General features: G+C 35.8%; 8 protein-coding genes, 1 non-coding gene and 2 pseudogenes across 12 annotated transcripts; 3 read left to right on the forward strand and 8 right to left on the reverse strand.

Annotated features, from left to right (window-relative positions):
* The first annotated feature begins 2946 nt into the window (after positions 1 to 2946).
* MPB2C (movement protein binding protein 2C) lies at positions 2947 to 7771 on the forward strand. The gene is given in 6 exon segments (XM_086588654.1): positions 2947 to 3182; positions 3263 to 3346; positions 5131 to 5445; positions 6377 to 6592; positions 7426 to 7479; positions 7481 to 7771. Coding segments are annotated over 6 exon segments (978 nt in total). The 5' UTR covers positions 2947 to 3002; the 3' UTR covers positions 7610 to 7771.
* Positions 7772 to 9013: 1242 nt separating this feature from the next.
* LOC147521812 (dirigent protein 23 pseudogene) lies at positions 9014 to 9812 on the reverse strand (annotated as a pseudogene).
* A 192-nt stretch (positions 9813 to 10004) lies between these two features.
* Positions 10005 to 10796, reverse strand: LOC147521813 (dirigent protein 22 pseudogene; annotated as a pseudogene).
* A 745-nt stretch (positions 10797 to 11541) lies between these two features.
* Positions 11542 to 15606, reverse strand: GEK1 (D-aminoacyl-tRNA deacylase). The gene is made up of 9 exons (XM_086588685.1): positions 15270 to 15606; positions 15002 to 15185; positions 14767 to 14909; positions 14514 to 14577; positions 14206 to 14258; positions 13013 to 13068; positions 12655 to 12729; positions 12192 to 12380; positions 11542 to 11887 (listed from the first exon to the last, which is right to left on the reverse strand). Exons 1-9 carry the CDS (start codon positions 15369 to 15371, stop codon positions 11800 to 11802), a joined length of 954 nt encoding a protein of 317 aa, XP_086444811.1. The 5' UTR covers positions 15372 to 15606; the 3' UTR covers positions 11542 to 11799.
* Positions 15607 to 16530: 924 nt separating this feature from the next.
* On the reverse strand, positions 16531 to 18863 carry LOC147521815 (large ribosomal subunit protein eL8y). Its single transcript, XM_086588697.1, has 7 exons — positions 18760 to 18863; positions 18562 to 18612; positions 18104 to 18305; positions 17835 to 18004; positions 17122 to 17250; positions 16936 to 17028; positions 16531 to 16850 (listed from the first exon to the last, which is right to left on the reverse strand). The coding sequence occupies exons 1-7, from the start codon at positions 18760 to 18762 to the stop codon at positions 16719 to 16721; spliced, it is 780 nt and encodes a 259-aa protein (XP_086444823.1). The 5' UTR covers positions 18763 to 18863; the 3' UTR covers positions 16531 to 16718.
* Positions 18864 to 32351: 13488 nt separating this feature from the next.
* Positions 32352 to 38473, reverse strand: LOC147521816 (putative ATP-dependent helicase C29A10.10c). Its single transcript, XM_086588710.1, is given in 9 exon segments — positions 32352 to 32429; positions 32557 to 32685; positions 33548 to 33915; positions 34214 to 34430; positions 34542 to 34797; positions 35089 to 35413; positions 35514 to 36629; positions 36860 to 37408; positions 38316 to 38473. Coding segments are annotated over 9 exon segments (3168 nt in total). The 5' UTR covers positions 38472 to 38473; the 3' UTR covers positions 32352 to 32377.
* Positions 38474 to 50104: 11631 nt separating this feature from the next.
* Positions 50105 to 52650, forward strand: LOC147521817 (protein FAR1-RELATED SEQUENCE 5-like). The gene is made up of 3 exons (XM_086566380.1): positions 50105 to 50528; positions 50736 to 50773; positions 51469 to 52650. The coding sequence occupies exons 1-3, from the start codon at positions 50105 to 50107 to the stop codon at positions 52639 to 52641; spliced, it is 1635 nt and encodes a 544-aa protein (XP_086422506.1). The 3' UTR covers positions 52642 to 52650.
* A 2117-nt stretch (positions 52651 to 54767) lies between these two features.
* LOC147521818 (uncharacterized) lies at positions 54768 to 63606 on the reverse strand. 4 transcript variants are annotated; one of them, XR_015210878.1, is made up of 9 exons: positions 63129 to 63598; positions 62435 to 62965; positions 60747 to 62132; positions 60311 to 60635; positions 59762 to 60017; positions 59450 to 59666; positions 58385 to 58752; positions 57872 to 58303; positions 54768 to 55067 (listed from the first exon to the last, which is right to left on the reverse strand). XR_015210878.1 is itself a non-coding variant. In XM_086588722.1 (9 exons), the coding sequence occupies exons 1-9, from the start codon at positions 63321 to 63323 to the stop codon at positions 55016 to 55018; spliced, it is 3471 nt and encodes a 1156-aa protein (XP_086444848.1). In that variant the 5' UTR covers positions 63324 to 63602; the 3' UTR covers positions 54768 to 55015. The 4 variants fall into 4 exon arrangements, 2 of the variants coding, with proteins under 2 accessions (XP_086444848.1, XP_086444843.1); XM_086588722.1 differs by having other exon boundaries at positions 58157 to 58303; positions 59762 to 60011; positions 63129 to 63602; XM_086588717.1 differs by having other exon boundaries at positions 58157 to 58303; positions 63129 to 63595.
* A 9-nt stretch (positions 63607 to 63615) lies between these two features.
* On the reverse strand, positions 63616 to 63688 carry TRNAV-UAC (transfer RNA valine (anticodon UAC)). Its single transcript has one exon. It is a non-coding gene; the product is annotated as a tRNA-Val (tRNA).
* Positions 63689 to 64233: 545 nt separating this feature from the next.
* ASPGA1 (N-terminal nucleophile aminohydrolases (Ntn hydrolases) superfamily protein) lies at positions 64234 to 66193 on the forward strand. Its single transcript, XM_086588730.1, has 4 exons — positions 64234 to 64705; positions 64835 to 65068; positions 65147 to 65233; positions 65502 to 66193. The coding sequence occupies exons 1-4, from the start codon at positions 64346 to 64348 to the stop codon at positions 65985 to 65987; spliced, it is 1167 nt and encodes a 388-aa protein (XP_086444856.1). The 5' UTR covers positions 64234 to 64345; the 3' UTR covers positions 65988 to 66193.
* Positions 66194 to 66816: 623 nt separating this feature from the next.
* On the reverse strand, positions 66817 to 68731 carry LOC147521821 (Cysteine proteinases superfamily protein). Its single transcript, XM_086588738.1, has 3 exons — positions 68608 to 68731; positions 68293 to 68417; positions 66817 to 67899 (listed from the first exon to the last, which is right to left on the reverse strand). The coding sequence occupies exons 2-3, from the start codon at positions 68394 to 68396 to the stop codon at positions 67023 to 67025; spliced, it is 981 nt and encodes a 326-aa protein (XP_086444864.1). The 5' UTR covers positions 68397 to 68417; positions 68608 to 68731; the 3' UTR covers positions 66817 to 67022.
* Between the last annotated feature and the right edge of the window lie 1801 nt (positions 68732 to 70532).

Below are 70532 nucleotides of genomic sequence, written 5' to 3' on the forward strand. Positions count from 1 at the left end.
CGACTTGCACCAGAGCAATGAAATCACCTTTTACTTATAAGTTTTCTCTGAACTTCAAGTTATTGCTAAATCAAGAATAAAAGATCATTTGCTTATTATGTACGACTGTAAAAAATATACTGATGACAAATGGTATACTGACGAGTTACAACTTACAAGGACAGATTAATTGCTTATTATGTACTGTAAAAAATATAGTCCCCAACCTTGAACAGTTAATTAAACTTTTGATGTAGAGACTTTTGATGTGGAGACTAGAGAGTAGAGACTACTACCATATATAGTACCATTAGGTCATCTAGGATTTAGAACAAAAAAAAAAAAAAAAAAAAAGGATTTCTTCTGAACACTTCTTGAGACCTGCTGCTAACAGCCCACTTGAATGCTTGATGGGGGTCTCTAGTGGTCCTTAACAACACATGGGACTGAATATAGAATATACTCTTGCTTCCAAAATGAAAAAATAACCAAAGATTTTCTAGTTCATCTCTAAGATTCTAACTAACTCTTAATTTATTACGCTGTTTCAACTTTGTATAAGAAGGCAAAAGATGAAAAACAAACTATTTATTTCTGATTTGGTGAAGTGTTGCAATTGTACTGACTTGATTTGTTGGATTTAATTGTTGTGGAACTACTTTTAAGATATGAAATTGATATTCACTATCTTAGTCAACATGGCCTCCGTTGAAAGCATCCATGAGGTAGGACACATCAGTAAATTAAGTTTCAAATTTAAAGGCTGAAGATCTTCATGCCCAAAGATCATTAATTTTACAAATTTCTACTGAATATGTGCTGTATAAATTAACGCTGTATAAATTCTTAAGAATGCAAAATTCTTCACCTAGGGACTAGGGTGCGTGGCTAAAATCCTTCAAATGTTGCTGCCACAATTGTATGCCAAAAGCTATTAATGTCGCTGGTTAAAGAGACAAAATGAGAAAGCTCTTTGAAGAGCATTTTTCATTCTGTGCCATTTGCGCATCTCTATCTTAAGAGTTTCGTATGAAAGCAAGTCCAATAGAGAGCTACTAAATTGGACTGCTAAAAGATGTCACATGGGTTTTTTAGCTTGCCCAGTCAAATTTGGCACTCCAAAATAAAAAAACCAATCCAATCGCGTTTTCTGTTTTGAAATGCTAAATGATACGGAGAGACATAGTTTCTGCCGTCTGTCCATTATTTTGTAACTTAGGTTGAATTTTTTTTTGGACGGACGGTATAGTTTCTGTCGTCCGTCGAAATTTAACAGACTGACGGTAGAAACTATGTCATCTATCTTCCGAATTTATTATAACAGTTAATAGCGAAAGTTTTAACTTTGGCTAAATTTTTTACTCCTTCTAAATTTAAGACCCTTTTAGCAGTCCATTAAAATGACATTTTTGTGGTTGGAGTGATTTGCCATATAACCCCATTGGACTTACTCTGACTCTTGAGTGATTGAGTCTTGCCATAATTTCTTCTATGTTGAGCCAAGACAACACGCGTTTCATTGGCGGAGAACAAGCTAAGAGAGATACAGAAAAACTAAGTTTCTATAACATTATCAGGTCATGTGATACAGTTTATACCTCACGAATAAGAATAAGATGAGTGGAGTTTTTAAGTCAACTTATTAAAGAAAAGAGAGTAAAATTGTTACAGATTCAAACAAGTCAATAGGAAAGGATACGAATCCAAGTGAGAAGCTTCTTACTTCTCAACCTGTAATCGATATGAGTTGCTCATCTGAGCATTTTATAAATAAGATTGATGCTTGCTATAATAAGCTCGTAGAGGAGAGTTGATTAAATCCATAATCAATTGATTATTATAATCGAATTTTAAAAATCTATTATGCTAATGAATGAAATACTTTTAGAAGATGACAGCCGAACCCATTACTTACTAAACTACACCATGGTATTATTTTTCTTTTTAAAAAGTGACCATTCTTTTCCTGTCAAACAGATCAATCCATGTTAGAGAATTCCACTTTGTCTTTAGAAAAGATTTGTTATATCTTTTCCTTTCACTTAGACAGATCCATGAACGCTACTAATCTCTAATTAATTCCTCTGGCCTGTAAAACAATATAATATATGGCCTACTCTTTGATCAACGTTGCTATCTTGATATGTCATCCTTATTTTTTTCAAGTAAAAAGTTGGCAATCCGCCAGTTGGCAACTTGGCATTGACATAATCTATAATTTTCAAATCTTGTATCTAAGATTCTAAGTTCCTTAAAAATGTTAAATATGTAAAAACATAAAATGAGGTACACTTTGGCTATTCGCGATTCATAAAGGCCATAATCTTATCCACACATCTCTACACTATATGATATCTGGGTTTTTCGGAATACCCATCCCAATATCGAGTAGACAATTTAAAATATTTGTATTTACTTAATTTATAAACACCTCTCTTACTAAATTTAGAATAAATCTCACTTTTATTAATATAATTCTAACAAGGTTTTTTTTTCCTATTAATAATTTAGAATAATTACCTCCATTTCCCATATTAAAATTAAAACAAGCACTATTTTATTATTAATAGTTTAAAAAAAATTCTCTAATATCACTTAAATAACATAATTATCTTTTATTTTGTTTAAAAAAAAATAGATGACTATATAATTAAAATTACTATTTACAATTAGAATCCAAATAAACTATGCTAACTATCGATCTCGAGGAACGGGTTTCAAGACTTAAAAAAACCGTATTACTCATCGTAGTACGGTTTGTATACTTGTAACTAGTGACATACATATGCGGTATTCATGAGTATTCGACGAAACTGCCCAAGTGTATGTGATTGGGCTTGAACCGAGTACAAATGGACGATAATAACAAATATTGGACATGGGCTAAGAAATTGCCGCCCAAAACATCGAGACTGGACTATTAGTCAACAGTGTGTTGACTGAAAATGATTGTTTTGACTTTTGAGTTTAAAAAGCTGTGTGTTGAGAAATTTGTTGTTGTAAAAATTGTAATTTGTAAGAAAATGTATGAAGAGCAAAATATATTTGATTTAGAAGAAGAAAATGGAGAAAGTTTAATAAATGATCCAAAATCATGGCTTTCAGGAGAAGACCAGTCTCCTTCCCAATCTCAACGAAGTAGTTTCGATAGAGTGCTTTATAAGAATCTTGTAGAAATGATTCCTCTTGTTGAATCCCTCATGGTTAGTTATTTTGTTTTATTATGTTATTTGTTTTTGGAGTTTATTGCTTGATGGTTTTAGTTTTTGATTTTGTTTTATAGGATGGAAGAGCAAATAGTTCATTTACTCGTCGTGCTTCTATGGTTTATACGAAAACACCGTACAGAGAAATGTACCCTAAGAAGGTGAGTTTTTTTTTTTAGTCAAGGGGTGAATTGGGGATTTAGTCTTGTATTTTTGTTCTAGAAGTAAAATTGCGTGTTATTGTTCTTGTATGCAGGCTTGGGTGAGATTATTAACCTGAAAACTTACAATGTACCTTTAGAAACATTTTAAGATCAATTTTGTTGACATTTAGGGGGCGTTTGGCAACACCTCCAAAAGCCACTTTATGTCTTTCTAGGAGGATGTAAGCTAAAGGGGGCGTTTGGCAACTAAACAAAAGTCAAAAGTTGTGAAGCTATAAACCCCTTTTTTTTATTTATAACTTCACGTTAACCATAAGCACGTTTGGCCAATTACAATTTTTAAAGCCAACAGGCTGAAAATTTAAAAACCATAAGTTAAAAGTTAGTTTGCATATACATTTCAATAGTGCTTCCTAATTAACACTTTTAAAACCATACCTTATAAATATTATAGTCTCTAACTACTAACAGTTAAAAATGTTGGAGCGTAGTGGTTAAGCAGTGAACATGTTTCTAGTTGGAACCCGGGTTTGAAACTCGCGATAGGCTGGGGGATGGAATCGAACCCACGACCTGAATGTGGCGGAACAGCTGGTGTGGTCCGAGTTGACAACAACACTTCACAGATTTATAGACAAGAAATTACTTAATTAATAACACCAATTGCACAAGAGAAATACGAATCCCAAAAGAAAAAACTATAAGAATAGGCTATATAAAAAACCATTTTTTATCTTCTCAAGAAGTAATTTTTTTGTCTTTTCAGCTTTGTGGTTTCTTGACTTTCGGAGAATGCAAAACAAGCTTTTGGTTTATATCCTCGTAGGAAGACACGAAGTGGCTTTTAGGTGCTAACCATAAAGCTATAAAGACAAAAAAAAAAACTTTTTGAGAAGACTTTAAATGTTTTTCATGTAGTCCATATTTCTAGCTTTTTCGTTTGGGTTGTGTATAGCTTTTTCGTTTGGGTTGTGTATAGCTTTTTCGTTTGGGTTGTGTATTTCTCCTGTTCAATTGGTATTATCAATTACATGTTTATGGATCCACGCTCAAGTGTTGTTGTCCACCTGGACCAAACTAGCCGTTCCACCACATTCAGGTCACGGGTTCGATTCCATCCCCGACATTAATTGTTTTCTTTTTTCCCCACTAATGTTTTAGAATATAAAAATAAATAGTGCTTGCAGAGAGGGAATCAAACCCAAATCCTAGCGAGTAACTTATTAACTCCTCAACAACTACGATCAAAAATTTAACTATTAGTAGTTAGAGACTATGTTTTTTTTTATAATGTATAGTTTTAGAAGAGCCAATTAGGAAGCACTTTTGAAGTGTATATGCAAACTAAATTTTTATTTATTGTGTTTTTAATTTCAGATTTTTGGATTTAGAAATTGTGATTGCCAAACGTGATTATGCTTTACGTTAAGTGAAAATCCAAAAAAAGACTTTGTAGTTTGATAGCTTTTGGCTTATGCTTAGTTGCCAAACACCCCCTTAGCATAATTATTAAGTAGTTTGGTACCAAGTGAAAAGTTAATAAACTAAATTCTGAAAGGGAAAAATTGAGCCTGAAAATTATTGTTTATCATATCAAATGTAATTTAGTCAAGTAGCGTTTTTAATTCACTTAGCTTTTTTTTTTCTTTGGCTGGTGATATTAAAGTTCTCGATGAGTTTCCAGTCACAAATTTTGGAATAGAGAGAAATTACCTTGAATAAAGTATATATATACTATTTACTGAAATTACTGAATGTCGCATATATTTGTATTGCTACAGATTGGTGAACTGAAAGGCAGGAAAGCTGCCCAGTCTATTCTTGCTAAAAAGCGAGGGGTGTCAACTGACGAGTACTCAATTTTTACAGCAAGACCATCATCGCTGGATAAGGATAGAGAACCTCTGCTTATGTTGCAGGAACAAGTGGAGAGTCTACAAAAGAAGTTGTTGGAAAAAGATGAGCTTTTGAAATCGACAGAGAAGTCAGTGAGCCTGATAAGCTCACTTCAAGTGAAACTTGATGAATTGAAATGTCAGGTTGCTGAGAAAGATTCATTATTCAGATCTGTTCATTTACAACTCTCAGAGGCAAAGGTATGCACTTAGGCTATGTTTGATTGAATCTGTGCCAAATGCGAATTTTGTCACCATTTGTCAATGGAAAATTTGCTATGTGACAATTGCAAATAATTTGTGGCAAATTTAAATTTGCCACTGTTTGATGATAATGTGTCAAATATCATTTACCATGATTTGTGGGAATGAAAGTGTGGTTTTCATTTTTTTGTTTTGTTAAGAGAGATGATACTGGGCTTTTTTTTTGTTGGTGGCAAATCTACTTATTTTTGTGGCAAATTTGTGTACAAATTTCTCATGGCAAAATTTGCATAGCTCCCCCAAGAGTAAATTTTCCCATCAAAATCATGGCAAATCACAATATTTGCCAAGGGTAAAAAAACACATTAAACGGTGGCAAACAAATGAATAGTGTCATTTATTTGCATTTGCCATGGCAAATAGGCAAATAGGGCAATCAAACATAGCCTTATTGCTATATTTAGCGAATGAGTATTATATGCTATTGTAGAATCAGCTTCATTGGTTTGTCACCTTTTAATTTGTATCATCACCTGAAGTTGCCCAAATTTTTGACCTGCAACAACGGGTCCAAGTCTAGCGTATGCTTTACAAGAAAAATAAAAACCAATCCAACTATGTTTTGGACTAGTAGTCATGATAATGAGATCTTTGGAACCAGGAAAATTCACAGACATGTTACATGGATGCTTCAGTTATACTTGAGGTCATGAATGCACATATACTTACCTAACATGGGTACGAAGCTTTCCTAAATATGTTATATGAACAATCACATCCTCGTATTTGTAGTTTCCATTTTGTATCTGTACTAAAACAATGCCAAAAACTTTAGAAGCATACCTTCTCAAAAACGTGGCATTGACAATCCACAGATTTAAGTTGAGGCAACCTGCTCTAAAACTTTACGAGCATACCTTTTCCACAGATTAATCTTGCAGACAAGCAAGCAGCGCTGGAAAAGTTGCGGTGGGAAGCATCAGAATCTAATAGAAAAGTTGAGAAGTTACGAGAAGATTTGGAATCCATGCAAGGAGAGGTATCCACATTCATGCTGGTACTTGAAGGATTAATAGCGAGTGACGAGACACATTCTGTTGACTATGACATCATTCCTTATAATTTGGACCAGCTGTCTTACATAGTAAGTTTGTCTTCCTGTTTTGCTAAGCATTTTTATCTATTCTTAGTAATGAATACCAGTTAAAATTGTTTCTGGGATGTATGTGTTTGCTTTAGTAGGGCTTTAGCAATTAGCAGTCTTGCTTTCAAAACACTGTATTTTATTTTGCCCTTGATGTTTAAGGGATAAGCATTTATTATTAGGATTCAGGACGGAGGACAGGAACCGTTGTTGGAAAACCTTATAGAAGAAACTAGGAGCTAATTTTACTCATTGGCAACACAAAGATCCGCTTATTGATCACGAAGAGACCTCCTACAGCCTAGATCCCATGACTCTTCCTCGTTCCTCCTTGTCATCTTGAAGGATTTAGCAAGGTCTTTTTATCTCTTGACGTCGGTGCATTTAGAGATTTTTTTATTTTTATTTTTTTTGCACTCTTCCAAGTTCTTCTTTAATTTTCAAACATTTTTGTTTTATTGAATTCTTGGTGCAACTTTAAGATTGATATCCTGTAATAAGTCATTCAAATTTCTTATGTAGACATTCGTATTTCATTCTTAGAGGAAAGCACACAACATGTATAACATGTGCATCGTTTGTGTGGAAGCTACTTGTCCATCAAATTAGTTGTATGTCGTGCGTACTTACTTCTAGGCTGGCTTTTGTCATTTCTTTTTTATGAACCTTTTTCCAGTAGGTTTACCTATATTTCATGTAATTAATTGTAAGATGACTATCAGTTGGCCAAATGATTATAAATCTTGGAAGCAAGTCTGTGTATTGGTTTGAGGTTATTAGAAATTTGTACAATAATTTAGTTTTGGTTAAAATATCTAAATTGGTTTAAACAGGATCATATGAATGAGATGGAGATGCAGAAGATGGAGGAGGCAAGAGAGACATATATTGACAGCGCTCACTATTGCAAAAGAAAGCCAAGATGAGGAATCACTGGAAATTGTATCCAAGGCAAGGTTAAGGCTGCAGTATTTAGCCCTTAAACCCAGAAGTGAGAACTCCACTAATGCTGGATAGATCTTTGAAGGTTTCAGAGCTCCTCACATCGATAAGCTTCCATAGTAAATACTTGAATGCAACACTGTACACAGCTATGTCTAATAGGCAATAGCTACTGAGGTTTGCCTTCTATAATTAATATATTTTATATCTAATGATAAGGTGTTATCTTCTTCTTTTTGTTTGTGTTTCTCATGTTTCTCTTCGTGAGTCCTTACTTCAGTAAGTTCAAGGCTTCAAGCTTTGGCACCTCTATTTCTATTTCTATTCTTATTTTTATTTTTTTGTACAAAATATTATATGAGCTTTGAGATATGTTCATTGTCAGAATGCCTTACCCCAGTCTTAACCAAATAATTCCTAGGCAGAAAATCTCTGAAGTCTGAACTCATTCCTTAAAAATGTGTATGTTCGAAGTTGACCATATGAGTCCCATCTATTGACTGAGGTTGCACCAATGTTACCTGGATGTCACGGTTAGCAGCAGAAACAGCCCCTCTGCCTGTGGGGTAAGGCTGAATACGCCTTGACCCACTCCAGATCGACACTGCAATGTTGGCAAATGGTTGCAGGCTTATGCACTGTCCTAGGTTTGAATTTGTTAAGTAACAACCACCACATAAAAAATTTGCAGTGGGCATTTATTTAAGAGCATGTCTTCAGTGCGCGAGATGTATGGTGCGCAGGTAATGTGGGCCTATGGATCAGTACTTTTGCCATGCAATACACACGCACCCCTTGGTATGAGTGGCCCAGATTTGATAGCATACCATACGACCTGCGCACCATAAATTTAGCTTTTATTTAATGCACTGAAATGTAAAATAACAGTTTTTAAGACTTAACAACCACCCCCTTCCCCCCAAAAGACTCATAGCAGGACCGAGTCAACTGGTGTTGACCATAATTTTACTGTTTGAGTAATGTGAAATGTCCTAAGTACTCTTACCTAAATACCCTTTTGACTTTGCAAGACCAAAGGGAGAGTTAGTGGCACGTGTCAAAATCTCATGGACAAAAATCAATGACTATGATTTAATCAAAGCAAAAAATTTATTGTTTGTTGTGATCTCTTTTGTGTCATTCGAGATTAATTCTCTTAATTCTATGGCTAATTCATCTTCTTCTCTATCTAGTAGAAAATTTCTCATCTTGATTTCTCCATTCAACTTCATTTTCAAATTTGATATTTGTATTAACAACTTAATCAACAATGATTTAATCATTGACCATTAATGTTCTATTTAGTATTTATGTGGTTCGATCCAACTTAACATTATTGTTACCATGTCTTGAATTGAAGATTAATTTCTTCTATCATTACCTACAAAATTTAGTTTTTACCCCTAGCCTAGTAGGAGGTTGTGGTGTTGTTGGAAGCTCCTAATACTTAGTTATTGAAATGTGGAGTTGGGGCGGAGACTCGGTTATACTGTGAGTCTTGGGGGAAGTCTAAATAGTGAATAACTAGGGGGGAAGGGGTAAGTCTTAAAAACTGTAAAAATAAATCATAGAACTGGCTTTCTAATAGAGAATCAGGGTGACGTTGTATCCAACTACTGCATCCAATCCGTTAAGGGAAGATGTCTGTGCCAAGGAATATCCACGAGCTAAGCGGAAAACCCCCGTTCCACCAAGAACTGGCATCTCTCTCACGCTCTGCATAAAGGGATTGCGACTCACCACACTAAATGTACTGCCATTGTAAGGTCCACTAACAAGAACGTATGTAAGCGTCATCAAAAGGCTGAACTCATCACGTTGCTGCGTCTTCCTTGGGCACGACCTATAATTGCCGAATTTAGATCAGGAGTAGCTGCTAGCGGGTTATCAATGGCGTCAACTGAACCAAATGAGGCTGCAACCGGGTCTGGATTAGTGGCGTTCACGGGCGACGGGCTGAGATGGTGCCACCCGAACTGCAGTCGGATTTGGTCCAGTAATAGTATTATGCATGTAGAACTGGATATGTGCTACCTTGTGCTTTAAGGCTTCAGTGGTGGTTAACGAAACTAATAATGTAGCAAGAAGAAGAAAGGGCACAAAGATTGTTGACAAAGGAGAAGCTTTGCCGATATATGCCATAGTTTTGGAAGATAGTAGTCTCTGGCTTGTTCTTAATTTTCATAAAATTGAGGGGCTTTATAATGCAAATTCGTTGATGCTGGAAGTGTTCTATATTATCATCATCTTTTGTTTTTTCAAGTCAACTCGCCGTTCAAAGTCGTAGGCACCGACTTGCAAGTTCGTAAAATTGGGTTGGATACTTGGATGTCGTGTATCTGCAGGGCCTATCTTTTGTTGGGCTTTAATTTTTACATTTGCACGTTTGCAGTCCGGTCAGCCCAAGACTGTACTCAATATGATTATATGAATATATGATGGTCGTTCAGGGATCTCAACCAAGGCATGGTTCTAGACTCCAAAATCTTTAATAAATTGTTTTATTCAGTATACTAGTATCCGCTACAAAAAATCGGGAAATAAAGAAAAAACATTCCAAAGCTATAGGCGGAAATAGATATATAAAAATCATAGAAGTGGGCGTCTAGTAGTGAATCAGGGTCACATTATATCCAATCACCGCATCCATTCCATCCATTGAATGGGTCTGTGCCAAGCAATATCCACGAGCTAACCGAAATGTCCCGGTTCCACCAACAATTGGCATCTCTCTAACATCACTCATCACCGGATTCCGACCCACCACACTAAATGTACTGCCATTATGAGGCCCACTAACAAGCACATATGTAAGTGTCATCAAAAGGCTCAACTCATCACGTTGCGACGACACGGCGTAAATTCCTTGAGCACGGCCTATCAACGCCGATTTTGGGTCAGGAGTGGCTGTTAGCGGGTTATCCATCACGGAGATCGAACCAAATGTGGCTGCAATTGGGTCTGGGTTAGTGAAGTTCACGGGTTCAGTAGGTGCCACCCGAACTGCAGTTTGATTAGGTCCATTAACAATATCATGCATGTAGAACTGGAGACGTGCTACCTTGGGCTTTAAGGCCTCAGTTGTGGTTATGGAGACGAGTATAGCAAGAAGAAGAAACAGCACAAAGTTTGTTGATGAAGGAGAGGTTCTACAGATACTTGCCATATTTTAGAAAGATTTGTAGTCTCTTGTTTGTTCTTAATTTTCAGAAAAACTTGGAGAGGCTTTATAATGCAGTTTTGTTGACTTGAAAAAAGATTTCGGAATGTTGTTTTTCAAAAGAAGGATTAAAAGTCTTTATATATTAGGTACTGCCTGTTGAACAAACTATGAAGTATGCAAGGTGGCAAGCGCGCAAAAATTGAACCCTCAAATGGTTTGGGATCTGTTGATGTTTTTGAAGGTTGAAGGGTCAGAAATCAAGATGGGGTGCTGGGGGTGGCATTTTTCTAGGGCTTCTTTTCTACATTGCGACTGTTGTACAATTGGAAGTTTCTTATCGTCCCTCTTTTTTCAAGTCTAGTTTGTGCAGCACGTAATACGCGAGAAGTCAAGTTTCCATCCAAAGTCGTCGGAGGCACCGATTGATTACACACTAACACACGTAAAGTAGCAAATGGGAAGGGCTTCTATCTTATTTCGGGCTTAATTTGGAGTTGGTCCGACCCTGCTCCTAACCTTTCGATTTTCAAACAGTTGAAGCCGTGTCAGCCAAAACCATGTTCAACTCAACCTATTCGATCCATTTGTTGGTCCTTTTCCCCGAGCCTAATTTCCCTAGAGATTTGTTTGGAATCGTGATGAGGGCAGTCTTGTTGTTCCTTTCATCGTTCCTTTTATTTCATCGAAATTGCCATATAAATATCACAATTCCTTTTATCAGAATATTTTGTGATTTTGTTTTTATAATAATTTTATTTAATATTTACTATTCAATAAATATAAATAATGTATCATGATATATCATACCAATCAATTTTTGATTTTTGGACCCACAACGCTGTCATTACCAGAAATAATCAGATATATCATATCATATATCATGTTCAATACAGTAAAAGATATAACCTATAACCCTGAAAAAGCATACAATGTACTCCTCTTTTTCAGGAGAAACAAATTCAAACATTTATAGTTTTAGTATGTAAAATATAGAATACTAGCCCCTCAGCTTCCTTCAGCAATCCCTTTTTCTGACTGAAGCATCCGCTAAATCAATATACCATCGAGATAGGTACTCACTCATTGGTGACGCTACAAAAAATCAGAAAAAGTCTTGTGGTTTTCCGACCTTTATATTTTGTTCAGCTAGAAAACCTGTAATGGCATTTTTCTGCCAGCTCTTGAAACTCCTGTGCACCAATCAGGTCAAAGGAAACAAATTAAACTTCAAGAAATAGATAGTATCCATGAAAAAGTAACCAGAATATAGACCAAACACCTAACTACTTGAGCAATGATTATAGTGGCAAAAAATATAGGAAAATGTGGACTAGCTTGTAATGTCCTTTATAGGATGGTGTAGTCCTGCTTAGAGAGTTTCAGCCTGCATTACTTTCACTGTGTACTGTTCAAGTTCTAACACATTTCATGATTTCAACATAGCCCAATTGGCAAATTACAAATCAGTTGAAGTTCTTGTCGTCATTAACTTACTTGTGATCAAGGTGTGCCAGAACTTCTCCGCCTGGAAAAGCTGATTTAGTAGCTTCAAATGAAATTTTGATTGCTTGTTTCCAAGTTCCACCAATACCATCTGTGCTTTTTGCGTCTTTTGATTGGTTTGGATCATCCATTGGTAAGGAATACCCAGAGATCAGGTGTCCCAACCAAACACCATCTTTCCTGAAAAAAGGTATCCATAATTTCCAATTGAGTGTTTTGTAAGCAAAGATATAACACACATATGAAACAGGTTGGATTGTTGTAAAACATCTTATAGTTCTATAACGCTCTAAGAATATGCAGCTAATATCTCCTTCAACATTTAATAAGAGTAAATTATAGGAGTATTGAATATTCTCATGAACCAACCATTGTTAGCAGCCATGGCTCTTAAGTAGTTTATGAAAAAATGATAGGATTATAAAAGGGAGGCTTGTAAACAATAGTAACTTACAGAACTATGTCCATATGTCTAGGTGCATAATGTCCACCGCCTAACCCAAGAAGTACAATCTTTTTATCATTGTTCCTGCATCATTCAAAGAGTTGAGACATGAGAGCAGCCAGTAGTGCACCAAGTAACCAAATTCACATAATTAAACCTAAAACAGTATTCAAGAAGAAAAATATATCCTATAAAATAGGTGCTTTCTGAATTACACAATACCTCTTCACTAATACCGAGGTTTTACATCATGTGTATTTCCAACTTGTAATTCAAATTACAAGTCATCTAGTTTTCCATTAAGCATTTGGTTTACAAAAGCCTTGGACAAAGATTACATCCTCAAAGGAGGTTAGATTGATCTTACCTTTTCCAGTTTCCAACATCACCACCTCCCCCAAGCCCAAGTCCTTCCCACACTAACTTCAAGAATGAAAAGCAACAAGCATGTTAGGAAACTACTAAAAGAATTGCACATAACAGGAAAACCAGAGTTGGCTTTTACATGCTTTACTTTAAATAAGATGAGCATTGACATGTCGTAATGATTTACTGTTGTACTGCCTCAGTGAGCAGTTCAACGAATATCAGGTCTATCGCCTCAGACAAATGAGAATGCTTATTTTTGTTCCTTCGGTCGATCAAGAAGCTTTGTTACATAGATTTTCCAACTAAAAAAAATGTTACTTCACAGATAATATCAATAGTTCTTTTGACTGCATATAAATTGTGTACAAGATAGAAGTGTTTGTAAGGAAGATGTCCTCAAAAGGTTCAAACTTTCACATACGTTGAAAAAAGCTGAAAACACATCTCAAGACTTTCTACTTCTGTTTGAGTGGGTGTTTTCCATCTTTTATTTAAACATTAACTAACTACGCTAACAGTTTCGTTTTTATTAAGAATGGACAAGGTGCTACAACACAGTCAATGGATCAGGCAACCTAACTATTGTCTACCATCAAGAACTAGCACAAATGGGTATGATACAAGCACAGTTAGGAGTCAAATAGGAGACTTCAAAATTTTCTTTGTTTCTTTATCTATCGGTTGGAGATTTAGATACAGTATAACCAGCAGGAAAATATTATATTCAAAGGAACATTTGTATAGTTGTATTTAGCACTATGGGATTCCTGATTACATACTCAAAAGCATACCATGACTAACTTGGTTATGACGACATAGGTGGAGAGTCATGTATCTTCATAATTTCTCATATGTACGAGTATCCTGCCAGAATACGAACAATGGATAGTTTAACATCCTAGTTCTTGGAATATGCAAACTTGTCCTTGAATTACTATCTCCAGGTACTAAGGAAAGACAAAACTCTATAGGTATCACACCAAAACACTAGTGATTGTTTTCTAACTCGTTAGATAAATATAGAAATGCAAGGAACTAGAGGTCCATGTCCTTTGAAATGAAGAATAACAGACTATGCAATCTGTTTAGAAACCTTAAAACCAGTGTTCTATAAAAAACCTTAAAGAGGATCGGACTGAGATAATTGTATGAAAAGCAACCAAATATTCTAATATTTATTAGACACTCAACTAGAGCCATTGCTTGAGCAGCATCCTGCCTCTTCCAATACTCCTCTGTACTACCTAAAATAAATTGAACATGAGTCAGGTATAAGTATCTAAATACCATAGTGATAGCTCAAAACTCAAACTCCAACTTGACTGAGTAATTGACTATCAGGCGTTTACTTTGATTTGTGAAACTTTAATGACTGGAAAAGTTTAAGATAACCATATACCGTATTACCGTCCCTCAAATTACGAAGGTGAAAATACATATAAAGGATGGTATCTAATCATATAGAAGATAAACATGTTCAGTAGATATGCGAGGCTTACCAATCTCCAAAAACATCGTTGGTGCACTGACGATAGGTCCGTGATGGGTAGCCTCCAAAGTAATCTACAAAAAAGGGAAAATGTCATGAAAGTTTTATATTAACATAGAAAAATGCACCGTAAGAGTAAACAAATCAAATAGCCATTAACACCCCCTTCTCTCAATGGCATTATATCAAACATACCTAAACATGGGGAAGCCAAAAACGTATCAGAGTATTAAAAGGGGGGTGTAAATAGTAGGAGAATATACCTCGAATTCAGGTGTCAAATTATGCTCTTGAGCAATTCTTTTCAAAACCCTCAACCATGGACCCATTCTAGGATTTGGAGGTGCTGCCCATCCAGGCTTTCCACCAGAAGGTGGAACCTCATCTTGGCGCAAATGCGGTATGCCTAAACAAAGTTCAATAATAACATACACATGAGTGAATCAAACGCAGACACTGATACATTACTTGGAAATATTTTGGTACAAGAAACTTTACCAATGGGATGAATAGTAAGTGCAGGACGACTCGAGGCGGCTTTGTGCTTGCTAAGAAAAATAACCTCGTCTACAACCTCACCCGTTGCTTCTTCCCAACGCGTATCCAGATCATCTTCACTTATAATGCTATTATCGTGTTTTATTAGTCTCACTTCTCCATTCACGAAACTTGGTATATCCTCCTAAAACCAAATAGTAAAAAAAAAAATAAAAAAAAAAAATAAATAGTGCATGGGAAGACGGGAGAGGGAGAAAAGAGTAGAGACCTGAAGAGGTGGACCAGGATGCCAACCGGGCATGGCTAAGAGGGCGGAAGCAGGGCCTATTGAGGCTGGGTCGGTTGTGGTTGCTACGACGAGTGCTACCATTTCTCTGAGTACTGGGAGCCTTGCTGTTTTTCAAACTATTTAAAACATTCGATACCAGAAGCCATCTCAGTATTTAAACTTTTCAATTCTTCTGTTTAAAAGAATAATAAAAAAACACATGCCGCGTGATGTAATTGGGCGTGGTTAAGAAAGAAGTCCGGGCGTGAGCGGAGAAAGGAGAGGGGACGAGAGACCCGTCACAATAACAATCCCCGATTTTATTTTATTTTTCATTATGGATGTCCCACTAAAAAGACAAAATAAAAAAAATAAAATCAAAAATAGCATGATCTTTTTTGTGTTTGGCAAGAAAATCAAAAAAAAAAAAATGGCTAATTTGCCCCTCGTTTTAAAATTAGATTAAATAAAAGAGAAAAAAAAATTAAAAAATCTCAAATGACTTTTTTGTCCAATATATAGGAATTCTTCCTCATCATTAGCTAAAGATTTTTTTGTAACTGGGTTAAGGGAAAGAAAGAAGGAGGGAGAGAGAGAGAGAGGTGAGGCATTTTTTTTTTTTTTGTTTTTTTTACTGCTATGCAGTGGGTGAGCGAATTGAGGTGGAGAGAGAGAAGACCGAGACAGAGAGAGAAGAGAAGAAGCCGGGTATGGTGAAGAAGTTGAGGGGAGAGGTATAACAGAAATAATATTAGCAAGGCTTTTGGAGACAAACCTCAAGAGTTCATTAATGAGAGAGAAGGAGAGAAAAAATGGGAGGGAGGATTTAATTTTTTTTTTTTTTGGGACTATTGACCCAAACAGTTTTTCCACCACAGTTTAGTGTGCATTGGAGAGCATCAGAGGAGGGAATTTCTATGACAAATTAAACAAGATATTATGATCAACTGAAAATTCCCAGCAAACCTCTTGATCCACAAAACGAGAACTTCTTTTCCTTCACGGAACAAGAAGCCAAACTCATGAACCTCAAGTTTAATAACCAACCTAAATACAAATCTTTTTTTAATTAGGAACCTAGCTACAAATCTAACAAATTATGGAAGCTGACCTATTCCATGACACCACCAAACACAGAACCAGGTTTCTAGCAATACCTGGTCCGGAGCACCATAGAACACTGACTTGTGATTTTTAACCAACCCACAGTCAGGAATTGTAGAATACAAAGACTCACGCATCCATCAACAAACAGGGGCACTTTCTAGCACAAAATATTTAAATAAGCCAATTATATCTGGAAAACATGTTTTATCCATTGAAATCACAACCACAAATACAAAATAAAACTTCTCCCAAGTAAATAACAAAAATGTAGAAATAGTAGCCAAAGTCTGTTCCTACTAGAGGCCCTTCCTCACTCCTTTTCCTCTACTACGACAATAAAACTCAATTCATTCTTTGTGCTGCTTCCTTCGCTATGAGCCTTTCCTTTGCTTTAGTCTTGGCCTGAGACTTGGAACCCATGATGCCACCTCCCCATTTCTTGCGGTACTCATCATACTTGTCATTAAAGTTGGCCTGAAAAAAACAGCCGAGGTTAGATGAATAATTCATGTGAACATGAAATTAAACTTTCAGGCCATAGTTGTTAAATGATAGTGACCTTAATTGCCTCCACAATTTTGCTGAATTCCATCTTATCTTCATTTTTCACTGATGTTAAGCACAGAACTGATGCTGTTTTCTTGTGGACAATCTGTTCAAATAGGGATGAAAAAACTGCATTGATAAATCTCCAGATTTAAGAGTACTGTTACATCAATAAAGTTCAGGTAATGCAAAAACTAACCGATCCAAGACGAGCCTTGCCCTTCACAATTGCATAAGGAATCTCCATTTTGCGGCACAAAGCAGGCAGCCAAACAACTAACTCAATCGGATCCACATCATGGGCAATAACCACCAATTGGGCTTTGTTCTGTAGAAATTTACAAGTGTTACATGAGACCTATACACTACCTCAACTGGGTTATAAGAGTAAAATTTACTATTTAGATATTGCTGGAGAAAAAAAATCAGAAGGGATAGCTCATATTCAACTGGATTTTAACTTCATATTTCTCTAGTAACCTAAACAACATAATCGAGTGGGGGGATAAGGAATAGCAAACTAACACAACTACCAACCAGCTAGTATCATAAAACATAGCCCATTTTGTCAAAAAATTAATTCTGCTATTATATTTTATCAGAATACCATACCCTCTTATCTCTCTATTGGTCAACCTAAAATCTGGACATCAATAATAAAGTTATCAACTTATCGGGTGTAAATCAGAACTGAAGAATACATATTGATAATCATGCACAAGGTTAAGGAGAACTTAAGTCTATTTGACAGTGATCATATTTTATCTTATGTATAAACAAATAAGACAACAAGTTAAAATATCCCCATGACTGTTCTCCAAGCACGGCCCTAATTACAAAGAAGTGCAAGCTAAAAACAAACTACACATGCCAAACTATTGAACCAATTTACAACAAGCATTTTGAGAGTACCTGTTCAATGAGATATGTGATGTGGTTAAGACCATATTTGACAACAATGGGCTTCTTCGATTCAACAGTTTTTCCCTCTGCTTCAGCTTGTGCCCTTTTCAGAAGTCTTTCCTTTTTAGCAGCCTTGTCCTCAGGTCGGTATTTAAGTAGCATCTTAAATAAGTTTGTTGCTGCACCATCAAGACATTTTGAAAATTAAACTAAGTAATCTTACTTTTTACATTCTTTATTTAAGTAAAAGTTGCAAATAATTAGTAAGACTGCTTTACCAAGATTCTTGTCAAGTGTTTTTGTAAACTGGTTCAATGCAGGAGGAACCTTCAAACGCTGCTTGAGAATTCTTCGTTGCCTCTGGATACGAACAACCTTTGGCCATTTAACAAACCTGTGCAAATCCTTCTTTGGTGGCAAGGCACCACCAATCCCAAACTGCTTTGCACGCTTCTCAAACAAAGGATTGGTGACCTTTTCCTGTAACAAATATACATGCTCTTCAATTACAAAATGGCCACACAAAATAAGTACCAAGAAAAAAAAAAAAAAAAAACTAATCCACTAAACGTTACTCCAATAGAGAACATAGATACAAAATCCTCACTCCTTTAATCAATTGTATATCTTCAGTGTACAGATTTAATTATTCTTATATGCTGAAGATAAACATGACCCAAAACCCATTTGAATGCCTATCAATACAATAATACACAACAATGGAAGTAAAACTTACAACAGCCTTCTTCTTTGCTGGTGCTGGAGCTTTTGCACCTCTTTTTGGGGCCTGCAACAAGAGAACACTCTTTGCATTTTTAATATTGAAAAATCAAACAAATCCGAGCTAAAAATGGAGATTAAAATAAAAAGACAAAAATATTAAATCTATAAAGTAGAAGATTAGTAAGAATAATGAGATTTTGAGATGTGATACCATTTCGACAGTAGATGATAAAAACCCTAAGAGACGTTTCTGAAGTGGCCGCAAACAACTTAACTAGTAAGAGTGGTGGCTACTAGGGTTTATAACCAGAGGGCTATTAACGTGGGCTTAGACAATCGGCCCGGCCCAACTAAAGTCCATCTCAAGTCCTGGTTTGGATTGTGGCCTTCTGGCTATTGGCACCCACATTGATAACCACCAAATCAGGCCCATAATTCGACAGATTCGAACATTCAATAACACGCCCTTATTTGTGAAGACTGTGGTTGTTTTATCAACAAATTGGTTTTAAGGCCCATTTTCGAGTGAAAATAACTCTCATAATCAGCATTTTTTTTTTTTTTTATATAATCACTCTCAAAGATAATTTTTGGGTAAAAATAATTCTGAAAACCAAATTTTGAGTGAAAATAATCTATAAGGACAAATAACCCGGATTTGAAATAAATATTTTCCGATTTTAGTTCAGCGAAAAAAATTAAAAAGAATAAATCCGATTTTACCATTTATGTCATTTTGCTATAAACAATTAGTAGTCATACCTTATATTAATATATGAACAATGATTGTTCATACTAGGGGTGAGAATTTGGCCCTAACGACCCGACTCTAAACACAACTAAAGCCCTCACAGAGTTTAGGGTAGGGCCGCCCCGGCCCTAATGCTTTCTAGGGCAGGGCTAGGGCTAAAGTTCTGAAACATAGGCCCAACCCTAATTCAGCCCTCATTAGCCCGACCCTAATAAAACCATAATTATAGTTTCACACTTTTACTATAAATACACATACCATAATTGTCCAACTCTTTGTTAAATATTTTCAATTAAAATAATATTGTCTTTTGTAATTTATCACTTACACTCAAGGGTACTTCCAATAACTTGTCGCATATAACAAAACTTGTCAACCTAACAACCATGAAAAACAATGAGAACTAGCCTAAATCGATGTAGTAAAAAGAATAAAATATATAAGCGCGGCCCTAAAGCCTTTAAAGAGGGCTTAGGGTAGGGTCAGGGCTTGAGATTTAGACTTGTAACTCGGCCCGACCCAACCCTATGCTGACTTTTAGGGCTGGGTCGATCCAGCCTTAATATATGAAGGGCTTTAAATGTTTAGGGTTGGGCTAGCCCGACCCGGCCCATTGCCCACCCCTAGTTCATACTTCATACCCAAATAAGTGAACAATGATTGTTCATAGCTCGTGTTTAGGTATAAACAATGATTATTCATACTCCAATAGGTATTCTTACTAATCATACATTATGTTGAGGTATAAATATTGATTGTTCATACTCCAAATAGAGTGTTCTTACTGATCATACATTATGTTAAGATATGAACATTGATTGTTCATACCCCAAATAGGTATGAACAATCTCCAATAGGTGTTCTTACTTATCATACATTAAGTTGAGGTATAAATAATGATTGTTAAGTTCATACCAAATTGGTATGAACAATCATTAAACATATCTATTTGGAGTACGAGAGTGTTCATAACTTATATTAAGGTATGAACAACTCAAATAGGTATGTACGAACAAAGATTGTTCATAACTTATGTTGATGTATGAACTATAGGTGCAAATGGATAGGTTTGGATTCAGATATGCCTGTATCTGAATCCAATTCCCAAAATTTATACCGATATCCGAATCCGATGGATATTAAAAATTTTATCCGAATCCGAATCGGATATTATCCTAAAATTAAAATTAATTAATTTTTTTTTGCTTTGAATAATTCATTTTACCACTATAAAAACTAGTTTATATTATAGTTTGATATTATTAGTGTATGATTTTATATAATGTTTTATACAATAAAAAAATGAATAAATCAAATATATATAATGACTACTAATTTTTAAAATCGGATGCGGATATAGCAGTATCCAATTCCGTATCCGAAACCAGTTCAGATATAAAAAATGATCCGAATCCGAATCTGTATCCAATTTTTGGATAGTATCCGATTTTTCACATATGAATTCAAATCGGATTCAAATATTTGGATATCTACTTGCACCCCTATGAACAATTATTGTTTATACTCCAAATATGAACAATCATTGTTTATACTCCAAATAGGTGTTCTCACTGATCATATATTATATTGAGGTATGCACATTGATTGTTCATAGCTCATGTTGAGGTATGAACATTAATTGTTCATATCATACTTCAAATAGGTATGAACAATGATTGTTCATACTCCAATATATGTTCTCACTGATCATATATTATGTTGAGGTATGAACAATAAGTGTTCATAGATTATGTTAAGGTATGAACAACCCAAATAAGTATGAACAATGATTGTTTATACGAACAATGATTGTTCATACTATATACATCGGGTCGTTTCGGTTGGGTTGAAGCCATTTATTATTTTCGAACTAGGGATATATTTGACTTTTCATCTATCAGAGTCATTTTGATTATATTAGCTGTGAATTTATAAAGCTGTGAATTTTGATTACATTAGTTCTCTGTGTGTACCATCTTGGAACTATGAACATAACTACAACAGTGATGATGCGGGAAGAATTTTGATATTTTGGGATGTTGGTAGAGTTTTAGTTGTCAAGGTGAGGGAAACTTTGCAGCTTATCCACTGTAAGGTTACCCTCTTGCATAATTCAGCTGAGTTTTCATTTACTGCAATTTATGCTAGTAATAGTATGAATACTAGAGCTCGTTTCTGGCAAGACATGGTTGCTATAAGTTCAAGCATCTCTGGCCCTTGGTGTTGCTTGGGTGACTATAATAATGTTTTATTCACACATGAGAGAGTTGGTGACCTTGTTGTCCACCCTAGAGAAACAGTTCCATTATCAAATTGTCTAGTTGCAGCTGGGCTCTATGACATCAAATCAGTGGGGTGTACACTCACATGGACTAACTATGGTTTAGGCTTGAATAAGAAATGGGCTAAACTTGATAGGTGCTTGGTGAATCAATATTGGAGTGCCACTTTCCCAAGTTCTGTTGCCGATTTCTTGACTCAAGGAATATCAGACCACTTACCTATTATGGTATATTGGATAGATGCCTACAGGTGTAGACCACCATTCAGATTTAGCAATTTTTGGATTCATACTCTAGAATTCAAGGATACTTTGCAATCTTGCTGGTCCATTCAGTTGTATGGTAGTGAGATGTATATTTTTACTCAAAAACTGAAGTTGCTCAAATCAAAATTGAAAAGGTGGTCAAAGCAATCTTTTTCCAATCTTCACCAACAAACTGAAATCTCCAAGAAGGAGTTAGAAGAGCTACAAAAATGACTACAAGTACAACCTCTTGAACCTAACCTGGGTTTGGAGGAAAAGGAGCTCAGAATTAGACTCTGTGAGAACATAAGATTGGAAGAAGCAGACCTACAATAGAGATCCTATACTGAATGGACAGTGCACGGAGACAGAGGTACTGAATTCTTCTACAATTCCATCAAGGAGAGGAAGGCCAGAAATTATGTTTGGGTGGTAACGGATATGCAACAACAAAGATGTGAGGGACAAGAAAAGGTGGCAATTGCCTTTATTGAATACTACAAGTCCATTATAGGACAAGTTTCTCCTACAAACTGCTATGTGTCTCAGCTAGAAATCATTCCTGTTAGGAGTGTTGTGTTTGCTGAACAATCTATTGCTATATGTATTGACATCTCTGTAGATGAGGTTAAGGAGGCTATTTTTAGTATGGATGACAACAAAAGCCCTGGGCCTGATGGATACAATGCTTGCTTCTACAAGTGGAACTGGGACTGCCTTGGACATGATTTCTTTGTAGCTGTTCTTTCTTGTTTTTCAAGAAACAATATTCTAAGAGGTGTTAACTCTACATTCTTATGACTTATCCCCAAAGGTTTAAGCCCTACAAAAGTTGAAGAGTTTAGGTCCATTTCTTGCTGCAATATTATTTATAAATGCATTTTGAAGATTCTTACTAATATACTAATGCCTTTCATCTCATCTTTGATATCTATTAGCCAAGCAGTGTTTCTTCCTGGCAGATTAATTCAAGACAATCTGTTGTTGGTACATGAATTGATTAGGCAGTACACAAGGAAGTATGGTACTGCCAGATGCTCTATCAAGGTGGATCTCAAGAAAGCTTATGATACTCTCTCATGGGAAGCTTTAGAACTTATCCTCCACAAATTCAACTTCCCCACCAAGTTTATCAATTGGGTGAAAATGTGTTATACTGCACCTCATTTCTCCATTTTGATCAATGGAACGCCTCATGGGTATTTTGAAGGTAAAAAGGGACTCAGATAGGGGGATCCCATATCACCCTACCTATTTGTACTTGTCATGGAATTGTTGAGTGGCCTTATCTCTCATAACCTACAGGAATGCAGGATCAACCCTCATTCGAAATGCAAGAAGTTGAATATAACTCATCTTTGCTTTGCTGTAATGACCGAAATTTTACCTACGGGTAAATTGGTCATTTTACGTGTTAGTTCAGTGCCACTCTAGGTAATTACATACTATATGTCGAGGTTTAACATTTATCATTTGGTGACCGCGCGGGCTTGATTAATGGATATGGGTTTTTCATTGATGGTTAATTTTATGTTGGGCCTATTGTATTTTGGACCTTTATTTATATTACTAGAGTAAATTATGTGGGCTTAGAACTGTTTTGGGCTTTATCTTAATGTATTGGGCTTTTGCTATTACATGGGTTGTTCATATATGTTGGGTTGCTCCTACGGAAGGGGATGGGAGGATAAGGACGAAAAAAGAAAAAGAGGATCGCGCTCTTCTCTCTTTGGGGGGTTTCGAAGAAATATCTCTCGGTTTTGATTCCCCCGAAATCCGTCTCTTTCTCTCTCAGCTTAATCAAAACTTCTTCCGCCGCCACCATCCGGTGTTAATCCACAACTTAAATTAATTTCGGTACTAGTAGGGGAAAACCTTTGCGAACTAAGGGGAAAAAGAGCTGGTGTTCAGGGAATTTGAAATGGGAAATGACTTTGATTATGTCGTTTGAGCACTCATTGTTCTACGGATCAGGAGCTATTGGAAGATAGGCGGGATGGAGAATTTTGTACCTAGTTTTCATGTTTATCTTGAATGAATTGTGAACCCTGAAATCATTAGCTAGTAGGTAATTTAATTTGTGCATACTTCATCTGTTAGACTTGTCGTAAACACGCATCATTTGTATATCTATCTAATAAAAAACAATGGTGTGGGGCCCGTAGGGCTTCCATCCTATGGTTGTCTTTGTATCTCACAAATTGTGACATGGCAGTTTCAAACTATCATAAGTGGTGTGCTATTTTCTACTTTAGGTACAGTTCTACAATATCATTTTAAAGGGTAAAAGCTTTTAGATTCCATTCACTTTCTTCTTTTCTCAAATCTCCAGCTGCCACTCTCGGACCCATGTCCGGTATGCTACTCTCTCTCTCCTCTTCTTATCTTCCTCTTCCTTTTTCGTAACAGGGTGAGATTCAATTAGTTTATCTTTTTCTTCCTATTTCGCGGACCCAGTGCTCTAAAACATATTTGACTTCAAATTTTATCAGCTCTGTTTAACTAGATTATTAAGTTTTATATTATTTTCTCTTTGATATGAAAATCGGACTTGAGAACTTACTTGCTTGGAGTTCTTTATTGGTTAACTTTGTTTTTGTGCACGTATAAGGATTTGGCTTTGAACATCTATATGACTTGAGGAGTTACAAGCTAACACTCACTCAACCTATTTTTGGTGTTGGTTAATTGTTGTAGATTATCTTTTCAACTTCCCATTATGTGTATGGTAAGTAGTTACCTTATCATATTTGGAACCTGAGTCAAGTCTAGCATAGTGGCTCATTTAGCAATTCTGACTTCGACTCAAATTAAGCTTTTCATGGCTTCCAATAATTTTTTATGCTTTCTCCTTGTGGTTCTTTATTCATTCAAAGCACTGATTTTTTATTGTATTTTATTAGGGTGTTTTGGATATCCAACAACGTTTTTCTTAGATTATGTAGTTGGAGGTGTCATGGCTGTTTGATAAGAAAACGGTTCCGCCGATAGTATCATAGAAAAGAAGGTTCTATTAGTTCTCAATGTAGGTGGTTTGGATATGGTGAACTTCGGAGCATACAATTCCTTCCGAGTTTCACCAAAGAAACATTTATATCCACAATGATGGCGGTGCATAAAGCTTCATTTTTTTAGTTGTTACTTATTTTCTTTCTCAATTTACTCAATAGAAAAATTCGGCAATACCGGATATGAGTCCGGTCTATTTAATATTTTAATTTGGCATGGACGGTTTCATCTTAATAAGACAACTTTTAAGCCCAAAATATTAATATCTTTTTGTGTGACCCATTCGAGTTCAAAAATCAACCAATCAATATCTTTGAGGGATATGATGCTCAATTGAATTCAATTCTTTCATTCTTCTATTGCCCGATTTGTGTCAAAACTGCCTTATTTATACAATAAGTAATTAGCCTTCCATCATTTATGTTATAAAAAAACAAAAGTTGATATAAAGCGGTGATGTACCTTTTACCGGTTCAATTACCAAAGTAAAAAAAAATTGAGTTATTTTTCTCCTCAATGAAGAAATTAAGTTCATCTTGACCTCCGAGAAAGTTTGTTGACATTCCTATTTGTATGTGAAACTAAATTGAATCTCCACGGATGATGTTTTAATATCATGCATATCATGGCCATTGAAAACAAGAAATTTGCCGCCTTTATAGCAGAAAAACTAAACAAGTCAGCGTCAAAGGTATGCGTGTGTGCCTTCCACAGATTGTGGCATCTAAAGCTCTGGATGAATTAGGAAAGCCCTTTTACAATCCACGAGGCTACTTCTACTCTTTTAAATGAATTGGAGAGGCTTGTGGAGACAAATGAAGATCGCCAGGTAAAACTAACTGCTCATCCTAAAGCATTTCTATACGTTTTTTTTTCCTTTTATGTCATGCATGGCTTTTTATGTGTTTTTCAAATTCATTTATCTCCATCATGTCTTCATTTCCCTAAAGATACTTGTGTTTATTATTTTATTAGATTAAAGGCGTTCGAGTTTGCAAAGTCATTGGTAGACTCATTCTTAGAGATAAGCCCCAATATTTCCAAAGATTTTGATCCTCGTGGAAGAGCATCCACGATCTAATCAAGATCTTTGTGGGGAATGCATTTTTCGAAAATTGATTTTTTACCGGGGTGGAACCATTTCTTCAACCCCAAAGAACTTTCTGAAGCAAGACCAAAGATCTTCTTTTCAGTTTGGGAAGTTTTATACTCTCTCTTAGTAAAGATATTGGAAAGATAACCTAGATAAAGTTTACTTTCGTGGTGCACCTTTAAAATCTTTATGTTTATTTTTGTGAAACACCGTGATAAATGACTATAACGAGCTACTTTCACGCTTTCATATATTCTTCCGTTTGTCCCTACCATATTTTTTTTGATTGCTTCTAATATTTCTTTTGGTGAAGAGGTGGTGGTTGTTAGTATGTTTATGTTTGTAAAAAAAAAATTTGGTCCTGTTTGGCTTGTCTATTTCTTTGTTATTTTAGCCGGTGACAACAACTCTGTCTATTAAATGCATTGCGGTGCAGTCTTGGAAGGTGGTTTGCATCATGTTGGTTACTTTTTTAAATATTTTTTCAGTCTACCATATAACCCGGTCATGTCATCTTTTTATTTTTTATTTTTTGTGTTTGTGCTGTGTGTAAAGAAGAAATTAGTTTCAATACTTGCCAACTATAGTGTTAATTGTCCTAACAGAAACACTACAAAGAACTAGGGAAATACTTCAACAATTGAGACATCAAATAAATAAAGGAATGCCGATAATAGGGGCTGTGCAGGGTAGGGCATATCTGCAAAGTTTGAGGAAGCGGTGGGTAATAGATTTGATAGTCATGTACAACTTCAGGCGTTTTTTAAATGGCGGTGAGGGGTTCTTAGGGCGGGTCTATTGCCTTTTGCGGATGATGCAAATGCTTTGTCGATTTTGACATGGCTAATGAAGTATTGCCAGTGAGTTTCACCGACACCTTATTTTAGCGTAGTGATTTGATATAGATTGCATGTTTTTTCTATTATCAAAAGAAAATCTGAAGATACTTGTAACCGGCCATAAAGGATTGCCTTTAAAGTTAAATCCATATTCTACCAAAGCCCTTGTAAATGACTTGCCCTTTATTATGGTGACTGTAATATCCTGTTTTTGCTTGGTAGGTGGTTCCACCACCAAAATCTCTAGAAAGAAGATGCAAATTCAAATAAACACCAAAAGTTTCACTGAATATATATACTTCTACTTTGATACAGGTTTTGATTGTAGAACCACCTACAAGTCCTTCCATTATCCCCTGTTTTAGCTGAAATAAATTCACAAAGTTAACAATCACAGCCTTAGGTTCAGTTGAAGGACGGCCCATTTCCGTGAAACTTTAATTGTGGGTTAGTCAGGTTTTGAATCAAGTATGACCCATTTTTATTGCACTGATCAGTAATTTTTTGTTTACAAATTCTCTTTCAAATTTATATCTTCTGAAAGGTTTATAAATTTCTAGGTGTCTCCAAAATTCTGGAAACTGATAAAAGATTTCAACAAAGTTTTTATACTTGATACGTTGTGGTACACTAGCCCTCTATCAAAAGTTCGAAGGTGGTGCCACAGGTGTGGCCGGTTCATGCGTGCCGGAGGGCACGGACAAACCCTAGTATTGAACAAATATACTTATGTTGGACACTGCCCATATCTTCTAATTTCTTCTGTGGCTTCTTAGTGTACAATATGTGTAAGTTGGGTATTAATTATTAGCTTATATATATATATATATATATATATATATATATATATATAAGTTATTAAGACCGACAAACCGTCGTCCCAAAACAAAACAATGTTTAATTGTCGATTTTAATAAGTCCCTTGACAAAGGTCGCGTCGAGCCATATCAACGGACCGCACTAGGCCATCACCAGGCCGTGTTAAGCTGTTTTAGGTGGCATCCAAGTCACTTATATGCCATATCGCCAGGCCACTGGCCAGGCCGCTACAGACCATGTTAAGTCACGGCAGGCAATTGTCAGACTGCCACAAGCCGCAATGAGTTTTAATATGTCCGTGCCTATTTTATTAACTTATTGTTTTATTTTCCGCGTAATTAATTGGTTGTTAGAATAGTATTGAGATAAGTATATTAATGACATGCGATTATCATGGGTTCTCTTGCGCTAAATACTTCTTTTGTCTAGGTTGAATAATATATATATGGTGCGTTTACTCGAGAATTCAGGGAAAACCTCGAATAAGTAGAAGTGAAGTGACATACTAGGTAGAATACCGATTCAAGGATGAGAATCGGTGAAGGGGACGTTACATGGTTAGAACAAGAGTAAGAACCTAGCTATACCGCCTTCCTCATCGGAAATGGCTTAATCCATTCCATAGATCCTTACCCGAATAGGGGAACTACGATTGGCTTGATCCCTAAATGGGTACGTAGGCAGCCACCCGGCTCAGCCGCTTCCATAGGAAAACCCCTACCCCTTGTACAAAGAAGTCGAGTGTTTAATCTGTTTTATTATTGATAAATTCTTGCTAAATTATATTGTGTGTTATGCATGGATATACGGAATTATATTGAATGCTAACGTTTTTCTTAAGAGTATGTTAATCGATGCACTTACGAGAATTTAATAAGAAAACGGTAAGTGGTATTAAGCAGCTAAAGGTGTGTGTTAACCTTGTCTTTTGTTTTCAATTTCATTTCAAGTGGATTATTATATATTGACTACATATCCAACGTTGAGCGTTGGAGTATCTTCACATGGACAAACAGGCTCCCAGAAAACAAGAAAAGGGTGTATGTGTTCACTAAGAAAAAATTAATGTGAAGCGTACTCTGATCGGCTAAGATGGTTCTTTTAGTTGTTCTTATTCCTAAATTTATTCATTTAAGTTGTTTTGTAATAATTTAGTATTTCTTTATTGTCTTTAATAATGAATCCATATTATGATGCATCCATTAGTTAGAAACTATGAGATGGATTAGCGTTCACTTGTGAAAGACCGATCTGGGGTATGAGATTGGTTTCGGGGCGCTGCAGCTACTTGATTTAACTGACATTTGTCGAGATGGTTAAGTAGCCAGTGCCACGAGTCAATATCTTTAGTAGTTCGGTTTACAGTTGAGGTTTTAATATAATAAATGAAAGTGTATTATTTGATTTTCAGATTAGGACAGGTTGTAAATTTATGAAATGTTAGAAATACAGAGGAAACTCTGCTGAATTTTCTTTGAACACGATGTTTAGAGGGGGTTTTATATTTTAGTTCTAGTTTGGACTCGTGTGAGTCAAACCCGCTCATGTCTTAGTTTATTAGACGGTTGAATATTTAGATCGAGCTCTTTCATCTAGATATTCAATTCTCTGGAAAATTGGGGTGTTACATTTGCGGATGATGTTTTAATATTTTGTAGAGGGGATGAAAAGTCTATCATGGCCATTAAGCAGGACTTGGAAACTTTTGCTGCATTAACCGGGCTAAACCTCAATCCCTCCAAAACATCTTTGCTTGCAGGAGGTCTCACAGTTGATGAAACTAAAGTTCTGGCTGATTGCATGGGAGTTACTACTGCTTCTCCACCCATATCATACTTAGGCCTTCCTTTTATTTTCAGCAAGACTTGGCATCAAGGATTATTTTCCTCTTATACAGAGAATCACTTGCAGAATCTCTAATTGGAAGAATAGATGCTTATCTTATGCAGGTAGACTACAACTTGTTCAAAATGTGCTATCTTCTTTTCACACATATTGGGCTAGAGTCTTCATTCTACCTATGATTGTCTTGGACCGTGTTACAAAGATGTGTAATAGATATCTGTGGTGTGGAGATGACATGAAGTTGAAAGTCTATCCGGCAAGCTCATCCACTATTAGATTGAGAAAGGTGGAAGGTAGCCTTGGTATAATTGACCCAAAAATTTGGAATAAAGCTGCTTATTGTGGACTTGTATTCAAAATTGCCAGTAAGGAGGAATCTTTATGGTCACAATGGGTGTGGACATGCCAGATTACAAGCAAGCACTTCTGGACTATGGAGGTGCCCAAAGACTGTTCTTGGGTATAGAGAAATGTTTTGGATCATAGGAAGACAGCAATCCAGTTTACTAGACACAAGATTGTCAATGGCTGAAACACTTCCCTTTGGCATGATCCTTGGTGTTCCAGCCGACCTTTGTGGCTGAATACAGAAGCCAAATTAATTCTAAACTTCCCCGAGGATGCCACTGTTGATTCTCTATCTCTTACGGTAATCGGTGTTCTCTTTTTCCATCCATCCCCCTTGTCAAGTCAAACTATGGATACTTAATACGAGCATACACCTAAATTTGGATAAGGACAAGGTGGTGTGGACTGAGACTAGTTCATGTATGTTCACAACAAAGTCTGCATATCAATCTTTGAAATCTTTTCGGGTTAAAGTTCCATGGTATAGACGGGTATGGGGAAAACTGGTTACCCCCAAGCACTCGTTCACAAGCTGGCAATTGTTCTCGGGCTCAATTTTGACCCAAGATAGGTTAATAGTCAGAAAAATTCTATCCACTTCTTTATGTTGCCTATGTAATGGCTCAAGGGAAAACTCCAAACATCTCTATTTTGATTACTTGTTCTCAATAACAATGTGGGCTTGAATTAAGAGGGAATTAGGCTTAAGTGGAATTGTTAAGGACTCAAATGCTAAGTGGTTTAACTTCCTTCAAACTACTAATTGAAAGTCAATTCAAGCTGATATCTTCAAGGCTTTTGTATGCACTACCATCAATGCTATATGGGTGGAACGGAATAGTAGAAGATTTCAAGGTAAGCAGCAAGCAATCTCTAAAGTTGGTAATACTATCTTAAATCAGCAGAAAATGTCATTACAAGGGCAACTGAAGGAGATTAAAGACTCACCAGGTGCAAGAGTTCTATTGCAGCGACTAGGTATACAAACTCAGTTTGTGACAAAGGTCCATGTCACTTGTACATGGGCTTCACTTGAGGCCGATGAAGTCATATTGAATCCTGATGGATCAATAAGTAATAATGGCTCGAGTTATGGAGGTTTGGTTAGAAACTCATAAGGAGGAGTGCACTTCATGTACAAGGGATGTAGTCCTTCTAGTTCAGTTCTTGTTTAGGAGCTTAGAGCAATTCTTCAAGGATTGAAAGGATGCAAGGTAATGGGTTTTAGGAAGGTAAAGGTTGAGACTGACTCACTTGGAGCAGCATGTATATTGTTAGGTTCGGAGAGTGCTCCTTAGTACTGTCAGAGTTTGGTAGCCACCATCAAGCTGCTAACCCCGTGGTTTGATAAGCTTGTATACAGGCACACTTTTCGTGAAAGTAATATGGTAGCAGACTTTATTGCTAAGACTGCTAATTGTAATGTTGCTTTTGATATGTTATACCTGCCACCTCTAGAGGAAAGTCTAGAACAAATTGTAAAAAAAGATGTTGCAAGTCATGTGTACTTGAGAGCTTGTTCATACAGGTTGAGGTCTACCTAACCCCTAAATGCTTCAAAAAAAAAAAAAAAAATCGTTTTTAATTTCACATCAAGAGTATACTTGACATTTCATCTACCCCGTTATTGTAAGTGATTGAAAAAAAAAATAGTTATGGACTTATGGGAGTAAGTCTTTAACCTTTGAATTTTGAAGGCTTCCTTTTAGGGTTTGGTGGATTCTAGGGGTGTGCAAAAATCTGCGGGAACCGATAGAACCAACCAACCCGACTCAAACCGTGTCAAATGAGTCGGTTATCTATTAAGTTTGGTTCGGATCAGTTTGAAATATGTGATAACCGACTAGATCGGTTTGGTGCTCGGTTTATATATATGAGAACTGAAAAAAGCCGACCCAACCCGGCTATGTTAATATGCAGAACATAACGTGTACTTGTGAATGAAATATCACGTGGCGTTTTTCAGAAATCACATGCTAATAGGAAGCATCTTTAGTTTTTTCACTTTGTGTTGGTTTTCCACTGGATTCGTCAAGTGGCGGAGGCCGGAGGCATAACTGCATCTTAAACGTAAAAGTTCTCCCACAACCAAAACACATCTCTTTAATTACATATATTTTTATTTTTTATTTTTCCTTGTGTGTCTCTTCTAAAACGCTATAATCCGATCCTTCAAATTGTTAATACTCAAGTATTTAAATCAGGCACTCAGGAATCAGGCATAGATAAAAGAGGACAAAGAGGAAGTATGATGTTTCTCCAATTTTTATTAAGCACATACACAGTTTTCCTACAATTGCATATACAGCCATAAGCATACACTGACAGAGACTATTGTTTATAATACTTATATTAGGCTAAACTGGAGTGGTCCGTGCTTTAGTCTAAAGCGTGTGCAAATTGCAATCCTATTGAAAATTATTAAGAAAGCTAAAACGATGAACAGACCTTCACAAGTTTTAACTTGGCACGAATACTAATAATTATAAACGTTTGGAAGGTTTCAGAAACCGCAAGTTTGGTCTAATATCAAAGAGTACTTGGTACTTCCAAACAACAAACATAAAACACATTTTCTTTTTTCGGTTACAGATGACCTCAGTGTTTTCTTCTTGAGCTTCTTGACTGTTTTGCTCTTCGACTCCTGATCCTGCATCAGACAAACGGACATGTTACGAATCTAAAACCCAATCTATTGAACCTGTATTCGACAACAAATGAGCTAGACCCACTTGAGCAACATAAACTAACAAGTACATTTACGCCGTAAAACTCACCTGCTGGGACCCTCATTTAGTCTAAGCGAAGAGAATTGATTTAGCAGCCGTTCATGTTTGCTATTATGAATATGCCCTGGCATAACGGCATCTTGACTGATTTCCCAGCTCTGAGGAACTTCTAACTGCCTACAAGTACAAAAACAATATCCAACAGAGAAGGAATCAGACTATTCAGATGTCAAGAAACGTCTACTTATTAACTGATACTATATTAGGCATGCTGTAACTTAGTTGCTCAATAAAAAGTTTATGTTATAATTTAGTATTCTTAAAACATGTCCTGTTAAGATCTAGAAATGAAGTGATGATGGATTAGACGTAAGTACGTAACAGAGTTAGTATGGGGATCAGTATGTAGATACTAGATAGTAATACCAGGTAGAGTTCAATACTCTACAAATTAACCAGAACTTGAAACCAGAATTAACAACATTTCCAGAAGCCACATCTATAGCAATATAATAATGAAATCAAAACCAGAATCGTTCCTATAATTTTACCAATGGCGCTGTAATTGAGTAACCAGATCCATAATTTTGATTTGGACCTAAAAAGTATTAAAACCAATAATTGTTATTCAGGTTCTGCGTACCGGCCTCAGTCACTAAATTGTAAACCCCTTATAAACACATGTCTCATAACACTAAGGAATGCCTACAAAAATACCTCGACTTCTGGAGTCTCCTTACAATTCTAAGATATAAAAGAATCTGATATATAGCCAACAAAATGTAATAGTAATACGACAGAGTAATCACTCAATTGGTTCCATCTAAACATGTTCGGCTAATAATCTAGCTTAGGAAAAATTTAGAGGTTTCTTAGTCTCCATCTCCTTACTACTGGAGTATTTTGTCCCTACAATATACACATTAAAAAAATTCTTTATATTCTTGGATATAAGAAACTAAAGAAAGTAGCTACTCAACTGTCACAAGAAAGAGGAGCAACCATATAATTAACGTGGAAAGAAATAGTCATTACATACCCTTCAAGACATTTAAACTTGCAACGGTTCATGTTGTCCACGGTATAACTTCCGAAGATGACATCAAGACGTTTAGCTAGCCTTGGTACCTCCGTTGACGGTAAAATAGCCCAAAATTTCAATACCTGGATGAATTTTGAACCCTCCATAATGACATCCACAGTCCATAGAAGGTTGAGCAGACCATGGACCTCGTATAGTTCTAATAACTGAGAAGACGTACCATCCAATAGGATAAGGTTTTTCTGCCTCTGGGGTGGATGGCGCCAACCATTTGAAAGCTTCATCAGCAGAGAAAGCACTTCCTTCCGGGTCTCTACATTCTTTATTCTTGCCAATGACATCCCAAAATCATCCCAGAATATGAGCTATCAAAAACAAGAAAATGTCAGTATGAAACTTTCAGAAAAATGGGAGCATCATTATGACTATACATACAAGAAAAATGTCCTTGGAAAATTGAACCCATATACACCGAGTAATAAGCATATAGTTACTTTCAATCTCGACATATATTGGATACCACTTGACATTTCAATCAAGTCTAAAGGCCCCTTTGAAGTTGGAAAATTGAAGTCACATAAAAGTTGGAAGGCTTGAATAATAGTACCAAGTTCAATTTTACCTAGGATTACAGACACAGAAACACATGTACCAGTAAAATACCTTCCACCGTGCACCTCTGAAAAGCATAGAATTTGTATTCAGTAAATCATCAAGTTGCCCATGCTGAAGCATTGAATCTATTAGCGTTTTAGCTAACGTCTCATCTTTTTCAGCATCAAAGTAGCATCCTCGACTCTGCGCATCCAGTACTAATTTCTTCCAAACGGAATCGCTATTCAGTAGAGTTGACCCATTTCCCAAAATCCAAAGGCAGTACCTGTAAGTGAGGAAACACAGTTCTTTAAACGCTAAAAAGATATAGGGACCAAATAAACATATTTGCTGCTATGAATATATTTCAGATGAGTCTTATAAAAAAGACTTCCACCTTGCCCTTGTGATAGCTACATTTGTCCTTTGACGGTTTGAAAGAAAACCTACAGACCCATTTCCATTAGATCTCACAGTCGAGATAATTATCACATCCTCCTCACCACCTTGAAACCCATCGACAGAGCGAACACTCACAGAGAAGCTACTTTGTGTTCCGTACTGGTTTCCAAGTTTTTTTTGAAGTGCAAAAACTTGAGCTTTGTATGGCGATATTACACCAACACTAACTTTCTGACCAGAATTAACTGATGCTGCAACAACAAAGGCATTCAACATTACTTATCATACATTAAAATGCATTCAAAACATTTTTCTTGAATTGTTTTATTGGCATTTGCAATAAATATAAACACGGGAAAAATGTTGAACTAGGACATATTTAATAAATATCAGTCATAGATCACTTATGCATTTACATGGACGTGCATAAATAAAAATTCTTGAAAACATCATGAACTTGTAAATTATTTGTTAGTCTTTACGATTATTGTGCATGATTCAGCAATTAGCTTTCTATGGAAAAACAATAGACGATGAATTACCTTGATAAAGCTTTGCCACTATCTCAGAAACTACAGCAACCTCTGCCATATTTCTTCGGCTATGCCCGTCATCAAATTCATCCTTCCCAAATGAAACATTGATAAAAGAATACGAGCCATACATTTTCCCTTGAAGCAAATTCTTTTTGTATCTTTCATCCTTGACATTAGGAGCATCGGAAATCTGTTTTGCATAGAACTCTGAGTTTGGGAACAAGCTTATGGATGGGTGCATTCTGTACTGGATATTGAGCAGGTGCTTTTCCTTTCCAAGTGATACCAGCCTCTCAAACAAACTAGTTCCAAATCCAGCCTCCTCAGATATCTAATAAGTTGAAAGAAAGAAAGAATTAAATGCAAAGAAATGAAGAATGATGGCATTTAGCAAGTTAACAACGAAAAATAAAAGGAATGAATGATATAACCTTGCTCTTAACCATTGCAGGCAGTTGACGTTCATCTCCAATGAGAATAGCATGCCGTAGAGAAGGAAGTTGTAGAGGAATAGCAGATTCACATTCTTTAAGTTGAGCAGCTTCGTCAATAATCAGTAGGTCAAAATGCTGAACAGAGTGTAAAGTAGCTGAAGTTGAAGCTGTGCAGAAAATAAGGCAATCATTTTGTAAGCAGAATGTTCTGATCAAGCTCTTTTCAGAAAAGTTTGGAACATAAAACTCCTGACGAATGGAATTAAGAACTTCAAGACATTCCTTAGTGTCACTTCATAGCAAGGATGCAGAAGATAGACTAGACGAGCAGTCTGAATCTTCAGTGTTTTCAAAGATCATCTCAAGCACTTTGTTGCTAAAAGTCCCACTGGATAATGATCTCTTTATTGATTGAAGTAAAGTGAGGACTTTGTTCATCTTAACAACAACTGAGGCTGAAATACAAGATGTGGGCAGGTGAGTGCACAAATTACGAATACAGTACTTCAGGTTCTTCATAGTGCCACCAAACCGATTTCTCATATAGTCCAAGAATGTTGGAGCTTCTTCGTTTCTCTTCTTTATGTCTTCCAAGTACAAATGGTATTCAGAACCTGGGTCGTCAAGCAATGCTATCATGGAATTTAGTTGATGGTTCCAACCAGTGAGGGGGACAAAACAGTCTAAAAGTCTAACAACACGATAGTCAAGAAATGCAAGAGAAAGGTTACTATTTTCATCTACTTTCATACGCTTCTTATTTCCATATAACACTATGTCTCCCAACCCATATAGGTCATTTTGAATTGAATCAATAACCAACTTCACGACACGTGAAGCTACTTCCTTGACAGCAATATTAGTTGGCGCACATGTAAGAGTTCTGCATCTCATCCGAAGAAGTGCCCAAAGCATTGTAGAGATTGTCTTTGTTTTTCCAGTTCCTGGAGGACCCCAGATTAGCCTGACTGAATTTTTGTGACTGCATCGCCTTGTTTCAAGGGAGCTTGAGATTGCATCAATTTGTGACCCATTCAGATTCATTGAGTGCAAATCTACATTTACATCTTGTTTCGTTTCTTGAGAAGAACAGATTTCACACGTATCCTCTGCCTGTTGAAGAACAGAACACAACAGTAATTTCTATCTTGTTTCTTTGTCAAAAGAATAATGAATCATCAAATAACAAATCAAAATAATTTTTAAAATAAGTTGGGATTGAGATTTCAGTACTTTAAACATAAGCAACAACTGATTAAGTACCAAATGCCAGTTCAAGAGCAACAGTCCAATGTCAGATATAACTAATAATAGTCAATATTTGATTAAGTGGTGAATCTTACTTTAGAGTCAGCATTCAAAACCTCTTTAAGTATGTTCACATTTTCCCCGCCATGGAGAGCTTTCCAGATACGGATATTTGTTGCGATATTTATTAAAAAAGTTGCATACAAAACCCCAATATTCTTCTCCTGGTATTCTTGTTCCAACAGAGGCTTTGAGGTGAGAATCGTGAATAAATCGGGATTATCATCTTCATCTCCTACACCAACAACTACAGCAGGAAGATAGCATTTTGGAGGTCTGTTCAAATCATCGACACACTTCGGTTTCACACTCGTCGTTAAAGCAAAAACATCATACATTTGGGGTTCGTAAGTATCCCTCTTGTTCCCTTCATCTCTCTGTCTTTCATATTTTATGTCGTATAATAAGTTGTCGGGCAGCTTATAATCCTCATTTTCCTCCACAGCAATTATTTCACACACAGGCGCCTGAAACAGTGTCGACATGCTAGACAGAAGATCTGCATGTGTTTCCTCAATAAGAGGGTTCCGATATGTTCTCAAATAATGATGAACTGATGTAAAGGTCTTCGGAATCTTCTCCACCTGCATTAATCACACATTCCTATATGATAATCACAAAACTCTAGTATCTGCATGAACTAGTCAAGCATCTTCTGATCATTAAAATTGAGAAACAAAAATACATTTGAGATGCACAAAAACCATATCAACTTTCTAAAAAAGTACGTACTTATATGTACCTTGCACACATGAAACTTCGTTTGTAACTTGGAAAGATTAAAAACCCTATGTCCATCATTAGATATACTTAAACACACTCCGTCTCCTTTACACAAATATATATATACGTAGATAACAGTATATTGGGCTTGGTAATTAAAGAATGGTTTGCGAGAAAGTGACAAGGGTGCAATTGACCATACAGGAAGGCAGGAAGCCCGAAGTTTGGACGGTTTTCCTTTTGGTTGCCTTCACATTTTCAATTTCTCAAACATTTGCAAATGATCACCACACCAACAGATAAAATAACATAATAAAACAAAAAATTCGTTCTCCAGAATTATTAAAAATTGGGGGATCCAACTAAAACTCAAATTTATCGACTTTACTGCTTTAAACGTCCCATGTGAGGCACTAGATCTTTTCATCCTATTTTTTTTAGTATTATATATATATATTCTATTTAACAAGTAATTTTTTATTCAAGAGGGAAACATATTTTCACGGTATACCAACGACCAGATATGTGAGTGTCTGTGACAGATGTCGAAAGGACAAGCAATTTGTATAAAATGTAAGAACTCAGAAATTTGTTCACACTTGTAACTTGTAAGGGCATTGTGAAAGTCCCTTAGTTTGGCCTTTTTGGGTTAGATGGTAAAGATACATACGATTTTTTTCTCAAAAAAATTATTTCAACATCATATCTGACATAATATTTCCCGCAAGGAAAGAGAGAAAGAGGAGATCGAGGGTCGAGAGTCGAGACCTTATATTTGTAGTATTTTTCATCGAGTATCTGTCGGAGAGTCCAAGATAGCACCAAATAAACCAAGCCTGGTAAAACTTTTTCTTTCTTAGCCTGCTCGCTGTCCATCACCCTCTTCTGTATTCTACTCAACAAATCAGTACTGCACCAAACCATTTAAACATGCATGCATCAAGTTTAGTATGGATGAAGATGTACGTGGAATACAAGGAATGCATGATTTATATATGAAATGAACTAACATATATACCTTAATGTTCTAGCAACAGTTGAACCACTTGAATCACTAGGAGCAACATTCTGTTCAGCTAGCTCATCCATCTTCGTTTCTACTTTCTAATCCTATTTCTTCTGTTAACGATATAAAAGGAAATGAATGGAAACCTTGTTTATTTATGGACTTCAATATATATGATAATTGCTTTAATTATACATGCATGCATGTCCTTTGCAATTCTCTCTCTCTCTTCACCCTACCTTACAACCACCTAGCAATTACGCCCTAGTAGTAGCTAGACTTTTTCTTTTTATAGAAACCTAGGTGGCTAGCTAGATACCCGAGGCCTTGGTTGTTGGTTGGCGGCTGTTGAGTTTTAATACGCGTGCATGAGATGCAATCGTTTGTTTTGGAATGAACTCGATTCGATCTTCCTGATATTATTGAGTTATAATATTTGTTCTTGATCCAATTCAAATAAGCTTAATTTCAAGATATATGCAACGCTCTATTGCCTCTATATATGGCTCTGTGGTCTATTACTTTGGGTGGCTGGGAATGTGTTCAGCTCTAAGTATTACATCAGGTCAAGTCCTAATAAGGTGATGCGAGCGTGCATGCGTACTGGTTCAGTGGACCATTGAATTTTATGTGCATATAATAATATATATTATATAATTCATATTCAATCCTGAAAAATCCCAATTAAAATTTGACCCCGCTAGGGGTGATAATTTGGCCCTCTGCTCAATCCGCCCCTCAAAATTATATGGTCAAACTCTTAAAAGTTAGCACTCACAAATTTGAGGGGTGGGTCGGCCCGACCTTCATACTTATAAGAGGCGGGCTAGAGCCTAGGTTCTGAAACATGAGCTCGGCCCTCATTAAGCCCTCAGTTGACCCTCATATGTTTTCTTCTTATTTTACATTATATTTATATATTATACTCTAATTATCTAAGTTATATAAAAAAAAAGCACTAAATTAGTTTTCAATAGGGGATAAATTAGAACATAAAACAACATATGCGTTTTTTTGTAATTGATTGAATGATAGATATATAAGTCGTACATAAAATCAAATCCAACCTAACAACACAGTTAAGTATGAAAAATGTAGATGTTTTAAAAGTATCATCTTTTTCACCATTTCTATATATTTTTTTGTTTTTCTAAAGGCATAAAAATTAGTTTTGTATACTTAGTTAAAATTGATATATGTACATAATCAAAATATGATAAAAATAAATAAAAAATCACAAAAAAAAAGTAAACTAGTAAAGTATAATTAGACCAGACCCGACCCGCCCCTCATTTGGCCCTAAAAAATGAGGGTCGAGAGGTGGGTTAAGGGTTTGAGTTTTCATGCTTGACCTTATTCGACCCGACCCCCAATACAAAATAAGAACGGGCTGACCACCCGAACCTCAATTATGAGGACTTTTATGGTTTGAGGGCCGGGCTAGCCCAGCCCGACCCGCCCTTTTATCACCCTTAGACCCCACATGCCATTTTTGACACCACAGAAAGATTGACTAGACAACATAGAGTGATAGGATCATAGAACCATGCTTGACATTTTTACATGATTTATAGGAGAGTATTGTTTTTTTACATATAAAAGACATGCATAACTCATCTGATTGTACGTGTAAACTAAACTAAGTAGATTTAGTTCTCCACGACTCGATTGAAGTTTAATTTATGCATAAATCTATTTAACAATTTGTTGTTAGGTTTGGCAGTGCCACCATATATTCTCAAGCAGCACTAACTCGAATTGCATGTACTTTTTTTAGATACGCCACCAACAGGATTAGAAACAACTAGGGTTCTCATCATGTCCTGTACAAGGAACTGGCCGGATTGTTTGAAAAGGACACTTAGGACTGTTAGGAGGCCGCTTCCTAAAATACATAATTCCTTTTTCTTGTTTACCTTTTCATTTTAATGAAAATTACCATTTAGCAAAAAAAAAAAAAAAACCTATAAACTGCCATCAATTATTTAGGCTACATTGTGTACTCCAAAATTCATAATTATCTTCATTTTTCTGATTTGCCCTATTCTTGAAAGCGTCCCAGCCGTCCCTCTCTCTCCTTCACTTTCTATCTCCCGGCCCCTTTCCACCTCCCTCTCTTTTATCTTCTTCGATCTTTAGTCTCTCATCTTCCATGCCCGTTCTCATACTAGTTTTACCGCCTCCCTCTCTTGTTCTTCATTCTCTCATTTTCCATACTCCTCATACTAGTTTTACATTGCACTCATTTAGAATCAAATTAAACAAAACGATTTCAAATCTAAGGAGAATTGGAGTATCATTACAATTTAGGGTTTCAAAGATTAACCGTCTAACAAGATGTATCAGTGCAAACTTGCAATTCATGATTTTGGATGAAGTGCATGTCCCATACTAAGGCTCATCAATTTGTATCCTTAGCAGTGTCATAACGTAATATGTATCATGTATGGCAACATAAAGAGTGGAAGGGGGAAAAAAATAGTTAAGCCAAAAATATGATTACTAAACTTTCCCAAACTTCACATAATTCAAAAACTCTCAATTAAGGTCCACCACACTAATTTGCTAGAGACCAAAGTCCAAAACATTATACAATTCTAAGAAAGGGTGTCATTTTTGCCAAAATATATATCTGCCCATCAAAATATATTCTTCCACTAATTGCAGCAAGCTTTTGTTTTGGATAATCTCGCTAGGTTCTTCTCGAACTACTTCAAAATTTTGTTCCTCGAGATCTCGACCACTGAACCTACACCACATCAACAAACTTATTACCAATCCATACCCAATGCAATATAATTGCACTTTCCTTACACAGGAGGCTTTACCTTATAAAAAAAACGAGGCTTTACCAAATAGCAAACAGGTCAATATTTTATATCTGAAAGATCGAAGTTGAGGGTAAGGGGTTGTTTGTTTTTTCGGTTTTCAGCGTTAAGAATCGTTGAAAAGTAAGTTTTCAGCATTCAGTGGTTGTCCCAGTTGTTTGTTTTTTAAATTCACTTTAGCATTCAGCAAGACATTTGCTCTTCACCGTTTTGCGGTCTCATGGTCTCACACCTCCTGAATGCTGAAACAAAAATCGTTAACGACTTCATTACCCTCTTTCCCTTCATTAGTCGCGCTCTTTCCCTTCAATTCTCTCCATCAGGTATGTTTAAGAACCCAATTTCTTCAATTTCCAGCGAAAATTGACTATTTTTTCACCATTAAATTATTCTTTTTGTAGATCTCTACTTCTCATCATCACTTCTATTGTTTTCAAGCAACAATCTTTAGGTTTGTTCTCTCCTTATTGTTATAAGTATACTTATGTTTCTAACGTTGGTTATTCGACGATTTCAATATATTTTGTTTGTTTATGTATTTATTTTGCATTGATTATTCATATTTCCCTTTGAATTTGACTTTGACGCCACAAGGTTTTTTTGTCGAGTCCACAACAATTAAAATCAGTGGTCGTACATCAGCTCACCTGTGTACTAGTGTGAATTTTCATTAATTGACATGCATCTTATGGAAAACTTGAAAATCTGCGTGAACCTCGCGCGGACTTGTCGACTAGGTTAATCATCTGATCTTTGCGTTAGACTATGTTATACTACTCGGCCCCCAAAAAATAAGAGTAATGCAATATACAATCCTCAATCCTCATTAAACACTTCTTATTAAATTATGGAAGGACCACTCTAATTTATCATTAGAAATAAGGTGTAATTGAGTTGCAGGTATGGCTAAAATTTTATGTTTGATAGAGGTAGGACCACTGTATTGAGGATTGTCCTTGTTAGTTGTTAATCCGTGGTATCAAAGAAACTTGAGCTGGCAGAAGTACTTAGCGTACATAAATTAATTGGAAATATATTTTTTTTCTATGCTATGATTGTGTTGATCAAATTTTCATGGAATTATGTGGTTGAGTGACTTTAGGCATGGTCCTTGGAAGGAGAAGTCAACTCCACGGGTTAAGGGAAAGAACAAGGCAACTCCGGATGTGGCTGAGAAATCCGCTCCAATTCAACTCCTAGGATAAAGACCGATAATGCATGGAAAAAATATTTCATTGAAATGTGTTTATAAGAGGTTAATAATCATGGCTATTGTGGAACTTCACTCAAATCAGAGTCATGGATTAGGATTAATGAAAAAAACGAACAAGGTCTACGATGTTCCATACACACAAAAGCAACTCAAGAACCAATAGGACTATCTCTGAAAAAAAATATCAAACATGGAGAGTTTTATCAAATAAGACGGAACACAGTGTCGATTTTGTTGGCGGGGTTTTAGATTTCCCAGATGATATTTGGGATGATATAATTAAAGTAGAAACCAACAATTTTGTAATTTATATGAGTTATTAGTATCTACTATCTATATACTAAAGCAGAGACCTCTCATGGAGGATTTTCTCTCCTATGTGGCACTCTAATATGAGAATTAATTTTTTTTCTCTCCTACGTGTCACTCTAATATGAAAGATAGTATATTCTAATAGCCTACAATCCCACGTAGTATTTCCAATTCTTATATTTGGAGAGTTTGAGTGTATTTTCAATTCTTATATATTTGATCAAATAAAAAAAATTACTAAAAAAATAAGTGATTTGTAAAAGGTAATTTCTTATTACGAATCAAACACTTTTAGTGTTCCAATTTTTATATATTTGATCAAATAAAAAAAATTGCTAAAAAAATAGGTGATTTGTATAAACTAATTCCCTATTACAAATCATACAATTTTAGTGTATATGATAAAATACCGACTTATTTTGAATATATCCTTAACACGGCCTCAAAACATAGTTAAAAACAATTATACAAAAAATAACATCACAAAATATATAATAGAAAATGAAAAATAAATAAATAACGGTAAAGCAATAATGATAAATATTTAAAAAAATATATAATACTAAATAAAACTAACGTCAAATAATCGGAAACTAGATGCAAATGTAACTTTATCAAATAATAAACGAGAAATTGGAAACTGGATGCAAATACATTAAATTAATCTCACAGAATAATTAACGGGAAATCAGAAACTGGATGCAAATGCATTGAACTGACCTCAAAGAACAATTAACTTGAAATTGGAAATTGGATGCAAATGTATTGAACGAATCGAAAAGAATAATTAACGAGAAATCAGAAACTGGATGCAATAGCATTAAACTGATCTCAAAAAATAAATAATGGGATTTGGAAATTGGATCCAACTGCATTGAACTAACCTCAAAATATAAATAATGGAAAATCAGAAACTGGATGCAAATGCATTGAACTAACATCAAAACATAGTTGGGTTATATGTTGTAGGAATGTCTCGATAAGTATAGTTTTGCATTTAAAATGATGTTTATCTTATCTTTTTTCGTATGATTGGGAACTCTTTGTTATTCAACTAACTTCAATATATATGAATTTCACCTTATTAGGCAATCAGCAATCTCACAAAATTTCAATCAAATTTCTATTATTAAACAACAAAATGAAGTTGAAGGGTTTTATCAAAGGTGATTTTTTTTTAATGGAGAGTGAAGTTTTCACGTTATAAGAAATTTAGTTGAGTGATCAATATAATATTAATATATAATAGTTCTGCATATTTGTAAATATTTTTCAGAATAATTAATATAACAACACCCGTTCATAGATAATCTTTGAAGATTCTACATAGTGAGTTATGCATAATTTAAATAATAGTTAATGGGAAATCGGGAACTGGATAATCTTCGATGATCCCACATAGTAAATCAAGCATAATTTACTTTTTATGTCATGTTTGCAAGGACACTATAGATGGATTAGTAGAAGTTGGTATTACACAAAACATTAGATAATTAAAAGGAAATTGGAAACTGGATTCAAATACATAACTGAGCTCAAAAAGTAATTAACGGAAAATCGGAAACTTTATGCAAATGCAATAAACTAAACTCAAAAAGTAATTAACTAAAAATCGGAAACTGGGTGCAATTGCATTAAACTAACATCAGATAATAACTAACGGGAAATTATAAATTGGATACAAATCCTTGAAAAATATTTAACAGGAAATCGGAAACGGTATGCAAATACATCAAACAAACCTCATATAATAATTAATGGGAAACCGGAAAATGGATGCAAATGCATTGAACTAAACTCAAAAAATAATTAACAGAAAATCAAAACCCGAATGCAACTGCATTGAACTAACCTCATAGAATAATTTGTGAGAAATCAGAAACTAAATGCAAATTCATTGAAATAATCTCAAAGAATAATTAACGGGAAATAAAAAACCGGATGTAATTGCATCGAAAAACATAGATAATCAGAAACTAGATCTGATGTATTGAACTAACCTTAAAGAGTTATTAACGGAAATCGAAACTAGATCCAAATGCAATGAACTAATCTCAAAGACTAATTAATGAAACATTGAAAAATAGATGAAACTGCGACCAACTAACCTAAATGAATAATTATCGGAAATTATAAATTTGATGTAACCGCATTGAACTAACCTTAAAAAATAATTAACGGAAATCGAAACTTGATGCAAATGCATTGAACTAACCTTAAAGAACAATTAATATAAAATCGGAAATTGGATGCAACTGCATTGAACTAACCTCAAAGAATAATTAACAGAAAACCAAAAACTGGATGCAACTACATTAAACTAAAATATGAGATTAACTGATGGTAAATCAGAAATTGGATGCAAATGCATTGAAATAACCTAAAAAAATGGTTAACTAGAAATCGGAAGTTGGATGTAACTGCATTGCACTAACCTCAAAGCATAAATGCCCATTTTTTTTAGCCTTCTCACATGAGTAATTACGATTAATTAGGAACCCAAAACGAAATTGAGTTTATAAAAACAGACTCTTACATGCATGTATGCAAATTGTATAGAAATTGTAAACTACCGAACTAACCTAGAAAAGCAATTAACGGGAAATCAGTAACTGGATGCAGATGTATTGAACTAACCTCAAAGAGTAATTAACGGAAGATTGAAACCTGGATGCAAATGCAATGAACTAATCTCAAATACTAATTAACTAAACATCGAAAACTGGATGCAACTGTACTGAATTAACCTTAATGAATAACTAACGGGAAATCATAAAGTGAATGCAATTGCACTGAACTAATCTCAAATAATAATTAACAGAAATCGAAAATTTTGATGCAACTGCATTAAACTAACCTTAAAGAATAATTAATGAGAATTTAGAAACTGGATGCAACGTACTACATTAAACTAACCTCAAAGAATAATTAATGGAAAATTAGAAGCTTGATGCAAATGCATTGAACTAATAACCCTAAATTAAACATATTTGTATTATATGTAGGAGGAATAAATGTCTCGACAAATATAGTTTTACATTTTAAGTAGTGTTTATCATAATTCTTTTATTGTGATTGAGAATGCATTGCTATTCAAGTAACTTCAATATTATCTTCGCCACATTGGGCATTCTCACAAAACTTCAATCAAACTTCTATTGTTAAACCTAACAATAAAAAGAAGTCGATGAGTTTTATCAAGGTTTGATGCTTCCTTTTTATAAAGAGTGGTGCAAAAAATTTAAATGAGTAATTAATATAATTTTCATATCTCATAGCTATGCATAGTTGCTAATATTTTTTAGAATAATTTAATATAACAGCACCCGTTCGTAGGACACGTTCATATGATAAATCTTTTCAAGTGGGAGTAGCGTATTCTTTGAGAATATGAAAACAATCAATTTGTTTTAGTGATTTGTATACATTAGTACGTAAGCTGAGCGGTGATGATTTACCGCTAAATCGCCATAAATCTGATAAAACTATTATACAAGCTAGATCGAGTTTAAGATAATTCTATTTGAAAATTACGGATTAATATTCTAAACCACAAAGTGAAGAGGCTATCTCAATTTGATCCCTTAGTTTCTAAGTACTTATGCATCATAATTGCTACTCATTAACGTATTTCGGTTTATTTTCAATAAAAATATTTTTTGATTCGAAAATTTGCCGCTAAAACACCATAAATCTAAGAAAACTATTATACAAGGTAGATCGAGTTTAAGATAATTTTATTTGAAAATTACGGATTAATATCCTAAACCACAAAGTGAATAGGCTATCTCAATTTTATCATTTAGTTTCCAAGTACTTATGCACCATAATCGCTGCTCATTAATGTATTTCGGTTTATTTTCAATAAAAATATATTCTGATTTGAAAATTTGCCGCTAGATCACCATAAATCTAAGAAAACTATTATATAAGCTAGATCGAGTTTAAGATAATTCTATTTGAAAATTATGGATTAATATCCTAAACTACAAAGTGAAGAGGCTATCTCAATTTGATCCCTTAGTTTCCAAGTACTTATGCATTATAATCGCTGCTCATTAACGTATTTCGGTTTATTTTCAATAAAAATATATTCTGATTCAAAAATTTGTGTGAGACATTTTGTAAAGCCTTTTCAGCACACAAAATATTTAATAGATCCCGGGCGTATGCCCGGGTCCAAAATCTAGTAATAGTCTATAACCGGGTACTGGGATTCAATCCTAAGCTAGTAACCGTTACGTGTCAATGATATCAACCAATTAACGAGCCCGTTAACTCTCTGTCCCTTTCCCCTATTTTTTTTTTCATACCATTTTTTTTTATACTTACAAAAAAATAAAACCCCACAAAACAAAATACCCCACTTTGTCTTCTTTCTCCTTTGTCTGCAAAAAATAAATTACACAAACAAAATCCATAGCTACATACAGAAACGTATGTTCGATTAGCTATGGCTAGCAATTAGCAAAGTAGTTGTATTTTGATAAACAATTATACATGATCTTACCCATTTGCTTTGATTTCTCAAACAAACAATTATTCACCATAAAGCTAATCGCATACTAAATTATTCCTATTTCAGTTGAGTTTTTATGCTCATCTTCTTGACAATTTACCATCATAATTTCATACTTCAAAAATCCAGTAGACAATCTATTGGATTCTATTAGTATGTTAATATCATTGGACAACTTCTTAATATAACTTAAATTTGACTTTGAGTTATCAAACATATCTCAGTTTTTGCTGGAGACAAAGAAAGGCCGGAGGAAGAAGACAATGTTTTTGGTATTTTGTTTATTAAGTTAATTAGTTTTTATATATTTCTCAAGTTAAAAAAATGAACGTATAAAATTAACAGAGAGTGACTCTCCAGCTATGATAGATTGGGGGAAAAAATAACTTTAGAGGACACATTTTTTTTAATTACTCACAATGACCAGGTAGATGAAAGGTCAAGTATACCCTTGACATGGAACTAAAAACGACTCGGGTAGATGAAATGTCAAGTATACCACTGGTACGAAATAATAAATGACCCAGCCCAACGGAAACGACCCGGTGTATATAGTATCCTATTTGGGGTATGAACAATCACTGTTCATACCTTAATATGAGCTATGAACACTCATTGTTCATATGAACAATCAATGTTAATTGTTCATACCTATTTGGGATATGAACAATCAATGTTTATACCTCAACATAATGTATGATAAGTAAAAACACCTATTGGAGTATGAACAATCACTATTTATACCTCAACATGAGCTATGAAAAATTATTGTTCATATGAACAATTATTGTGCATACCTATTTGGGATATGAACAATCAATGTTCACACCTCAACATAATGTATGACCAATAAGAACACTTATTGGAGTATGAACAATCATTGTTCATACCTATTTGGAGTATGAACAATCACTATTCATACATCAATGGAGTATGAACAATCACTATTCATACATCAATGGAGTATGAACAATCATTATTCATACATATTTGGGGTATGGACAATCACTATTCATACATCAACATGAGCTATGAATGATTATTGTTCATACCTATTTGGGGTATAAACAATCAATATAATGCTCATACCTCAACATAATGTATGATCAGTAAGAACACATATTAGAGTATGAACAATCATTGTTTATACCTCAACATTAGCTATGAACAATCATTATTCATACATCAATATATTGTATGAGGTGCGTTCACCTATTTGGGTATGAACAATCATTGTTTATACATCAGCATAAGGTATGAACACTCATTGTTTATAGCAAAACGACAGAAATAGGTAAAATCGGAAAATGTTTATTTCAAATTCGGGCCATTTGTCCTTAAGAGTTATTTTCATTCGAAAATTGGTTTTTCGGGTTATTTTCATCTGAAATTTGTCCTTGAGGGTGATTAAAAAAAATCGCAGGTTTTGAGAGTGATTTCCACTTGAAAATGGGCCTTGGAACCAATTTCTTGTAAAATTAAAATAAAGGGGAAAGGGACGAAGAGTTAAGGGCACATTAACTAGGGTAGGGAACGGGTTGGGTTTAGATATGGCCAAACCCGAACCCAAACCCGAATAGTTTTACCATATCCGAATCCGAACCAAACTAAAATGTTCAACCCGAACCAATAGACCTGATCGGATAATACTAAAAATTTAAAAAAACCCCAAAACTTGTATCCAAACCAAACCCAACCTATTCCAACCCGACCCAATTCTCTTCCCTAACGTTAACTAGTTAATATTGATGGACATGTGGGTTGCATATTGGAACGGTTACTGAGATTGAATTCGGGTATAATAACCAAACTCATGTCCGGAGAAAAACTTCCGTCCGTAACGCTTAGGACGCGCCTCTGCACCACACACGTGTCCAATACTACAACCTTGGTTAACTTAACTCTCCCCTATTTTCTTTTCTCAAATCTTTCACCTAGATATTTTTAGTGCTCAACTATACCCAAAAAAATATCCCAACTGATAATCTCGCGCCCAAAAAAATAAGGAGAAAAAAAAGAAAAAAACTAGTTTTTTGCAATTTCAACAATGATTAACGAAGGTAAAAAGAAAATAATAGTTATTTAAATGATTATTTGTATCCAACATATTTGTTCTCCCTTAATTTCTCAATAGTTACACGTGGATTTTTTGTCTGGTTGTTTCACTCAGTGTATACAAGGAAGAATTTTTGTCGTTACACATCTTATTCAATTCTTGTTGCTAACACTATATTTTTCAAGTATGTGATTGCAATTGTGTGGTTAACTATGTACATTTTGTTAATTGCATAAGAAGCTTTGCAAGTAGAGTCCGACTCTGAGGATTCAACTGAAGAGAATGACGAGAACAGAGAGCCGGTGCTAGTTGAATCAAATAATATATGGGGCAGTATTCCTAAACTCAACATGTTATTCCATTCAATTTATGAAGCCTATGTTTTGTACAATGCTTATGCCAGATTCATAGGTTTCAGCATTAGAATTAATCATACTGCCTTCTCACGTAAGAAGGATAAAACAATACTGAAAAGGGAATTCTGTTGTTCGAGAGAAGGTATTCGTAGGAATCGCGCACAATTGGTTTCCCCCAAAAAGCCACGACCAATTACACGAGTTGGTTGTAAAGCATGCTTTGTAATCTAGTTGCAATATGATGGGGAATATAAATTGATAAAGTTTATGGAAAAACACAACCATGATTTGGCGAAGCAATCTGAAGTTCATAAGTTGAAGTCGCAGCGGAAAATTGAATTTTCCGAAGGTGGTGTTATTGATAGTATGTCAGCAACGGGGATAGGTGCCTCAAAGATCCATTCATATATGCATAATGAAACAGGTAGATTTCAAAACATGAATTTCACAAAAAAGGATTTGAATAACCGCGTCCAAAGAAAGCAAAGTGAGATCCTCAAGAAAGGAGATGCAGAAAATTTACTCAAGTATTTCATGGACATGGAAATGAGTAATCCTTCTTTTTTCTATGCCATAGATATGGATGATAACAACCAATTTTCTAGCTGTTTTTGGTGTGACGCAAAATCAAGAGTGGATTATAGTTTCTTCAGTGATGTTGTTTGTTTTGACACCACCTACAAACTGGGCAGTTAAATTGCTACTCGGTCGCTACTCGGCGGAGGTGCGAGTAGCGAGTAGGTCTACTCGGTCAGGGATTAATCGGGATTACTCGGGCGATTTTTTAAACCGCTACTCGGTCGCTACTTTCGGGAGGAGGATTTAGTAGCGAGTAAGTCTACTCGGGGGGATTAATCGGGATTACTCGAGATGTCTTAATTTTTATGTTTATATGTAGCATGTACATTGACGCTGGGCAATGTGGCATACAACATGGTACAAAATTTTTGCTATCAATATGCTATAGAAATGTTGACATTGTCCATAGTTATTTGACCACTAAAGTTTCAAATAATATCATTGTTTTTCAATCTTTTCTTTTCTTTAACTTGTCATAGTTACAAATGCAAAACATGGGTCGCACATTTATTTTTATTTTTTTTATATTAAGTTGTCATCAAGTATTCAAGTGGGTTCTCAAAAATCATAATACACCACATAGTGTTCACTCAAAATACACCACATAGTGTTCACTGAACATATTTTGTGAAGATTATCGGGGAAAAAAAAATCGACGTTTTGCATTTGTAAAGAGAGTGGAGAGGAGAAGAGAGTGGAGAGTGGGCAAGTGGCGACCGAGAGGAGAGAAGAAGAAGGAAAAAAAACGTAGAGAAGAAGAGACTGGAGAGAGTGAGAGACAGAGAGAAAAAGAAAAAAAGAAAGTGGAGAAAAAGAAAAAAACATACCTGGAATTGGAGCTTGTTTTCGTGGCTGGAGAAAAGCCCTAACTTGATTTCGCGGTTAGAAAAAAGAAAAATCTCGGTTTTCTTTTATATACCGATTTATGGTGAGTAACTCGCCCGATTCCGATTCGTCATAAATCGGCAACTCGGCCGACTACTCGGTGATTTTTGGACCCCGATCACTTATGGGGAGTAATTGGTTGGTCGGATCGGCTAGGTACCGAGTAGCGATTCCTCACCGGGTACTCGCTGAGTACTCGCCGATTTAATAGCACAGCCTACAAAACCAATGGGTATGACTTACCATATCTACTGTTTGTGGGAGTCAATCACCATGGGCAGTCCGTGCTCTTTGGTTGTGGTTATTTACTCTTAGATGAGACGACTGAGTCACTTGAATGGCTATTCAAAGCATTTCTACAAGCAATGAAGGGTAAGCAACCAAAGACAATTTTCACTGACCAGGCTCAAGCTATTGGAAATGCAATTGTGAGTGTATTTCCTGATGCACATCATCGTTTGTGCTTGTGGCATATCAATCTAAACGCAGTGAAAAATCTTCCTCATGTTTTCGACAAGTTTACTTCTTTTGCGATAAGTTTAAGTAATTGCATTTACAATAATGAGATAGAAGAACATTTTGATTTATGTTGGAATATGTTTCTTAAAGAGTATGGGTTAGAGAAAAATAGTTGGCTACTAAATTTATATAAATTAAGGAAAAAATGGGCACTAGTGTTTGCGAGAGAATATTTTTGTGCGGGCATCACAGCTACACAGAGAAGGGAGAGCATGAATAGTTATTTCAAGAAGTATTTCAAAAGGACCATGCTTTTACGAGAGTTTGTCACAAAATATGAGGAAGCGGTATTGGATCGACGTGAACAAGAAATTTCTGAAGATTTTGACTCAAGGCAGACATCACCAATCTTGAAGTCAAGATGGAAAGTAGAGGAAGAAGCAGCTGGAAAGTATACAAGAACCATCTTCAAGCGTTTTCAGCATCAACTGTTAGAATGTTTGAATTATTTTGAAGAACAAATTGAAGAGGATGGAACAATCTTCACATATAAGGTTTCGTCTTTTGGTAATGTTGGTAATCGGAGAGTTACATTTGATTCCTCCGATAGTTCAGTGCATTGCAGTTGCAAAATGTTTGAGTTTGTTGGTATTTTATGCCCGCATGCTCTAAACGTTTTGCAAAGAAGGCAATTGTTGAGTATACCGCATCAGTACTATCTACATAGGTGGACCAAAGATGCAACATCTAGTCTTGTTATTGATGAGAGTAAAACGGCAGAAGTTGGCTCTAAAACATTTCCAGCTTTACGTTATAGTGAGTTGGCTCACATTTCTCTTGCTTATCCAGTGAAAGCTGCTACTACTCTACAATCTTATTAGTTAGGAAAGGAATTGAAGAGCTAATGATTTTGTGGAGAAAAATGGATCAATGCTTACAAATAAGTGATCATGGTATATTTGGCAAAATTGCAAGCACACATGAAGAGAGTGGTGGCAGCCAAGTGTAACACAATATCAGGTTAAAAGATATGCCGCGCAAGAAAAAAAGGACCACAAATATGGTAGAATCAAGCATGCATTAGAGAAAAAGAAAAGGACAACCAAAGCTCAAAGAAATTCTAGAAATGGCAAGACGTGGTAAGTAAGTTATTCCTTATAAATTTTTATATGTATTTCAGTTTACGCTTTCTAATAAAGTTGCCATTTTTTTTAGGCCTGAATACAGAAAGAAATAAGGATGATTATGCTATGGCAGATGATGGACTACATGTAGTAGTTGTACCTACATAGGTTTCTTTTAAAAAAAAACATTTCTACTTATAATCAATGACATTCAATATATTCTCCTACTTACCTTGAATTACATAAATCTTGTATTTACTCATATATTAGGTAGCTCAGCATGGGCATCCACCAGATTCTAGCATCGAAGGTATAAGTGGTGTTTCAAACATGACAACATATTTTGTTCCCTACCATACTTCTCAGGTATAATGTAAAGCAGGAATTCTCTTAAACGGATTATCCATTTACGGACATGTTATATAGTGTCTTGACTCAGCTATTTAGTGTCTTGAATAGCTTATTTAGTGTATTGCCCACGACTATATAATAAGCGTAAATGAAAAAGTTATTCAAGACACTAAATAAGTTGTCTAAGACACCGTGTCCGTTAACAGATAATTCGTTTAAGAGAAGGCCTGTAATACAGAGTAAAAATTGTTAATTAAATCATTTTGCATTAGATTTCATGTTGGGGTAGTTGGTTACATGATTTTATAAATGTATAGGATTCCATTGCTCATACCACACAAGTTACCACTCAAGCAACACTACAAGCAGAAATTGATACTTTTCAATTTGACCATGTATGACTTTCTTATTTTCTTTGAATACAATTTGATGTTAACTAAAAGCTCATAGATAGAGAATGATACATATGTTGCATGCATGCTATTTGCATAATTTGTGTTGTTGTACTGTAGGGATTTTTTGGACTCTTAACTCAACCATCCGTTGGCACCCAAACATTACAAGAGAGCCACCATGAAGATACAGTAGACTTTGTCTAACAAGTCTTTTCCCAAACAAATTTTGTGATGCACCTGACAATATGGGACAGAGATACTTTTCAAAAGCAACATCGTTATTTCTTTTTGAACAAAAGTTTATCGTGGATTATCAAACTCAGCCATTTGTTATTTTGTTATGGATTGTGGTACAATTTTTTGATTAATTTGTAGTAACTAACTATTCTTGATATACAAGCTGTCTTTATGAGCATTTATTGCTTATGAATTTTTTTTGATTAATCATAAATTATCGATTTTTTTCTCTTTTTTTGTGTAAAAACTTAAAATCTATTGTTTAATTGGAAGAATCTAAATTCCGCGAGAATATTTTTTTTTGGGCGCGAATTTATTAGGTGAGGCCTAAAATTATCTAGGTGAAATATTGAACTTTTAAGGAGAGAAAATAGGGGAGAGTTAACTAGACCCAAAAAACAATCATAGTTAACAAAGATTGTAGTATGAGTATGTGGTCGACTCTGATCTTGTGCTGAATATTGTAAACATGAGGTCCCAACTCCCAAGCAATCCTATTGTTCCGTTGTTTCTTTCAAAGCTTGAAAGGCAGTAAACTTTTCTTTTGGCGTATTTTTTGTAGGAATTTTAATCGTTTAGCTCGAATATCGAAAGCTTTCGAAATTTTCGGAAAAAAATCATTTACATTTTCAAGCCAAAAAAATGTTCAGATCCTTTTGATCTATGCACCAAGGGCAGAAGAGATTGGAACACCAGAAGTCCACAACGTTATGAATTATGACACCCCAAGAATGCAACTAATTTACCATCAACGCATAAACCTTTTGAAATCATCATAAGAACACCTGATCCAAAAATAATAAAAATATTGCCCAATGCCCATTTGTATCAAAAGTATGAAAACTGATTTTGAGTTGCTCCGGTTGCAAACCAAATATGCCGCGGCAGTTTATGACAAAATTCAACTAAAGGAGGGTATTTCTCAACTCTCAAGAACTATCTAACAGATAGGAGTTTGAAATGTGTACATATTTTATATATTTCATAACACAACGTTTCTTTTGACGCACCTAATAGATGCATTAGAGATTTACAGCAGCTGAGATTGTAAATGCTGACCAAAAGAGAGTAATTACCAAATTATTTCGCACCAGAGAATTGGTGAGCCATGTTTCGTATACTAAGCTAAGCTTTCGTGTCATCTGGTTTCAATGGATTTTTTCTGTAAGTGCTTGCCATTTTGTTCCCAGACGCTTCATCCTGCAAGAGACCACCAATAATGTTTACACACTAAATCCCACATTAAGGACGGATAATTTTCTTACATTCCATACTTATCATAACTGGTAATATAAGCAAGAAATGGGGCTCAGCCCCTTGGTTTTAATCCAGATGAGTGTAAATCCCTTCCTATCGGCCCATATCACATAACCCCCCTATTTATCTGCCCATATCACATAAACCCCCTGCTTTCCAATAACAGCGAAATTCCAGTCCGATTTCTATTTCCTATTTTATTTTATTACCCGTTTTACCCTTTTTCCATATTCATCGTAATTTCGACCAAGAAGAACACCGATTCATCTGGATAACAAAGGGAAAAAGATATAAGATCAAGTACCATGCAAATGGATACGAGAAAGATCCGATTGAAATTGACTTCACTCCTCCTTTCAGGTGCGTTTCAAGTGCGTGTCTTTGTTTGAGATAATCTTTTATAAATAATATATTCTAAACTTATGATTCAATGACCTGTATAAATTGTTTTTAATTGTCAAGCTCATCTTGGTCTCACCGATCACATTGTTTCCAAGGTCTCATTTCTTTAACATTTTTTTTTTACTCATTTATGTTGTGTTTATTGATGAATGGGATGATGAGCTTCTTTCAATTTGACAAATTTATGATGAATGGGTGATTTCAAGAAATCTCATTTGTTTCAGTTTAGATGATTTCGATGTGATTGATGATTGCATTTAACTTGATTCGAGGTCTGAGTTTTAAATTAACAAAATCTTAACAATCTTCACTAGCGAAGAGTCAACAACAAAAAAATAGATTACCCAAGTTCAGAAAGCCTACCGTAACAAAAAGAAGAAAGCCCAACCACTTATCGTTGGTGTTCAAGTGTTTAAATTGAACTCAAACCACACTAAAAAGGTATCGAAAACAACCCTTATGACTACTTATCACTCTGTATCGATTCCCAATGTCTCGTTTACGAACTACCGAACCTAAGCTATAATAGTGGTGGACTGGTGGTTACCATGGGTATTGTCGTTATTATAGAGTTCCCCAAGTTATGAAAGATGTTTTTACTGATTCGAATGTGATATTTGTGGGAATGGGTATTGGTGTTGTGTCCAAGAAGATTGAGAAGGGCCAAGAGCTGAAGATCGGTCGAGCTGTTGAGGTTAAAGATTTGGCTGAGAGAGTTAATGGGAGAGGGATAGATTATGTATGTGAAGAAGAGTGTGGATGAGCTGAGTAGGATGTTATTGGGGAAGGAGAATGGTATTCTGATGAGAAATGAGGCTGTGTTTAAGAATGAGCTTGAGAAATGGCAAGATGAGAATAACTTTGGGATTACTAGTGAGGAAGCTATGAATTTGACTATTGATCATGAGGTTGGAATGGAGTCCGAGTATCTGAATTTCATTATCAAGGGTGTTGCTGAAGGTCCTCGTTCAAGGTGCATGGTATTGTCTTGGTTATGTTAGTTAGTATGGTAGGTTATGTTTAGGTTTCGTTTTAACTTTTCAGTATTTGCTTATGATGAACTGCTTTTCTGCTCTATTGAAAAATGCTTGTTTCATTTCAATGGCGTCTGTTATCATTACTTTATTGTTTTGATCTGGAATGATGATGAATCGATATGATGGTTGGAAATGGTAGCAGGTGGTGTAATTTCATTGGTTTGATGACGTGTAAAGTAGGATTCTCTGTAACCTGCAAATAAAACAGCACACACACAATCCGCACCTCTTTTCTTGCTGCCCAAGGTGCCAAGGAAACTGCATGATTATGTTGTAGACCAGAGAACTGCTCAAGCTCCTCTTTCTCGTCGTCCGGTGGGCCTTGGTGGCTTTGCTCCATTGATTGCTCATTTTGATGTTATATAGACACATTTTGTAAAACTATATTTACTGATCACCGAAATTTTATAGATGTTTTTGACATTTGAGTTCTAACCAGGTGACGTGGGTTATGGAAATATGAATTTACATATGCAAATATGAAGTTACATATGTGAATACAAATTTACATATGCAAATATGAAATTTCATAGACGTTTTTTCTGACATCTGACAGGTGACACAGGTTATGTAAATATGAATTTTCATATGTAAATATAAATTTACATAGGATGACGTCAGCCCGGTTTGTCCTTAAGTCGAAATTATAAATAAAGATTGATGACGTCAGCCCGGTTTTTACAAGGGTATTTTGGTCTGTTTTGGCTTTAATGTTATGTTTTAAATAATAGGGAGGTTTTATGCATGTGTTCGGTTAGAGGGGGTTTTTATGCTGGTTATGTATCAACCAGGGAGATTAAACCCAAAATCTGGTAATATAAGTAAATTTTTGCTTGACCACTAAAGTAAAAAACTATTCGGGATGTAAAAGTTAATCACTTCACCAGTAATTGAAACTTATTGCAGAATCTCTCAAGCTTTAGACACCAAAGCCTCAAAGCTTTAACACCAAGTCCATCAGACGTTGATGTAGCAAGTATTATCACAGGTGCACCAAAATGAGGACTTTATGCGTGTCAAGCAAGTTTAATTTATCACTTCACCAATAACTAAAAGATGCATTCATGCCTGCCGGCTTAAGAAATATGGACATTCCAAAAATGAAGTCGTGGTAGTACCAAACAGATGCTTATTGTTAATTCCTCAGTTTGGTCGTTTAATTATACTTCATTGACCACCTCTTATTTAAGTTAGAAGCTGTATTAACAGTATATAAATATTCTCCATCCAAATTGATCATATATTCATGTTATGGATTTTTCGTTATATTAGTAATTAGAACTCTGTACTATACTGTCGTATCCTCACCACATATGTGCCTAGTTTTTGAAGATACACACGACGAGCATGCCACCTCCTCCAGTGCGCAAACCGGTGCCCCGACAAGGTAACTGCGGAACTACCTCAAGGACGTGCACATAGTGGTGTACATACAACATGTCTATGCCAGCTGTGTATCCCATCCTCACATCGCACCTCACATGACGCCCACAAATGTGGAATCTCCAGGAGAGTAAGGTTTCCTCTTCTAGTCCTTGTCCTTACAGGTACTCCAAAGTTTAAGATAACAACTTGGTAATTTCAATTACTTACCTCGAACCTCGTGCTGGTCTTCTGGGATCTTCCTTCATTCGGAGTGAAGCAAACTCAGTCGACAACTGATCACGTTCTATATTATGAATATTATCCAGCTTAACAGCATCTGGAATGATGTCCCAGCTCATTGGAACTTCCAGCTTCCTGTAAGTACAGAATATATCAGTAGTCAGCTTTGAGTATTTCGCCAGTAAAGGAAAATAAGGAGTACGAATCAGAGCATACCCTTCGATACATTTGAATCTGCAACAGTTCCATTTTTCCACCGTATACCTTCCAAAGATTATGTCAAGACACTTGGCCAATTTTGGGATCTCTGATGATGGTAAAATATCCCAAAACATTAAGACTTGGATGATTGTTGACCCCTGCATCATAACATCTACAGTCCATAGAAGGTTGAGCAGACCATGGACCTTGTATTGTTCCAGCAGCTGAGAGGAAGCCCTGTCCATCACAGTGAGTGTTCTTTTCCTCTGTTGTGGATGGCGCCAACCACTTGAGAGCTTCATCAGCAAACAAGCCACTTCCTTCCTAGTCTCTACATTCTTTATTCTTCCCAAAGACTTCCAAAATTCATCGGAGAACATGACCTATCAAAAACCACAAGAACTGTGAGTATGAAAACTAAACTAGTTTTAAGAAAATGAAAACATGCAGCATTTTAAATCTCAGAAGAATAGGCCCAGCATGAAGCAAAATTAAATTGCAACGTAACTATGATGCAGGAAATAGACTTTATTCTCCACATACACAAATGGGATAAGACTTTAGAGTTGAACTTCTGATAAAGTGATCAGGTTACTTTGCACTTGGAAAGTTTGGGGGCTTGAATAGCCCAACGATCAGATTTATTAGGATATTAGTCTACATACACATGCAAAAATAGATCTATGAATATACTTGCAAGTTCACGCACCTACAGGAGTTTTTATTTTATTTTTTCCCTTTTTGGGTGATATTTTGAAATGTTCATGAGCACAGCAATATGGAGATTCATAATTTTCATGCTCAGGCAACATAAAGTTGATTTTAGATCCATTGGTTATTCAAGTACTACATTTACATCACTTTATCATAATCACTTTCAATATAGAGGAAGACAATAACCCACAAACCAAGATGAAAGATATCAAGCACCTCCAAGGACTTATATGAAAATATGTAATAAAAGTATCATTACGAAACAACAGGCTGAGGAGTTGCGTACGCAATGAATCTTATATAAGCACACACGTCATTAAGAAGATGGAAAGATAACAGAAATGTACAAGACAGAAGCTGACATACCTTCCACCTTGCAGTTCTGAAAAGTATGTTATTCTTATTTAGCAAATCATCAAGCTCCTCAATATCGACCATGGAATCTAATAGCATTTTAGATAATGTTTCATCTTCATCAACATTAAAGTAACACCCTCGATCCTTTGCATCCAGTACTAATTTCTTCCAAACTGAGCCACTATTCAATAAAGTCGGTGCATTACCTAAAATCCAGAGGCAGTACCTGCCAATTAGGCAAACACAATCCTCAGACCTCAAAAAGATATTTGGGCTTATGCCAATGAAATTCAGAAGACTTCAATGAACTATTTTAACTACCTTGCCCTTGTGAGCGCCACATTTGTCCTTTGACAGTTGGAAAGAAAACCCACTGAACCATTTCTATTAGATCTCACAGTAGAGATAATGATGACATCTTCCTCACCACCTTGAAACCCATCAACAGAGCGAACACGCACAGAGAAGTTACTTTGTCCTCCAAATCGGTTTCCAATTTTCTCTTGGAGTGCAAAGACTTGGGCTTTATATGGAGATATAACACCAACACTAATTGTCTGACCAGAATCAACTGATGCTGCAACATATTGTTCGTTCAACAATATAACTAAAGGGAAAAATACTTCTCTCTCGATAACTAGGCATGTCTGATTCATTAACGAATTAACAAATTAAGGTCGAAAAAACAATTAGTTAAAGAAATATGCATGGGAGTGCATGTAGACTGAGTCAGTTTTCACTGATCAATCAAACCTTCAGGATAGGTTTGAGATTATGGTTTGTGTTCAGATCTCAATTCTGGTCCAATTTACCAAAATAAACTAAGCTACAAATCCAATCAAATTAGTCTAACAAACAATCAGCAAATACCTTGGTAGAGCCTTCTCACTATTGCAGAGACTACAGCAACCTCTGCCATATTCCTCCGGCTATGCCCATCATCAAATTCATCCATCCCATGTGAAACATTAATAAAAGAATAAGAACCATACATATTTCCTTGAAGCAACCTTTTTTTGTATTTTTCATCTCTGACATTAGGAGCATCGGAAATCTGATTTCCATAGAACTCAGAGTTTGGAAACAAGCTTATGGATGGGTGCATTCTATACTGAATACTAAGAAGATGTTTCCTCTGTCCCAATAACACCAGCCTCTCAAACAAACTTCTTCCAAGTCCGGCTTCCTCAGCTATCTAATAAATTTACAAGTTGTGAAAGTTAAAATTGCTATGTATTTATAAAAGCGAAGAGAGAAGCAGCAAAGAAAAATAATAACAAGCAAAGAAAAAAAATTCCTCTTTTACCTTGCTCTTAACCATTGCGGGCAATTGACGTTCATCGCCTACGAGAATAGCATGTGTTGCACAAGATACTTGTAGAGGAATGGCAGATTCACATTCCTTCAGCTGTGCAGCTTCATCAATAACCAAGGTCTCAAATGATCGTATGTCATCTAAAATTGCGGAGCGTGAAGCTGTGCAGAAAACAAGACAAGTATTTTGCAAACAAAATCTTGTGATCAAACTTTTATCACAATAGTCTGGTAAAGAAAGCTCCCCACGAATAGATTTGAGAAGCTGAAGGCATTCTTTTGTGTCATTTGTTAACAAGGTTACTGAAGATCGGCTAGAGGTGTAGGTTGGATCTTCAGAGCTAATAAAGATCTTCTCCAGCTCTTGATTGCAAAACTTGTTACTACATAACGACGCCTTCAACGATTTAAGTAACATAAGGATTCTGGTCATTTTCTTAACGACTCTTATCGGCATGACAGAAGTAGGTAGGTGGGCGCACAAATTACATATAGAATACTTGAGGTCACGGGCAATACATCGAAACTGTTTTCTTATGAACTCTGAAAAAGTTAGGATTGTTTCAGTTGTTTCATCCACTTTTCCTTCACTTAATATGCTTTTGCTAGATTCAACTTCTATTTCTCCCTGCTTTCTCTCACCCTTTTGTCTGACATGTTTTTTCCTTTCTTTATGATCATCCCGTCCTTTATTATTCTCCTTTGTTTTATCCACTTCTCCTTCACTTCCCGTGCTTTTGATAAATTGCTCTTCTATTTTCCCCTGCTTTCCCGTTTCCTTTTGTCTGACACGTTTCTTCTTCTCTTTCTGATCATCCTGTTCTTCTTTTTTCCTTTTTGTTTCTTCCAAGTATAGATCGTATTCCTTACTAGGATCTTCAAATAATGATATCATGGAATCCACTCGATGCCTCCAACCAGTTACTGGGGCAAAACACTCTGCAAGTCTATCGACACGATAGTCAAGAAAAATAACTAAAAGATAGTCATTATCGTCTATCTTCATGCGTTCTTTATGTCCAAATAACACTACATCACCCAATCCATATAGGTCTCGTCGAAAAGAATCCCTGACCAATTTCAGGAGACGTGAAGCCACTTCTACCACTGCAATGTTAGTGGGCGCACATGTAAGAGTTCTGCATTTCATCCTCAGAAGTGCCCAAAGCAATGTAGCAACTGTCTTTGTTTTTCCAGTCCCAGGAGGTCCCCAGATAAGTCTAATTGAATTTCTGTGCTTGCATTGCCTTGTTTCAATAGAGCTTAGAACTGCATCCATCTGTGACTCATTCAGATTCATTGATCGAAATTTTACGTTCAGATCTTGTCTCAAGACATGAATCTCTTGAAAAGAACACACATCACACCACTCCCCAACCTGTCAAACACATAACATTTCTTATCTTATTTCTTTGTCAAAAAGAAACTACCCACAGAAAAAGAGAAACTGCAATGCTAGCGGTATGTATGCACAAAGACCAATTAAATACCATTATAAACTAAAATAATTGAACTACAAACAGATTACATGTCAAATAGTTCAATTTCAAGCATCAATGCAATCACCTCATTAATTTCAAAATTTTAGTTGACAAAGAAATATTGTTTTTCCAAACGAATTAATAAATTCTAATGTCCATATATGAATTCAAACAATGACAATAATCTAAACATGCTTACTTTAGAATCAGCATTCAACACTTCCTTAATCATGTTATGCTCATTCTCCCCTTGCAATGCTCTCCAGATACGATTATTAGTTGTGATGTTTATCAGAAAGGTGGCAAATAAAGTCTCACCATTCTCCTTGCGTTCTTTGAACGAAATAGGCTTTGAAGTGAGAATTTGGAGCATATTAGGACTATCATCATCTACTCCCCTCACAACTAAACCAGAAACATAGAATCTTGGAGGTCTATTCAAATCATCGACGCACATTGGTCTTACATCTGATAAAGCAATCACATCCCCCTTTTGGGGCTCATAGACATCTCTCTTGTCCTTTTCATCTCTCCGTGTTTCAATTTTTATGTCGTATAACAAGTCCTTATCATGCTTACCAATCTTAACATATAAGATTTCGCATATAGGTGCCTGAAACAAAAGCATCATGCTTGAAAACATATCAGCATGTGTTTCCTCAATAATCGGGTATATAAATGATTTGAAGTAATGACTGACTGACGAGAATGTCTCTGGAATCTTCTCCACCTGCAAAATAGAATAAACAGAATTCAAAGGACAATTTTTTCCCCTAGATAACAATAATCCCATAAATCATTTACACTTAATAACAACTCTACATAAAAGTTTTATAATGCAATCATGCAGTGCCAGTGATGTAAAAGAAAGAGTGAAAGACAGAGAAGGAGACCTTGTCTTTGTATAGTTGTTGGTTGAAAATATCATCGAGAGTCCAAGAGAAGACCACGTCAGACAAGTCAGTTTTATGAACGTTCCCCTTCTTCTTCATCTTCTTCTTACTACTAACACCTCCTCCATTCTGCATTAACATTCCCAACTTCTTCACTACGTCTTCTTCTCCTTGCTTTACAACCCACTTCAACATTTTTTTTATCTCTAGTGCAAGAAAACTATGAGAGAGGGAAACCTCGGAATCTCCAAATCAAGACAACAGTTTTTAATGTTTTGTAAAGTTTCTGTTTCACCGAAAGAGAACCAGAAGATGTTTTTTCGGTCAAAGTAAAGTTACGGCCGTACAGTAGAGCACGTTTATTGTGTTATATGCACCACAGTTGTGTGGAGACTGCAGTGTACGATCTCCGTTATTATACGTGAAGAGTGCCAAAGACGCCATGCACGATACTATCGACACGTGGCTTCGGAAAAAGAAAAGGTCGTGCTGCTGCTCAGGTTCGAACTGAGGACATTCAGCGTGTAAAGCTGACGTGATGACCACTACACTACAGCAGCTGTTGGTGCATGACTACGACAATGGAATGTGTTGTAGAGTTTAAGTAGTCATTTATGGAGAAAACAAGTCCTTACAAAATTAATTTAGCAAATTACTTTTCTGTCCGTGAGGAGGTGAAAAAGATAGGCGATAGAAAAAGACAAAATGGAGAGTTTGGAAGTAATAATATCTGGCACTCCCAGCTAACAATTTCAATGTAATTTTTCTCAAATACACCATAGTACCATACCCTCTAGTGGGCAGTGGAATAACCATTGGGTCACTAAATGCCAACCTGCTAACACTAACCACTGTGGCATTTACTTTTTGATGACGGCTACACATTGTAAATTTCGTCGTCTTATCCAAAGAGACCTCCTAACGTCGGATTTACTACTTTTGACTCATCAGCTCTCTTTCAAAAAGATAAAGAAAAATAATTGTACGAGAAAGAAGTAGAGCCTGGAATTATTGCGTTTACGTTTTACCACTTTTGACTCATCATCAAGGAAGCATAAAAAAAAAGCCCTTAAAAGCAAAAGCAAATAAATTTTGAGCATGTTTTCAGTGCGCAGAATGTATGGGTACCCTAGGATCCAGTACCTTGTGGAGCAATACACTCTCAACTCTTCTCACTTTCTCTCTCTTGCACACCATAGATTTACCCATAAATTTTTATGGCACATGAAAGATTCAGAGGTTGGGCTTCAAGGCTGGCTTTGGGTCTACTATCAAAGCCCAATACGCCCAAACAACAGAAACAAGTGACCTTTGAGGCTTCGACTCTGGAAACCTTAAAACCAGCTATCTACACTACGCTGACAGAGACAAAGACTCAAAACACACCTGGGGTGTACAGTTTGACTTTTCGAGAGATGGGATGGGCGATCGCTCTACACGGTGGTGCGGGTGACATCCCAATCACTCTTCCTCGAGAGCGCAGAGAGCCACGTGAAGCCGCTCTTCGCCACTGTCTCGAGATTGGTGTTTCCGCTCTCAAAGCTAAACGATCACCCTTAGATGTCGTCGAACTAGTGGTAACCTCACTCACTCATCCTCTTTTTATAAATTAATATGTTAACCAAATTATTCAACACATCTTTAGTTGGTAATAATTAATTTCTAATGAATGTAATAATTGGTAGTAGAATGGTTCCTTCTAACAGGTACGCGAGCTAGAAAACAACCCACATTTTAATGCAGGCCGAGGGTCAGTTTTGACGAATAAAGGCACTGTTGAAATGGAAGCATGTATAATGGATGGCAATACAAAGAAGTGTGGAGCTGTTTCTGGTTTGTCTACTGTTGTTAATACCATATCTCTTGCACGACTTGTAATGGAGAAAACTCCTCATATTTATCTTGGATTTGATGGCGCAGAAGCATTTGCAAGAGAACAAGTGAGTTGTTCTATCGTTTCCTTATATTGTCTTTCTTCTTACTTCATATTTATATCGTTGCTCTTGTATTATGTGCAGGGGGTTGAAACAATAGATGAAAATCATTTCATTACTCCAGAAAATGTTGAAAGACTAAACCAAGCAAAAGAAGCGAACCGAGTACAGGTATGCTTTAAGTCTGTTTTAGTTCCAGCCTTCCAGGTCTACCCAATGACAATTTGGGAACATGACCTCTTTTAATTCTGGTTCAAGCTGAAGCTTTGGTCGTCCCTGCCTGTGCATTCTTTGATATACATGTTTTGGACCACTCACTTCTCTTCCTTAACCTTTGGTCCAAAACGACCGAGACATTATTCGTCCTACAAGGTCTTAATAACCATTCTAACTTCAATTCACTGATTCGGAACATTAACATACTCATAATGTTTTGCAGATTGATTTCACTCAACCCATACAGAAAGACCCTCCTGAAAAAGCACCGTTTGAAAATGGGGATAGCCAAATTGGTACGGTGGGATGTGTTGCTGTTGATAGTGAAGGAAACTTGGCAACTGCAACTTCTACGGGTGGTTTGGTGAACAAGATGGTTGGGAGGATTGGAGACACTCCAGTTATAGGAGCTGGAACATATGCCAACAGTCTCTGTGCAGTCTCCGCAACAGGCAGAGGTGAAGCCATTATTCGAGCTACTGTTGCTCGGGATGTAGCTGCACTTATGGAGTACAAAGGACTCTCCCTTCAGGAAGCTGCAGCTTATGTTGTGGAGGAGTGTGTTCCAAAAGGCAATGTTGGTTTAGTTGCTGTCTCTGCGGCAGGAGAAGTCACCATGCCTTTCAACACTACGGGCATGTTCAGGGCTTGTGCTACGGAGGATGGATACTCAGAAATCGGAATATGGCCTTCTTCTATGCATACCTAAAAGCGTAAACAGCTATGACTCCCCTGAGTATATTCCAATTGTTAAATTCTACTTGGTCATCCTAGAAGCAGAGGCAACCGTTTGATAAATGATAGGTAAAATCAGGTGCTGTTGCAAAAAAATATATTTGATACTATTTATGACCTGCACGGCTACATCATGTAGTCTGATTTAATTCAAATAATCACAACCATGTTTGACTATTACTACACTAAAAGTTCCCCTTTTTAGCAATTCATCAGAGAACTCTTTTTCTCCTCCGAACTCCTGAGATGCCAACATGAAAACAACCAAGCATCGCTCTAGTTTAAAAACTTGACTATTAGATGATTTATTTTTTACCTTTCTTCACAAGGGCCTCTGGTGGATGTTTCTGGGAGCCTCAGTTTAAAAGTTCGGTCGGTCCCAATGCCAGGGTCACGGTTATACCTTAGGTTATGTCTTATAAAAGATCTTAATTCTTTCGGTCTTAGCCCTATTCTGTACTCGTGCAATCATTCCTCTAAACTCTGCACTCACAACAGTCAAAACCCTGCACTTAAACCATTGAAGGAATAAACCAACCATGAAGAAAGGAGGGTTATATGCTTCTTCCTATAGAGAGTGAAAGCTTTCTTTAGCAGTGTAGAGATGGCCTTTAATGGTCGTGAACACATAAAGTTGCTGCATGTGCGGTCTCCTCAATCCAGACAAAGTCAGGAAGCCAAAAATTTACAAGTAATCGTCTTAATAATACGGAGAATATACATACTAGTAATGCTTGCTTATATGATGAAGAGAAAATTATCAAATAAAACATTCACATTCATCTCTTAACACAACAACCATATAGACCGCAAATTTTCCATAACATAGTCGCCAAAAATTCAATTTTTTTCACTAATTTGGATACACTCATCATGCCAACAATTCATGAAACAATTTGAACTTAACAAAGTATTAGAGCTTTAACTAAAAACACAACATGCGTTTGCCACAAAACTCTGCAAAGAAGATGCACACACCAAAATTCTTTTCGAAAGGGCTTTATGATACCTAGTTGATCAAACTGGGGATGACAGAATTGTAGTGTTCCCCAAGCCCAAACGCATGCTTATGATACGATAACATGATACTTGGATTAATAGAACTGCTCCTGCCGACGGATTTGTATTCCTTCCCCATTTCAACATCAGGAAAAGATCCTGAAAGTACAACAATATGTTTTCTAAGGCAATGGGTTAAAGCACCCAGTTCAAGTTGTCCTCCCCATGCTGCCGTTGACTCCACTTCTTTACAGTAGTCTTCAAATATCTCTGCAGGAGAATTATCTGAATCCACTTCTATATTGTTCTCTGATAAGAAGAATGGGAGAAAATCAGCTGCATGTTGCCTCATATACAAAGCTACCATCTCACGAAGCTCCTGGAAACTATAAGGGGATGAACCACCGGAGAACAGGGCCAGTTGATTCTCTACTGCACGGTAGAGGCAATGTCCATCTGGCTTTATCTCGTTTACTATCAATCCAAGAGGCACAAGCTTCCTTTCCAGCTTCTCATTCTCAATCATTCGGTCACTAACCATGTTGCTCTGTTCTTCCTGTATTCTTTGTTCTCTTGCTGCTTCCTGCTGAGCTCTTTTCTCACGCCTCTTCACACTCTTGCTCGACTTTGAGGGGTCACCTTGACTATTAACCGAAACACCAGCAATTGCCTTAACCAAAATATCAAGGTCCTTTTTCTCCTTACCACCAGTATTGCTATAGCCCAATGAAACAAGCTCATTTTCTTGTTTCTCTTTGAGCTTAGAAGACAATTTAGAGATCTCATCCTCCACCTGCTTCTTCTTTGCCTTCTGTTCAGCTTTGCTTCCTTTTGCAGCTGCTTTCTTCAGAGCCACTTCTTTGTTCTGAAGCTGGGTAATTTCTTTCCTGTAAACAATACTAGTGTCAAACTCAAGCATCTAAGAAATGTGAAAAAGTGAAGTGATATGGATATACAGAACTCGATTAAGCTCAGGAAACTTGATGAAGTCGAGGCCTAAACCTAACCAAAATTTCCAATCTCTTAAAATTATAACAATAGCATCCCAGTTAGTTGTTCGCCGATTGATCTCTGACCCAAGAGCTTGGGCCCAACCTCCCAAGTCCTAAGTCCTAACTACTTTTTTCTTTTCTTAAATCGTATCCCACTTCAATGCACTCACTCTATCACAATTCACAAAAGCTCCCTTACAAAGTTATTTTCAAGGATTGTGTCAAAAAAACAATTACAAAAATTGCACACTGAAATATAAAAATGAAAGTGATAACTAAGTAAACTACCTGTGCCTAGAAAGAACTTCCTCAAGAGTTTCTTTTATAGCTTCAGATTCCTTTTCTGAAGTTTCTTTAAGCACGTTCTCTTCAGCTTCTTTAGAACCGTCCATTTGGGAATTCAACGAGGAAACCTATGAGATGAATAATACTAATAAAAATCAGAGGAAAAAATATTATACAAACAATTGGGTCGATTAATAGATGATAAAGCATAAATGTGAAACTCGTTAGCCCTTCGAATTAATAAATATCGAATAGAAACTTAACCAAATTCCACAGGTTGTTTTAATAAAAAAAAAAACAACAAAAGGAGAGACTTACACGAAAGAGCTTTTAGATGCAGCACCGAAGTAAACCCTTTCCCAACAGTTTCTGGTGGTTGTAAAGCGCCTCTCTTTCAAGTCACAGGCAGTCGTAACATACAAATGATACAATTATATGCAATGCACGTGTTGTTTTGGTTGGGCTTTTGTTTATGGGCTCTTATCCAAGGATCATAGGCCGTTTTCATCATTTGCTTACCAGTACAAACTACAAAGTAGTAGGCTGCAAAGATTCATGCAACAATTACAGAGTCAAAGTGGCTACTTCAGGCTTCAGCTACTACTCCCACTTTAGAGCCAGTGGATTGATCCATAATGGTACGAGAACGAATTTGTGGACAGATTTGTCCACAAACATCATTTTTTTTATTGGTCAGTTTAACTTTTGGGCAGTTAAATAGTTTTTCGAGACAGTTAAATAGTATTTACCGGCAACTACTCCACCAATCAGCAGTTGATGTCTTGTGAACATCAAACAGTTGTCTGTCCACAAATTTATTCTCTAATGGTCTGATCCTCATACTAAAAAAGTCCTTGTATTAGGAATGAATGAACATTTTCGGCAAAAAAGAAAAACATTTGAAAGTGAATTGGCAATTGATCGATGGCGGATCCTCCTTCAACTGATATATATATACTTTATAGAGGCATTTTCATATTTCCGCTCTCTATTTGGGTGGCATTTTGGTCTTTTCACCATCGAAAATTAGACTTTCTCTACGTTTCTCGATTATTCTTCTCTTTCTGCACTGGTCTCCTTCTTCGTCTCCCGATTTCACTCTCTATTCTACACTCACATTTTTTTTCCGCTCTGTTCAACGAGGGTTTCTCTCCATCTCTCTAAACACCCATCAAATTAGAAACAAATTAATTGCAGTGAGGGTGGCGTCCTTCAACCCATCAAATAAACGAATTGAAATTGAAGATTTAATTTTCTAGCTATCACCTTTTTTTAATTTTTTAATTTTTTATTTAATTTTTTTTTTCCAATTGCGAGAAAGTTTGGATTTTCTCTCTATCTCCATAGTCCATTAATCCATACCCCTCTCACTCTCTCTTCGAGTAAGTCGTTCTCATATTTGGGTTGTTGTTGTCGTCATGGGTGCTAAGACGTTGTTTTGTCTTCTCAACAAGGTTTTCAAGGGATTTCCAGTTGAAATATTGATTTATTTGCATCATATCAGTGTTGGGTGCTGATGGATCGGAATCATTGTTTTATAAGGTGAGTTTGGATTCTACAATTTGGGCAAAGCTACATTAAGCTTAAATTTGAATATGTATTGAGATTTTCAGTTTGTTTTATCTCATTATATTGAAATTTAAGCTGTATTGTTATATTTTGATGTTAGGTCCTTTTTGGATTATTGCATTTAATTTTGACGAAAGTCCCGATCTCGCAAATTAATATTGGTGTAAATCTGATTTTTTTTTTTTTTTTCATTCACGTGATGGGTTCTTTTTGAATTGTTAGTTGTATTGTTGTAAGAATTGAGTTTGAAGAAAATGTGGAGTTATTGATTTGAGTTTCCTGTAGCAGGGTGGGAGAATGGGATAAGAAAGAACTGGTTATGTGGGAGTTGGTTATTGACTGAAAACCATGAAAGACTGTGTAGTAATTAAATGAAAGTCGGGAGAAAATGAGGAGAACACAACCCTGTGTTTCCTAGGCTTCATGTTAATGATACGGATAATTTCCACAATATCATCCTCTATCTCTTTTCCACTCAACTTCATCTCTTCGCATATAATGAATCATCAACAACTCTCTCTCTCTCTCTCTCTCTCTCTCTCTCTCTCTCATTCTTCGCCCTCTCGCGTTACTTAATGTTGTTCGCTTTGTGAACTTTAATTGATTTCTAAAATGTTTGATTATTTGTACAATTTTTAGAACACCCATATGTTGATTTAATTTAGAGAAGACCA

The sequence above is a fragment of the Coptis chinensis genome, chromosome 1 (genome assembly GCF_015680905.1).
Source record: "Coptis chinensis isolate HL-2020 chromosome 1, ASM1568090v1, whole genome shotgun sequence".
NCBI classification, from domain to species: domain Eukaryota; kingdom Viridiplantae; phylum Streptophyta; class Magnoliopsida; order Ranunculales; family Ranunculaceae; genus Coptis; species Coptis chinensis.

What these genes read in the sequence shown, in the direction of transcription:
- GEK1 (XM_086588685.1), bottom strand. Translation starts at nt 15,371, where the DNA reads ATGGTAGCACTCGTCGTAGCAACCACAACCGACCCAGCCTCAATAGGC. An exon ending in ATTTGACACCTGAATTCGAG is followed by an intron (nt 14,578 to 14,766) that starts GTATATTCTCCT and finishes CCTTTTTTGTAG; the next exon opens with ATTACTTTGGAGGCTACCCA. An exon ending in AACGATGTTTTTGGAGATTG is followed by an intron (nt 14,259 to 14,513) that starts GTAAGCCTCGCA and finishes AATTTATTTTAG; the next exon opens with GTAGTACAGAGGAGTATTGG.
- LOC147521815 (XM_086588697.1), bottom strand. An exon ending in GCAAGGCTCGTCTTGGATCG is followed by an intron (nt 17,029 to 17,121) that starts GTTAGTTTTTGC and finishes CTATTTGAACAG; the next exon opens with ATTGTCCACAAGAAAACAGC. An exon ending in AAATTGTGGAGGCAATTAAG is followed by an intron (nt 16,851 to 16,935) that starts GTCACTATCATT and finishes TGTTTTTTTCAG; the next exon opens with GCCAACTTTAATGACAAGTA.
- LOC147521817 (XM_086566380.1), top strand. Translation starts at nt 50,105, where the DNA reads ATGGAAAAACACAACCATGATTTGGCGAAGCAATCTGAAGTTCATAAG. An exon ending in CACCACCTACAAACTGGGCA is followed by an intron (nt 50,529 to 50,735) that starts GTTAAATTGCTA and finishes GTTTATATGTAG; the next exon opens with CATGTACATTGACGCTGGGC. An exon ending in GCAATGTGGCATACAACATG is followed by an intron (nt 50,774 to 51,468) that starts GTACAAAATTTT and finishes GGTACCGAGTAG; the next exon opens with CGATTCCTCACCGGGTACTC.
- LOC147521818 (XM_086588717.1), bottom strand. Translation starts at nt 63,323, where the DNA reads ATGTTGAAGTGGGTTGTAAAGCAAGGAGAAGAAGACGTAGTGAAGAAG. An exon ending in TGTTGAATGCTGATTCTAAA is followed by an intron (nt 62,133 to 62,434) that starts GTAAGCATGTTT and finishes TGTGTTTGACAG; the next exon opens with GTTGGGGAGTGGTGTGATGT. An exon ending in AGATTCAAATGTATCGAAGG is followed by an intron (nt 58,304 to 58,384) that starts GTATGCTCTGAT and finishes CTGTACTTACAG; the next exon opens with GAAGCTGGAAGTTCCAATGA.
- ASPGA1 (XM_086588730.1), top strand. Translation starts at nt 64,346, where the DNA reads ATGGCACATGAAAGATTCAGAGGTTGGGCTTCAAGGCTGGCTTTGGGT. An exon ending in TAGATGTCGTCGAACTAGTG is followed by an intron (nt 64,706 to 64,834) that starts GTAACCTCACTC and finishes TCCTTCTAACAG; the next exon opens with GTACGCGAGCTAGAAAACAA. An exon ending in AAGAAGCGAACCGAGTACAG is followed by an intron (nt 65,234 to 65,501) that starts GTATGCTTTAAG and finishes AATGTTTTGCAG; the next exon opens with ATTGATTTCACTCAACCCAT.
- LOC147521821 (XM_086588738.1), bottom strand. Translation starts at nt 68,396, where the DNA reads ATGGACGGTTCTAAAGAAGCTGAAGAGAACGTGCTTAAAGAAACTTCA. An exon ending in GAAGTTCTTTCTAGGCACAG is followed by an intron (nt 67,900 to 68,292) that starts GTAGTTTACTTA and finishes TATTGTTTACAG; the next exon opens with GAAAGAAATTACCCAGCTTC.